At 55.5% G+C, this 69,424-nt stretch overlaps 1 protein-coding gene and 1 long non-coding RNA gene across 4 annotated transcripts; one reads left to right on the forward strand and one right to left on the reverse strand.

The window, feature by feature from the left end:
• Positions 1-8,074: 8,074 nt before the first annotated feature.
• Positions 8,075-14,746, reverse strand: LOC137221982 (uncharacterized). 2 transcript variants are annotated; one of them, XR_010942232.1, is made up of 3 exons: positions 13,847-14,348; positions 12,297-12,501; positions 8,075-8,788 (listed from the first exon to the last, which is right to left on the reverse strand). It is a non-coding gene; the product is annotated as an uncharacterized lncRNA (long non-coding RNA). The 2 variants fall into 2 exon arrangements; XR_010942231.1 differs by having other exon boundaries at positions 8,075-12,501; positions 13,847-14,746.
• WNT9A (Wnt family member 9A) lies at positions 13,219-39,533 on the forward strand. Of its 2 annotated transcripts, none has more exons than XM_067732525.1 (4): positions 13,219-13,382; positions 32,457-32,713; positions 33,802-34,064; positions 36,325-39,533. In XM_067732525.1, the coding sequence occupies exons 1-4, from the start codon at positions 13,288-13,290 to the stop codon at positions 36,805-36,807; spliced, it is 1,098 nt and encodes a 365-aa protein (XP_067588626.1). In that variant the 5' UTR covers positions 13,219-13,287; the 3' UTR covers positions 36,808-39,533. The 2 variants fall into 2 exon arrangements, with proteins under 2 accessions (XP_067588626.1, XP_067588627.1); XM_067732526.1 differs by lacking the exon at positions 13,219-13,382 and adding an exon at positions 14,477-15,332.
• Positions 39,534-69,424: the final 29,891 nt, after the last annotated feature.

Below are 69,424 nucleotides of genomic sequence, written 5' to 3' on the forward strand. Positions count from 1 at the left end.
TTGGTGCATTTAACTTTGTCCCCGAGGTCTCTGAGACTGCCTTCATTTCTTTTCATTCTTTTTTCTTTATTCTGCTCTGTGACTGTTATTTCCACCATTCTATCTTCCAGCTCACTTATCCATTCTTTTGCCTGAGTTATTCTGGCATTGATTCCTTCTAGTGTATTTTTCATTTCAGTTATTTTGTTGTTCATCACTGTTTGTTTGTTCTTTATTTCTTCTAGGTCCTTGTTAAACATTTCTTGTATTTTCTCGATCCATGCCTCCAATCTATTTCCAAGATTTTGGATCATCTTTACTATCATTACTGTGAATTCTTTTTCAGGTGGATTGCCTATTTCCTCTTCATTTATTTGGTCTTGTGGGTTTTTATCTTGCTCCTTCACCTGCAACATATTTCTCTGTCTTCTCATTTTGTCCAACTTAGTGTGTTTGAGTTCTCCTTTCCACAGCCTGCAGGGTCATTGTTCTTCTTGTTTCTGGTGTCTGCCCCTGGTGGATGAGCTTGGTCCAGTGGCTTGTGTAGGTTTCCTGCTGGGAGGGACTGGTACCTGTGCTCTTGTGGGTGGAGCTGGATCTTGTCCTTCTGATGGGCAGGGGCACGTTGAGTGATATGTTTTGAGGTGTCTGTGAGCTTAGTATGACTTTAGGCAGCCTGTCTGCTGATGGGTGGGTTTGTGTTCCTGTTGTGCTTGTTGTTTGGTGTGAGGCTTCCAGCACTGGAGCCTGCAGGCAGTTGGGTGGGGCCAGTTGGATGGAGACTTCCTTGGAAGCTCTTGCTGATTAATATTTCCCGGGGCTGGGAATTCTCTGGCGATCCAGCATCCTGGACTCTGCACTCCCATCCCAGAGCCTCAGGCCCAACCACCCGCTGGGGAGCCAAGACCCTGCAAGCCATATGGTGTGGCAAAAAAAAAAGGGAAGGGGAAGAAAACAAACAGACAAATGAAACCCAAGACAAATAGCAAAGACAAAGACAAAAAACAGTAACAACAGTTAAAAAAAAAAAGAAAAAAAGAAACCAAATGGACAGACAAATAAAACCCAAGACAAATGGTAAAAGCAAAAACAAACAAAAACTAACAAAGAAACACACACGTACAAAAGAAACAAAAACAAAGAACCAGAGAACAACCAAACAAAGAAAAGAATGCCAAAATAAAATCAAACAATTTAAACCAAAACTAACAAAAAACAAGAAACAAAACAGAAGCAGAATGCAAACAAAAAAAAGCAAAGAAAAGATAAAACAGATGCACAAAAATGATTAAAAAAATTAAAAACAAAACATAACAAGGAAAAAACACAGAACAATGAAAAAGTAAAAATAGAAAAATAAAAAATAACAATAAAAAATTAAGACCATTAAAATTTTTTAATTAAAAAATAAAATAATAATAAATAAGAACAGAACAACAGATTAAAAATATTAGTAATAATAATATTTTCCTGGGGTCTCAGCTGTCAGTGTCCTTTCCCCCACCATGAGTCACGGCCAACCTCCGCCTCCCCAGGAGGCCCTCTAATACCTCTAGGTAGGTCTCTGGACCCACTGTGGGCACTGTGGGGGCAGCTCAGACTGTGACCTGGCCCAACTCTCACATGTACTTACCCCCATAGACCAGTCTCTGTTGTGGGAACACTGGTTGTCCATTCAGATATTCCATAAATGCAGGGTTTACCAAGCTGATCGTGGGAATTTAATCCATGGCTTGTGCAGCTGCAGAGAAAGATTTTCGTTCCTCTTCCTTAGCTGCTCCGCCCGTGGAGCTCAGCTGTGGTTTTAGCCCCACCTCTGTGTGTCGGTCTGCCCTGGTGAGGACAGGACACAGAGGTGGCATGACTTCTGGGGTCATGGGAGCCCCAGTGGCAACAGGTGCGTTGGTGGGTGGGGGATTGGCGGCTGCGAGAGATCCATCTGGATGGTGAGGAGGTCTGCGGGGAAACCGGTAGCTACGGGTGTGAGAGATCCAGCCCTGGTGGGAGCCTTTCCTAGCACTCGGCATCTGTTGTGAGAGGATCAGCCCTGGCGGGAGCCTTACCTAATGCCTGACAGCAGGCACAAGAAGGCCAGCCCTGGCAGGGGCTTCTCCTGGTGCCTGGCAGCAGGCTTGTGTGCGCCAGCCTTTGCAGGACATTTCCTAGTACCCAGGAGCATGTGCGAGAAGGCCAGCCCTAGTAGGGGTTTTTCCTAGTGCCTGGCAGCAAGAACGTGTGTGCCAGCCTTGGTGGAGGCCTTTCCTATTGCCCAGCAACAGGCATGAGAAGGCCAGCCCTGGAAGGGGCTTTTCCTAGCACCTGGAGGCAGGCACGTGTGTGCCAGCCTTGGCAGGGGCCTTTTCTTAGTGCCTGGTGGGGGCAGAGGCTGGCACGTGGGAAGAGAGAGGCTGCAATGGTGGCTCCACCCCCTGCACATCACTCAACAGTGTCACCTTGGTTCTGTGGCAGTCTGGATTTCCTCCATAAGCATTCCCATTTCTGGATTACCTCCCTCCTGTCCCCTAAGGCTGTCTCCTCGCAGCCAATGACAGTCTTCTCCCCGGCTTTGCTCTCCAATCTCCACATTCCAGCTCCCAGCCCTTATACACTGGCAGACACACATCCCAGTCTGGGCCCCACAGGGCTGTGGCATGAACCATCTGTGTAGGTCACACTCTGTCCTGTCTGCCACAGACCAGCTGTTTCACCCTCCTCTGACAGCCTCAGATGCTCCTTCTGTCCCAACTGATTTCCCTGTTGATGAGCGGGCTTCCCCAGATGTGGAAACCTCTCCTCTTCCTCAGCTCCCCACCAGGGGCACAGGTCCCACCCCCCTTCCTCTCTTCTTCTTTTCCCCTTCTCTTTCTTGCATCCTATCTGGTTATGAAGGGATCTTTCCTGTCCTTTCCGGTGTTCACGGTCTTCTGCTAGTGTTCAGCCAGTGCTCTGTGTGAATTGTTCCATCTGTAGGTATATTCCTGATGCATTTGTGAAGAGAGATAAACTCCACATTCTCCTATTCCTCCGCCATTTTGAAAAAACATCCAACAGCCAACTTTTTTTTTTTTTTTTTTTTTGCAGTACACGGGCCTCTCACTGTTGTGGCCTCTCCTGTTGCGGAGCATAGGCTCCAGACGCGCAGGCTCAGCGGCCATGGCTCACGGGCCCAGCCGCTCCACGGCATGTGGGATCTTCCTGGACCGGGGCACGAACCCATGTGACCTGCATCGGCAGGTGGCCTCTCAACCACTGCGCCACCAGGGAAGCCCCAACAGCCATCTTTAAGCAGAAATTTTCTTGTATCTTTAAGCAGTTAAACATTCCTGGAAACAGATCTCCTCTGGAAGACATTTATAATGTTTGTAATTTTGTACTATTAAAAATGATGCTTTGATCCCTATCCCCTCCCAGAATGTTTGTGAATCTCTGTTCCTTTTCTAGCATAAAAGCCCAGAGACTGGGTCAAAGTTTTGACAGTGTTAAAACTTTTCAGATATATTGCCAGGTGGCCTAAAAAGGTGCGTCATTTTACCAATGTTTTCTACTTATGCTTACAAAAATCATTCTAACCCTTCAATGGAAAGGTGTCCTATATTTTCATTATTTTAAAGTCTCTGATCCCTCTGAAAATTGTTTATGGCAAAGCTAGGGTGTGACTTTCTTTTTCTTTTTCAAATAGTTCATTAGTTCTTGTTAAATCAGTTTTCAACCCTGCTGGACATTTATGCTTTCTTCCATCCTCACACTGGGCTTAGGGCTGGCCCTGGCATTTGGGAGGGACACAGACAGGGTGGGACCAGCTTCTGGGCCTGGACTCTCAAGGATGACTGCTGTTCCCTGGCAGCCCTACTATGACACCAGCAGCCTCCCTCACTGACACTGAAATAGCACCTTTACCAGCCACCAAGTTAACTGGCATCTCAGGAAGTCTTTGTCATCAAACTGTAGGGTCTGAGCACAGACGTAAACTGTTCAGAGATGCGTTCATATTCATGACAAAGATTTGACCTCATGCAGTTTTGGAGATGGTTACACAGTCTCTATGAAGCTGTTCATTTGGAAATCCAGGAGGGAATGGAGACAGATGGAGGTGTCTTAGCAGGATGTGCTATTGCCCTTTGTACTGTGGTAAGCACACCCTGGCCAATCCAGGAGGTCCAGCATGAGCTGGAGGGCCTCACTGACCACAGGGGAGCACCCAGGCCTGGCATCCACCCCTTGGGCACAAAAGCACATAGCTCTCCTCCACTTACTCGTTCCAAATCCCACACAAAATGTTCCTGGGGTGTCCAGGCTGCCTGAATCTTCAGGAAGAAGCCATGGGAAATGCAGGTCCAACCTGGCAAATGGTGATATTTGGCAGTCAGGGCTCCAAGAGATGAAGTGGCAGCTAGCAGAGTCTGGAACCTGTTGCTGAGCCTAACAGTCATCCCTGCGGCCTCAGAGGAACCTGAAATTGTTGGGGTGAGCTCCTAATTCTGGGGCCAGGCACTGGGGAACATGCTAACCACCGGGGAGGCCAGTGAGCCCCATGGAACAGGAACACTTTTCAGGGCATCTTATCTGGGCACCTGACTGAATATGATGGTCTTGGCGTCAGAACTCCACCCAGGCCTGGATGGGAGAGTGAGGCTGTTCCCTGGGGGGGTAGGAATGCATGGGTGCAAGGGGCCAGGAAAAGCCTGGATGCAGGATTCGTGCTCCCTAGCCCCAACAGGGAGACTGCAGGCTGGGCGGGAGTCCCAGCCATGAGGATGGGACTTCAAAAATGGGACACTGGCCCTGCACCTGGCATACTCCAGTATAACCCCTAAGTGCAAATAGCTCCCCTTCCACCGAGTCCCAACCTGTGGTCCAGGTGGAATGGTGTCTCAGTCTCAGTGCCTTCCCCTTTTCTCTGCCCGCCCTACAGATGTGAGAGTGTCTCTGGAGTGGCACTGTCCCTGTTAGCTGTGGATAAACCAAGGGAGGAAAAGAGACCATTCAGAAAGTTGGTTTGGAGTAGATTATAGAAATGAAATCTTTTCTCCAAATAGGGGGTAGATTATTTCTGCTTTAATTAAAAATTTTAAATTTGAAAAACATATTTAAAGATTTCCATTGAGACTCTCTTTGACCCATAGATTATTTAGAAGTGTGTTGTCTAGTTTCAGAGTGTTTAGAGGATTTCCAGATGTCTTTTGTGGCACTGATTTCTAGTTTAATGCCACTGTGGTCAGAGAACACACCCTGTATGATTACAATTCTTTTCAACTTGTTGGGGTTTATTTCACACCATGAGGTATGGTCCATCTTGGCAAATGTTCCATGGGTGTTTGTAAAGAATGTACTTTGGGTGGCGTCTATCAAACTCTCTTGGTCAATGGGTTGTTGAGTTCTTAAATGTCTTTGCTAATTTTCTGTCTAGTAGTTCTATCAATTGCTGACAGGGGTGTTGACGTCTCCAACTATAATTGTGGATTTGTCTACATCTCCTTTCAGCTCTATCAGTTTTCAATTCATGGATTTTGAGGCTCTGTTGTTTGTTGTGTACATATTTGGAAATTAAAATGAAAGTGCGACATGTCACAATATGTGGGATGCAGCTAAACAGTGCTGAGAGGAAAATTTATAACACTGAATGCCTACATTAGAAAAGGGGACAGGTCTCAAGTCAATATTCTAAGTTCCTGTCTCAAGAGACTAGAAAGAGAAGCAAAATAAAACCAAAGCAAGAAGTAAGAAATAAAAAACAGAAAACAATAGAGGAATCAATTTTTAAAAGCTAGTCTTTAAAATTGTTTATAAACTCTTGCAGGACTGAAGAATGTAAAAAGAGAGAAGACACAAATCACCAAAATCAGGATGAAACAGGGGACATCACTACAGACCCTGGGACATTACAAAGATAATAAAGCAAGCTATGAACAACTTTATACTTATAAATCCAACAACTTAGAAGAGATGAATCAATTCCTCACAAACTATAAACTACCAAGACTCAACCAAGATGAAATAAGCTACCTGAATAGTCCTATAACCATTTCAAAAATTGGTGTAAATAAAAAGCACCCCCCCAAAGAAATCCCCATGACCAGAAGAAATTACACCAATTTTATACAATTTCTTCTAGGAAATAGAAGAGATGGGAATAGATCCCAACTGATGTTAGGAAGTTAGTATTACCCTGTGTGATACCCAAAACAGGCAAAGACAGTACCAAAGAGAGATAGAGATAGAGAGAGACAGGGAGGCAGAGATAGAGACAGAGCTGGAGAGAACTACAGACTAATATCACTTATGAACTTAGAAATAAAAATTCTCAACAAAATATTAACAAAATGAACTTAGCAATGTATAAAATGAATTAAATACTATGGCCAAGTGGGATTCATTCCAGATATGTAAGTCTTGGTCAACTGTTGAAAATCCATCAATGTAATCCATCACATCAACAGGCTAAAGAAGAGAAATCATATGCTTATACTGATATAGAAAAAGCATTTGAAAAAACCCATCCACTTATGAAAAAAACTCTCATCAAACTAGGAAGTGAGGAGAATTTTCCCTACTGATAAATAACACCTAAAAAACCCCCCTACACCTAACATCATACTTAAAGGTGAAAGATGAAAGCTTTCCCCCTAATGTTCGAGAACAATGATGTCTGTTCTCACCACTCTTTTTCAACATAGTATTGGAAGTTCTATTGGCAGATGACACAATTATCTATTGTATGTAGGAAATCCCAATGAACCTTTCAAAAGAAAAAAGCCAAACCTTCTAGCACTAAGTAAGCTCTGTATGGTTGTGTGTAAGATCAACACACAAAAGTCAATCACATTTCCATATACTTACAACAACCATGTGGAAACTGAAATGTAAAACACAGTATTGTTCATAATCACTCCAAAGAAAATGAAATACTCAGTTATAAACTTGACAAAACGTGCAGGATCTTTATGCTGAAATTACAAAATGATGATTTTAAGGAGTCAAAGAAAACCTAAATAAATACACATTTTGTATTCACGGATTAGAAGACCCAACATAGCAAATATGCCAATTCTCTCCAAATTTGTCTATAGGTTTAATGTAATTCTTATCAGAATCCCAGTAAGGTTTTTTTTTTTTTTTGGTAGGCACACACAAGCTTATTCTAAAACTTATATGGAAAGGTGCAGGCCTTAGAATACCTAAAACAGTCTTGAAAAAGAAGAACAAAGTGGAAGAATCACCCTATCCAACGTTAAGACTTGCTATATAGTTCCAGAAATCAAGGCAGTGTGGTATCAGCAGAGGGTTAGACACATACATGAACAGAACAGTGAATCCAGAAATAGCTGCACTCAAATATGTACAAAAGCAGTTCAATGGAGGAAGAAGCCTTTATAACAAACGGTGCTGAAGCAACTGGATGTCCATAGACAAAAAAATGAACCTCAACCTAAACCTCACACTTTATATAAAAACTCAAAATGGATCATGGACTTAAAGGTAAACTGTAAAACTATAAAACTTTTATTTAAAAAATAGAAGAAATCTTCAGAATCTTGGCTTAGGCAAAGAGTTTAGGCATAACTCCAAAAGCATGACCATAAAAGGAAATACTAAATTAAAGTTTTGCTCTGAAAAAGCCCAGGTGAGGAGGATGAAAAGACAAACTACAGACTGGGAGAATATTTGCAAACCAGCATCTGACAAAAGAAACCATACCTACAATATATAAAGAACATTCAAAACTCAATGTTAAAAAATTCAGTTAGAAAATGGGCAAAAGATGAATAGACATTTCACCAAAGAGGCAATAAAATCCATTAATGTTCAACATTATTAGCCATTAGGGAGATGCAAATTAAAGCCACAATGAGATACCACTGCATGCTTATAAGAACAACTAAAATAAAAAGACAGTGACAACCCCAAATACTGGTGAGAATGTGGAGAAACTAGATCTCTTGTACATTGCTGGTGGGAATGTAAAACAGTGCAGCCACTCCGGAAAACAGTTTGGCATTTTCTTACAAGACTAAACATGCAGCTACCATATGACCCAGCCATTGCTCTCCCGAGCATTTACCTCAGACGAATAAAACTTATGTTCACATAAAACCTGTACACAAATGTTAACAGCAGTTTTATTCATAATAACCAGAAACTGGACACAGCCCAGATGTCCCTCAGTGTGTGAATGGTATATCCATACAGTAGAATCCTATGAAGCAATCAAAAGGAAGGGGCTGTTGATACACTTGACAACCTGAATGGATCTCCAGGAAATTTTGCTTAGTGCAAAAGCCAATCCCCAAAGGTTACTGTATGATTCCGTGTATATAGCATTCCTGAACTGACAAAATGATAGATGGAGAGTGGATTAGTAGACGCCAGGGGTGTGTGGCTATAACAGGGCAGCATAAGGGATCTCCATGAGTGATGGAGATGTTCAGTGTGACTGTGGTGGACAAATGAACTTCCATGTGTGATAAAAGTGCATAGAACTAAACACACATGCACACAGATGAGTTCATGTAGCAAGGTCGATGCATTTTGTCAATGTCAGTTTCCTGGCTGTCATATTGTCCATTAGGGGAAGCCCGGTGAAGGGTACAAAGAGTCTCTTATTATTTTTCACAATTGCATGTGAATCTACATTTCTTTCAAAACAAGTTTTAAACATTTGAATAAACATGTTAAAATGTTTATTATGCATCCAAGTCTCCAACACACATCTCACAGAGGATGAAGTGGTGTGAACAGATGGTGTCCCACTGTGAAGAATAAGCTCCATGTCCATTTGGCATCTGTCCCAGGACAGGTCCTGTGCTGGGCACTGCAGAGAAGGTATGTTTATGCTGGCCTGGATGCTGGGTGAGGATGCTAAGCCAGGACGCTGGCTGAGATACTGGGCCCTTCCCTCCCCGACCTGCAGGGGGCAGTCTGGCCATGCAGTGATGGGGCCCGCAGTGGAGGCTCTGCAGGGCTCAGCTTCTGAGTACCAGCTGTATGAGTACCAGCTCCTCTCTTCTCCTCCCCTCCCCTCCCTCTCTCTCTCTCACACACACACACGTGCACACACATGCACACATGTGCATCCCAGAGCCCATGAGCTCATTCTACCCATGGCTAGCAGGCTGGGTGGGATCGTTTCTCCTTGAGCTCTTTGTCCGGCTCAGTTTCAAATGACTCATGAGTGGCTTTCACCATCTCCCCAAGGAGCCCCCCTTACTGGCCCCATAAACCTTCCCAATTAGGCCCCAATTAGGCAATGTTTTCTGATAAGCAGCTGCTCACCCACTCCTTCCAGACCACCTGAGAGAACCGCTCCCTGTTCTGGGCAGCATCTGGGCAGCGCAAGCTCCCCAGTCTGGCCCTCCTAGATCCTCCCCAAACCTCATTCTCATCATGCTGTTGGCTGGGCAACTGAGGCCTGAGTGGCTGAGGAGTGGGTGGGCATCAGCTGGGAAGGCGGTCCTCTGTGCGTTCGGTCTCTGTCTCTGGCCCTGGGAGGAGGCGACTGAGAAAGCCACTGAATTGACAATTGAGGCCTTGCTTCTGCATCCAAACTAGGCCTTAAAGATGTCGGGTGGGCCTGGCCCAGGGAGGTGGGCTGCCCTTGCCCAGCTTGGGGTCATGGTGGGCACCCCCAGCTTTGCAGGAGTTTGCTGTTCTGCTGAGACCTGGGTAGCCCCCTCTGCATGGCTGGGTGTCAACATTCTCAGGACCCACTGCTGTGCATGATTCTGGCAGTTCACAGCGCCAAGGTCTCCATGAAGTTGGATGTTTGCAAAAGTGCCAGTGAGCCGTCACAACCTACCACCCTTGTCTTTCCTGTCTCGGGGTGGGCTTTGTTTCACAGTACACACCCCTCCCTGGCGCTGATGAGGTCCTCTTGGAGCTGTGCCCATCAGCCCCTTGGAGAGCACTGCCATAACTCTGGTTAGGAACATGTACAGGGTAGAGACGCAGCCCAGCCTGGACCACTCCTTGCTTTCCCTCATGCTGCACAGGGTGGCTGCAGCCCCCTTATTAGTGTCAGCTTGTCCTGCCTCATACTCTGGATGTCCTTTCCCAGAAAGCTGGCCTGTGCCAAGCAGGCTTGGGTGGCCATGGCAGGGGGAATAAAAAAAGCCCCAAGCCGAGGTTTCTCTAACAGAAACACGGGGCCACTTTGCCATTGGCCAGAGCATGCTATGCTGGAAGAAAAAGCTCTGACCTCCTTGGATAACACACCCTCCTCATGCTGTGCTGAGGCCAGCAAGATTATCTGGAGGTGGCTTAGCTGGTGAAAGCAGGAGACTGGGATCATGTGTTTGCCACTGCCCCACCCCCACTTGCTTTGTGTCCTTTGAGCTAATTTGCCGGGTTCTCTAGGCCTCAGTTTACCATCCAGGGTCAACTGAACCAGGTGCTGGTCTGTCAGTGGCTGTTCCACGTTAACTTACCTTCCTTCTCCACGCTGGGCAGACACAGTGAGGCGAGGCCAACGTGGGATGGCCAGGGGAGGTGTTGCAGGTGACCAGAAGCTGCAAAGGTGGGCTGGGGCTGGGTGTGGGGGAGGCAGGAGTTGTGGACACAGAGGTGGGAAGCACCTGGCCCCCTCCAAAGAGGTCCAGACGGCATGGGCGCCTTGAGGTCTGTAGGCAGTAGGGCCACCTTGGCCATGGAGGAGATGGGAATGCAGGCAGGGGCGGGGTGAGGAGGTCAGACCTGATGGGGAGGTATGAGGCCTGGGAGACTCCTGGGTGAGGGAACCTGTGTCCCCAGGTCCAGCTGGGGTGGGGGTAGCTGGTGGCACCACCTCAGTTGCTGCCGTCACCCCAGGCACAGGGGGCAAGGGCAGCCTCTCCCAGACCCTCAGGGGTATTCCCAACGTCACTCTGCACCGGGCACTGCCCCCCCCAACCCCCCCTCCACTCCACTCCCATGTTGCATGGCCCGGCAAAGTCTGGTCCTCCTATAGACCTTGGTTCTCACTCCCTGGACTGAAGGGGTCTCTCAGAATTCCTCCCCTGCTGATACCTGGGGGAGGCTTAGCACTCAAAATCAGGTGCCATAGGGCCACTCAGTCTGGCTGGGATAGCCCCCCAAGCTGCTATGAGCTGACAGCCCCCAGTGAAAGCAGAACCCCAGTCTTCCTTCCCCTTCCACAGATGGTGCTCATCTCTCCAGTCCCCTTTTTGCCAACTATAGCCCTGCCAGTCACTGGCTGGAACCTCAGCTGGCCGCCTCTTTCCTTGGGACTTTCTGGGTGGCCAGAAGAGAACCCTCCACGCCCCACAGAATGGAACTCTATAAGGCCTACAGCGCCTTCCAGACACACATTTACAACCTCACACTTCATTTTTTTGGACGTAATCTCTGTGCCTTTAAACATGTCATCACTTTGCGTCCCCTCACCCCATGCCTCACACTTCCCGGGTGTGGGAGCCAGCCCTTCAGGTGGAGGCCCTGGGGGCTGTGTTGAGGCCCTCGGAGGTGGGGATGACAGGGTGTCCCCAAGCCCTGCAGTCCAGGTGGGCTGGGGCTGCTTTGGTTGGTGTTCTCTTTGCTGTGCCAGCCCTGTTGGTGAGATGGCCGAGTGTGGTGTGAGCAGATGAGGGCATTGGAGGGCCCCCTCCCACAGGAAGAGTCCCCGGAGTGGGGAATGATGTGAGGCTGGTCACACCCACAGAGAGGCAGAACTATGGGCAGAGGTTTCTACAGTGTGACATTACAACTTAGAAACACGACTCCCTGGAGTTGGATGGGTCTCAGATGGGGAAACTGAGGCCCAGAGAGGAAGTGATTTGCTCAGGCCCCATCTTCTCCCCACCCTCTTCTCACCCAGCCAAGCACCCAGGTCCCCAGGAAAGATGGGGTATGCTCACCTGGGTGGCCTTTTAAGAGAGGTGAGAGCCCAAGGATATGTCCTGCTCTACGGGCCACTGTCAGGGTACATCTTTGGCCCTCCTGTTTTGCGTCGCAGCACTGTCCTGACACAGGTCACAAAGCAGTAGATCCTCAGAGCCCACTAGCCCAGCCTTTGGGGGGTGCTCAGACTCCCAGACTCTGGGTCATTGTGCCCAGAAGCAGCAACTCTGAGTACAGATGTCTGATAGGGAGCTGGGCTCTCCCCTTCAGGCCCAGGACTTGAGGGCTCTGGCAGCCCTGGCCTAGTGGGCCCATGGAGCTTCTAGTGTCATCCGAAGGCTGGCATTTCGTGGACACTTATCCCACAGCCTGGACCCCAGAGCAGTGCTCTCCTCCCTGGTCTGTGGCTGTTGACATGGAGAACCCTTGGCTCAGGGGTTTCTAAGGTTTCTCCTTGACCCCATCCTGTGTCTGGTAATTCGTGTTACCTGTTTTAATTTTGGTTTTCGGTTCTCGGACACTGACTTGCTTTAGCAGTGGCTCTGCGTCATCTCTCCTCCGTGTCCCTGGCAACTCCTCTTGCCTCTAGCAGCGACAAGACTCCTTTGTCCAGTTCTCACAGTACAGAGGTTCTGAGAAGGAGGTCACCCGAGGATCAGCGCTGGCAGTGACCTCAGCCTCTAGTTCACCTCCCTTGATTTAAGGATAGGAAGAGAGAGGTCCCAAAATGTTGAGCGACCCGGCCCGCACAATCCCTCATCAGGTCGCCTCATTCCCAGGACAACAAACCAGGGAGCAGAGCCCCTCTGGCCTCGCTTCCTGAACTGTCAGTCTTCGCAAAAGGCAGGGGCATCACCTGCTGGCTTGTCTCCCCTTTCATGCAAACTCCTCCGGGAGCCGACGCGCGCGCTCCAGCTCCGGACTGACACCGGAGTCCCCTGCGGCACTACCCCTTGCCTCGCGGCCAAGAACTCCGCCTTGGCCCCGCCCCAGGCCACACCCCGCCCCCGCGGCCGCCCCAAGTCCCCCACCCCCAGGTCCCTCCCACCCGCTTGCTCCCACCCGGCTAGCCGCCCAACGCCGGCCCCGCCGTCTTGCCCCAGGCCACCAACGCTCTGTCTTGGCTCCACCCCCACAGCCGCCCTGGGGCTCGTTCCCTTCCCCCGGCCCCCGCCACGCTCCCGCCCCTTCCGGCCGCCCCGGTTCCCACCCGCCCCCTCGCGTGCCTCCCTTCCCACGCGCGAGACGCGCCCTGAGACCCGAGTGGCCGGGCAGCAACGAGGCTGGGCGGGGCGCTGGCTCGGGTTTCGGCCCGCCCCCGGCGCCGGCGTGACCCCTCCCCGGGCGCGGGCGGGGCCGGGCCAGCTGGCCGGCGCCCCGCCCCCGGCCTGGCGCTCCGGGCGCTATAAGAGGGCGGCGGCTGCGGGGCGCCCAGCGCGGGGCCAGGAGCGCGATGGTCAGCCGCCGCGGCGCGGCAAGATGCTGGATGGGCCCCTGCTGGCGCGCTGGCTGGCCGCGGCCTTCGCGCTGACGCTGCTGCTCGCCGCGCTGCGCCCCTCGGCCGCCTACTTCGGGTAGGTGCCTCGGCAGCCCGGCGGGCGGGGCGGGCGGGCCGTGCCCGAGGCCGGCGCGGGCGCGAGGGCGGGGGCGACCCAGGTGCGCGGGGCGCGGTGCCCGGGCTAGCGAGGGCCCCCGGGTTGCCTGGAGCTGTTTGTTTGCGGAGCCCGCGTCGCTGGGTCCGCGAGTCGGTGTCCCCGTGGCGCGGAGCGCGGAGAGGGGCCGGCGTACCCGACGGGCTGGCTTGAGGCCCCGGTCCTCCGTGACCCCGGAGCCGTAGTCGCTGCGGCCGCTCCCGCGGCCGTGCGTGAGGCTCCCTGGAGCTCCGGGACCAAGCTCTGGTTATCGGCTCCCTTAGGCCAGGATTTCTTGCCAAATGTCTGGAGCCTCCCTGGCCCCTGCACACCCACCCCCCCTTGCAGTTTCCCCCTCCTTTCTCTCCTCGAGAAGTTAATTTAACAACAACAAAAAAAATACGTACAAAATCCAGATGTTCCTTGCTCTGAGCCCCAAAGGGAAAAAAAAAAACTCCAGACTGGAGGAATTTTATTTTTCTTGCGCTTTGCTTCTGACGTTCGCTCGGGCCCCGGCCCGCGGGAGCGCGTCTGTGGGACCTCTCCGGTGCGCAGGGCCCAGCCCAGCCGTGAATGCTGCCTCCCGCCGCCTCCAGGGTCGCTGTCCTGCGCGCTTCTCCGCAGCAGCAGTTAGTGTGGTTTGGGCTCGTCTCTCTCCGACGTTCCTTCCTGCCCTTCCTCGTTCCTCGCTCCCAGATCTGGGATGTCCAGACGGGCGAGCTTTGGGGACCCTCGCTGTACTCTGCAGATGGGCACACCGGGGTCTGGGTGGCATCGTGTGGGCAGCCCTCCGGATCTCCCCAGTCTCCCCGCCTCCTTACCCCGTGCCACTCCTGGAGCCGAGGCCACCCTCGCGTCCTGCCCAGTCCCTGTCCTGCGTGCCCTGCGGCCGTTCCCGGGCTGCCGCCCTCCACCCGTCGTCACCTGTTCCCTCTCCCCTGGACCAGGCGCCGGCGCGCAGCGTCCTGGCCGGCAGAGGGCCCCGTTGGTCCAGAAATGTGGCACTGCCAGGGCGGGGAGAGGCCGACTGGGCGAGAAGCCCTGCAGGTGTATCCTGTTCTCAAAGAAAATAAAATATTTTCATGGGAAACTTTCCCTTTGTGTTTTTCTCCCCCCTCCCCCTTCTCCTGTTCTTTTTTCCTGGGTTGTCTTCCAGGGTCAGCTCCCTGTCTCCTTACCCTGGAGACCCCACCCCGCAGCCAGAGCTGTGGCTGTGGGTTTGGCCCGCCTGGGGCCCAGGCTGTGCAGAGGCTGGCACGCCCCTGCATGCCATCTGTGCAGCCTTTGCCTCACCCTCTCGGGCAGAGGGAGGGTCAGAGGCTGGCTGTCTGGCTGCAGGTCCACGGTGAGTCACGATGGCCTGTCAGCCAGCTGTGCCTTCTCGCTGTCCGGGCTCAGCCATGGGTCTGCTCACCAGGCTTCAGACACACCCTAGGCTTGTCTGCGCCACGCTGTGCTCTGCTTGGAGTCTCCCTGCTGCTGGCCTTTTCTCTCTGGGAAGATCAGACCCACAGGGTGGCGTTCAGGGTCCTGGCTCCCGCCCTCCATCCCAACCCCTGTAGCATCCCTCTTTTTCTCCGTGTTTTCTCTGCACTTTGTTACCTTCAGGGAAGTGTGGCCAGTGGCTGTGTGGCAAGTCAGGAGGGCTTGGAGCCCCTGTGGCTTCTCCAGCTAGCCCTTCTGGCCCTGCTCTTTAATCCCAAAGGCCCCCTCAAATGAGGCTTCCCAAGTCCTGCCCCGTGGGTAGCATAGAAAGCAGTTCTGCTGCCTCTGCTGGGGGTACACCCCACTTCCCCCCTCCCCCTGCCACCAGACAAGAGAGACAAGACTCAGCTTGGTGGATGGAGGTCCTGGAGGATGGCAGGCTCTGTGCCAGCCCCACAGGCAGGGAAGGTAAGGGACCTGGTGCTGGAGTCCACTCAGGATAGCACCAGGCATGGAGGCCCAGCCTCTGGCTAGCAGTGACTGGCTGAGCCTGGGTCTGGGGCCCTTTCTCCGGGCTTAATAAAGGGGCAGGAGCCAGAGGGGAGGGGGAGGAGGAGATGGCCCAAGGCAGGCAGGGCCAGGCAGGGCTGGGCCAGAGCCAGGGGGCCTCTCTGTGCCTTGTACTGGGGCTTCCCTCCCCACCCCAAGTACAGAGGGAACAGGGGGAAGGAGCTGGGATCCAGCCCTCCTCTCCCTTCCCCCACTCTGAAAGCTCTGCCTGGCACAGAGGCTCACAGGCAGGGCAGCTCCAGTTACAGCCCAGAAACCCAGAGAGGCTGGCCTGGGGGAGGATCACGTGGGTGGTGGGAGCCCTCCCCGCCCCGCCCCCCCCACCCCCCCAGGCTGCAACCCAACCCGCCCTGCTCCTGCTGTCCTGCTCAGCCTCTGGCCACCAGGCAGGGCCCTCCAGGTCACCTGCCTGCCATGGGAAGGGGCTCTCCTCTCTTCCTCCCTGGCCTGACCATTCTTTTTGGTGTGATTAGCAGGTGGTGTTTCCATCTGGTTCTCCTGGGGCTACAGAGATGTCTGTGCTCTGGGGGCCTAGACAGCTGGCCTGATGCTCTCTTGGAAGGAAGTGGAGCCTGGCTCTAAGGAGGAAAAGACTGTCCCAAGGTCTTGTGGCAAGTTTGAGATACAAACTTGGACACCCCTCCCTGCTGCCAACCACCAAGCCCCCTGCCCCACCCCATAGATCTGGGTGGGCTCTCCCATACTTTGCTCCTCTCTTGGCGTTATCCTCAGGTGAGAATATAGAGCTAAAGGGTGGGCCTTGTGTGCTGAAACCTGCTCAGGAAGGGATGCCCCAGGCCCTGGGGCAAGCCACCCTTGTGCTCCCCTGAGCCTGGAGCCAGGGGCTGGATCTGGGGATGTGGGGGATCTGTGCTTGCCAGAGCAGGGTCTGGGCTCCCCAGCACCTTGCTGCCTCTTTCTTAGAGGTCCCGTGTGTGTGCTGAGCCAGCCCCCTCCAGAGGCCCCTGGGGAAACTGCTAGACAGGCATCCAGGGGCTGCACAGGCCAGTGGAGGCCTGAGGCTTCCAACGTGATTAATCTTCTATAGAAGTAAGAAGGGGCACGGTGAGCCCTGAGGCTCTTTCGTGGTGTTGGCTTCAGCACTCCACATTATACAGGAAGCATTTGCAGGGTGATGTGGGGGAGTGGGGCACTGCTGTGAGGTCTGGGCTCGTCCCAACTCTCTGGTCCAAGTAGCCTGGAGGCCTGCATGGAAGAGGCAGCACCAGGTGTGACACTAAGGGCTTCCCTAGCCCATGAGGGGTGCTGGGAGCCAGTTTGAAAGGCAGCTGAGGTGCTCTGGACCATTGCACATGGGGGAGGGCAATTGGCCTTAGGGCCAAAGGTCTTTTTGTTATTGAAACGTAACTCACATCCTGTAAATTTACTTAGTTGAAGTATACAGTTCAGTGGTTTTTAATACACCCACAAGGCTGTGCAGCCAGCACCGCTATCTAATTCCAGAACATTTTCATCACCCCAGAAACCTCATATCCCATCTCCCCCTCCCCCAGCCCCTGGCAACCACTAATCCACTTTCTGTTTCTGTGGATTTGCCTATTCTGGACATTTCATATAAATGGAATCATACCATATGTGGCCTTTCACGTCTGGCTCTTTTCACCGAGCATGCTGTTTCCACGATTTATTCACCTTTGTAGCAAGAATCAGTACATCATTCCTTTTTGTGACTAAATAATATTTGACTAGCTGGACATAGGGCAGTTTTCTTCCACCTATTCATCTGTTGATAGACGCTTGGGTAGTTTCAACCTTTTGGCTATCGTGGATAATGCTCCTGTGAAAATTGGTGTACACGTTTTTTTTGGCTGTATGTTTTTAGTTTTTCTCGGTACATACCTAGAAGTAGAATTGTTGGATCGTATAGTAATGCTACGTTTAACCTTTTGAGAAGCCACCAAACTGTTTTCCACAGCATCATTTTACATTCCCATCAGTAATGCACCAGGGTTCCAATTTCTCCACTCCTTGCCAATGCTTGTTAATTCTCTGATTTTAAAGAAAACATATTTTTTTGTTTGTTTTTAAATTCTGACCACCCTGGTCGATTTGAGGTGGTGTCTCGTTGTAGTTTTGATTTACATTTCCCTGATGACTAGTGATGTTGAGCATCTTTTCATGTGCACAGTGGCTATTTATACTGTCTTATTTTGGGGAAATGTCTATTCAGTTTCTTTACCTACTTTTTGGCTCAGTTGTTTGTCTTTCTGTTGAGTTGTAAGAGCTCTTTAAATGTTCTAGATCTATTCTTGGACTGAGGAAAACCTGTTTTCTTGACCTGTGAGCTGGCATGCTCTCACCCCTTCATACAGGGGCTGCACCCATGGGTCTTCACAACAGGTCTTCCCCCTGCTTGGCCCCCAGTGGACTATGTGGGGGGCCAGGGTGCAGGTGGCTGTTCATTTGCTGGAGCCTGGTCTGGGGTTGGGGCTAGCTGGGGGCCCTGGCACTGTGCTTGAGGTCTGCCCCAGAGGGGCTGCTGTCACTGGGGTGAGGGAGGGCTCTGAGTGCGGGTCAGGGAGGGTCGACTGCCCAGCGCCAGGAGGTGAGGGCATCTCCTCTGCTTCTCTGAATACTGAGCCTGGGGCTCAGCTGGCAGTCCTGTGTGGCCACGTGCCTGCTGGCTGCTTGGAGGAGGGGCTCCCAGCTGGTCCCTAGAGTAGGAAGAAGGAGGGAAGATTTCCTGGGCAGCAGGAGCGAGCCTAATGGTAGAATGGTAGAATGACAAGGCTGTACGGTGAGCCTGTGAGTGGGCAAGGGGTAAGATGGAGCCCTGCTAAGAGAACGAGACAGCTCTGACAGGGGCTGGGCGGGCTTGTGTATGGGGCTGAGGGCTGGGGCTCACCTGTAGGGGAGGTCAGCCTTTCACAGAGAGGCTGGGGAGACCCAGAGTCCACTGGGGCTAGGGAGGGGCTGACAGAGGGAGAGGTGTCCCAGGGGATTCCCTGGCTAGGGGTGGTGGTGCTGTGAGCTAAGCAGGCAGGAGCTTGGGGAGTCACGTGGGTTTGGGCAACAGGGCAGGTGCTACCCATGGAGACCCACCTCTGGACAGACATGCCCGAAACAGTCCTGCAAGGCCTCAGGTCTGGTGTTTGAGGGAGAGGCCATGGAGAGCAGTGTGCTTCAGAGGGTCAGGAGAGGGTAGGCCTGCACTGGCAGCTGAGGTGGGGGAGGGCCCAGGCGATGGGGCCCTATCCACAGTGTCCAGGGCAGCTGAGGGGCTGGCAGGGAGATTGCTGAGGCCCCTTGGAAGCCCTGTGGGTGAGACCTCAGAACAGCAGGTGACGAGGGATGCAGGGCAGGGGCAGCAGGCTGAGGGAAGGTGCCTGGGGATGTGGGGAGGGCTTCAGGTCAGGGAAGGGAGCTCCAGGGACAGGAGAGGATAGAGGGGTGGTGTGTGGAGGGGCCTGGGCTTCCTGCCTGCAAAGGAGGGGGGATTCTTCTTGGACTATGGTCCAGGACCTCTGTGGCCAGTAGAGGGACCTAGGTGTTCCAGTTCCCAGCCTATGGGTCCAGGGCAGACATGGGGAGGCAGTTGGAAAGAGCAGGCGGGGGAGGCAGAGGGGATCCCTTGGGGAGCTCACTGCCCCTTGCATCTCTCGTCTCCAGAGTCCCTCCTGCCTCCCCCCTTCTCCTGGCCAGTCTTCTCTGGGGGGCTGTGGACTCCCAAACCGTTGGCCCCTGCCTGGCCTATTGTCCCCTTCCATAGGCTCCTGGGGGGGCCCTGCCCTGGCCCCCTAATACAGAGACCAGATAGAGGCAGGTGGGAGCATCAGGCCAGGACTGGGCCTCTGGGCTGGGAATCTCGTGCACACAGGCTGTGGAGTCCGGTGGCCTCTTGGTGGGGTCTGAGGTGAGGAGGAAGCCGCCGCCATCTGGCTCCCCTCAGCTGTGTGAGCAGATGTTCTGCCACAGCCGGCGGCCGTCTGGACGGGAGGACAGCTGGCCTAATCTCACCCCCGTCCTTGCCACTGTGGTCCAGGACCTGACTCCAGAGCCATGGGCACTAGCATGATCCTGCCCAGGCTCTCAGGGTGGCCCCAGACTGAGGGTGGCGCCCACCACCCACCCCAGGGGCCTTGTGATATAGAGGACAATAGAAGTGTGTGGGTATTTTTTCTCCTGGAAAAGAATGCACACACACGATTCCTCCCGGGGGGCTGTGGGCCCTGAATTCGGGGAGGAGCGATGAGCTGATAAGGGGCCTGGCTTGGCTTTCCTGGCTGTAGAAAAATGACACCTGTCAGCAGGGCCGGCACTCAGCCCCCTTAATCCCAGCCTGGGGGGCACCCGGCTCCCTTTGTGTATTGTCCCAGAGGTGGGGGTGCCCCTGCAGTGCCCACCCTGGCTCAGCAGACTGCAGGAGGTTTCAGAGGAGGCGCAGTTGTCTGGGAAGTGGGTGAGGCCAGGTCCCTGCTTGAAGGTCAGCCTCTGGTGGGTGGGGAGCAGGGCCACTGTCCTCATGGGGCTACCCATCCTCCTGCGTCTGCCTCAGCTGTTGCCTCTTCCAGGAAGCCAGAGCATAGCCCAGAAGTATCACTCCTTACCTGTAGCTCACCTCTGGGGAAGCCAGGAGGTTCCCTTGTGGTGTCTCCTCCAAACTGCGCTGGGCTGACTCTTCCGAGGCCTGTGAGGGGGTCCCTCCGCTTCCTGGCTCTGCACCCAGGAGCCTGGTGTGGGGTCTGAGGTGCTCGTTCTCCAGGTGGCCCAGCCCCCTGCTCACCCCTGGCCCTAACCTCCACCACGCTGCACCCACACTTGATGACTGGGCCATTACACCTTCCAGCGCAGGGATGGTGGGCCAGGTGCAGCAGACACAAGACAATGGGGCCTAGATGTTGGACAGAGGCTTTGCGGGCGTTTTTACTGTGGTGCCATGCTGAGGGGAGAGGGCTCTGCTGGAGCTCCCAGGGTGGGAGGTGGGGGTTGAGGACCCCACTGAGCGAGGGTCGGGGAGGTGGGAGCAGGTGGCTGCCCACGGTGCATAGCAGGTCTGAGCAGGCCTCTGGAGTGGGGCTTGGTAGCGTGGGCTGGACGATGACCAGCCTGTTTTCCTGCAGGGACTAATCATTAACGGACATCTGTGGGCTGGTCCAGGGTCTCCAGAGGAGGGCAGCCCCACTCAGGACAGTATCAACCTGGGTGGTGTGCTGGCCATCTGGCTCTGTGACCTGCGGGCACAGCCCGCCATGCTCCCCTGCTCCTCCCAGTGAGGTTCCTGGCTGGCCTGGTGCCCCTAGCCACAGGAGGAAACCCGGCCGCCCAGCTGGCAGGCCCTGCACCTCGAGACCGGCAGCCGGACGAGGGAATGGAAAAAGGCAAGCCTCAAGCTGCGTTTGTTTTTCTTAGCGATACCTGAGGTAGACGTGGCCAGGGAAGTGGTCTGGCCCGAGAGTAGAGGCTGCCAGGGGCTCCCAGACCAGAGCACACCAGACCTGGCTCCCTCTTGGACAGAGGGAGCAGCAGTGGCTGCCTCAGGCCACCCCAGGGTGGGGTGTTGATTGAGGCTGTCCCAGTGTTCCCCATCTGTGTCTGGCATGGTGCTAGGCCCCTGGGAGGCCAGCTCCAGGAAGGAAACCAGATATCAAAGTGATGCTGGTAGTGGCGGCGGTGGTGGTGGGGTCCGGTGGCTCTCCGAGCACCTGCCCTGCATCTTGCCTGTCCTTTGTGGCAGCCCCGTCGTGGGTCCACAGCCATCTCTGAGGCCTGGGGGTGTGGTGACCAGGGCACAGAGGTGGCCTGGTCACTCTGGTTCCTCCATGAAGCCACTGCAGCCCGTCTTCTCCTTGCGGCAGTCAGTGAATGTGGGGGTCCCATGCAGCCTCAGCCACCTTCCTGGGGGCTTTCGGCATGCCACTGTCCAATCTGGGCTCCACCGTCCTGCTCTGGAAAGGGGGCAGTTGGCTGGTGGCCCTCAGAGTCTGGGGGTCCCACGAGTTCTGCTCGCTTCAGGGGCCTCGTGTGGATGAGGACCTTTCTGTTAGGCTTGGGGGTGCCAGGCCTGGTGGGCAGTGCTGTGGGTCCCAGTGTAGTGGAGTTTGCTGAGTCCTGTGTCTGCCAGCTGACCCCCAGGGTGGCCAGGCCTTAGCTAGGCAATCCCCTGGACAGTGATGGATCTGCGGACTGACTAAGAGCTCTTCGTGCCCTGGAATCTTCAGGCCCCATGAGGTGGGGAAGTCGGGGCCTGGCAGTTCTCACAGCTGATGGAGGTGACAGCTGTCACAGACACAAGGTCTCTGCCACAGTGTGACCTGTATGCGGGGAGCTGCCCTCCCGCCCTGCTCAGCCCCATCCCTTGGCCCTCACCTCCTCCTTGGCACGGCAGGGCACCAAGTGATGGTGGAGCTCTCGGGGAGCCCCAGGCTCTGGTGGTGTCTATGCCCACCCCACACCCGCCTGCTTGGGTGGGAGGCTGCAGGCCACGGGAGGATGGAGGGTTAATCTCAGAACCAGTTCTCAGCACTGGAATTTGTTTTGAATTTGATTCACACAGAAATTAAACGCCGTCTGGTGGGGCTGAGGTTTCCTTGGCAGGGCGCTGTGGCTTCTGGAACTCCGGCCTCTTCTCCTTCCGCCCAGCCCAGGGTCTCAGCTCCCCATGCCCGGGGAGCTGGGTTTGTGGGCAGGGTGGCCCTTGTGGTGGCTGGGCCTGTAGGCAGGAGGAAGGGCAATCGAAATCTGTTCCCCTACCCCAACTGTGAGTGAGAAGGGGTGAGGTGTTCTAGGGGCTGAGTGATGTGGGACAAGGATGGCTCCAGTACCAGCGCGGGCAAACCTGCACCCACCCTCTTCCGACAATGCCCGTCCCGCTACCTGGCTGTCCTTGGGGCAGATGTGAGGATGTGTGACTGGCTGGGTGCTCAGAGAGGCTGCGCTAGTAGTCCCCAAGCAGTCAGGCATGACAGCCTCAGGCCTGGTCCACAGAGGGGGTTGGGCATCCCCAGACTTGGCTCTGTCTGTCCTAGGTTCTTTCCTGCTGCCCCAGGGCTGGAGTGTGCTCTCTGCAGAGCTCGTCAGAGGGGTGAGCCCTCAGCAACGTGGGACCTAATCCAGGATGATCTGGTCTCAAGATCCTTACCTTGATTACTTCTGCAAAGAGCCTTATTCCAAAGAAGGCACATTCTGAGGTTCCAGGTGGCTGTGATTTGGGGACCTTTATCCTGTGCTTCAGATTATTCCTGCAAACAGTTTCTCAAATACGGCGACCAGCATATGGTCAGAGATAGCTTGGTGTGCAGGGAAATGCAGCCAAAGGACTTGCAGAAATGATGGCAGCAGACCAGTAAACAGAGCATCCCACACTGAATAAAACAACTCTCACTGTGCTTGCAGGAGCAAGATAAGCTTGGGATATCTGTAAGGAATGAGAAGCCACAAAAACTGACCCAGCAAGTTTGGAAAAACCAAATAGAACTGGGAAAAATTTTAAGTAGTAGACTGATTTGAAAGCAGATTATAAACAGTTGAAGAGAATTAGCAAACTGTAAGATGGGTCAAGAGAAATTACACAGAGTGTGGCATGGGAAGGCAGATACACAGAAAGCAGAGAGGGTGAGAAACCTGGGGACACAGTGAGGAGGTCCCACATGCTCCACCAGAGGCCCAGAGGTAGAAGAGAAGAGAAACTGATGAGGTGATACATGGAGAGAATGGCTGAGAGTTTTTCTGAAACTGATCAGAACAATCAAGAAGATTCAAGAGGCCCAGTGTCTTTCTAAGCAGAAAAAAAAAAAAAAGCTCATGCCAGAACATGACAGATTGCAACTGCAAAACACCAAAGCAATCCCAAAAAACAAAATACAGATTACCTTCCAAGGATTGTCAGGCTGACAGCTAAGTTCAGAACTGAGAGCAAAGCCAGGAGGTGGTGGGACCATCCCCTTGGTGCATGAAAAGAAAATAACTGCCAGCCAAGAACTCTACGCTCGGTGAAGATTATTGTAAAATGAGGGTGAAATAAAGACATTTTCAGACAAATTGAGAGTTGCTCTGAAGGAAATGTTGACGCCGCAGCTTAGGCATGGGAAATGGCCCTGCTGTGTTCCAGACACAAAAAGGAGTGAACAGCAAGGAGAAGGTCACAGGGAAGGAGGGGATAAGGGAGCATTGAACAACTTCCTGTTGGGTCCTAAATGTAGAACTAAAATACACAACAGCATATAATTCCAGGGAGTCAGCAAGGTTGTGTTCTCAGGCCTCATATTACTGAGAAGGGGGTGGTATTGACCAACATTGAACATGGGTAACTTATAGACTCATGTTGTAATTTTGAGGGTAACCATGAAAATAATGGAAATATATGACTTCAAATTAACAAAAGGAAAAGGAGAATAATGAAAATAACCCAAAAGAAGGCAGGAGAGGAGAAAAGAAAAAGAAGAGGCATGGCCAGCAGAAAGGATAAACTGAGACCCCAGGACCCCAGTGGATGAAATGTTCCAGGCATAAGGCTGAGGTGATTGGGGTTGTGGTCACGTCCTGAGTCTAATTATAGGCTCTGGGTGAGAGACACACAATGTAAGGATAGAGAACATAAGAGGATGGAGAGAGAACACACCAGCTCAATGGGCCATAAGGTAAAGAGGGAAATGAGAGTAGAGAGAGACTCAGACTCAGCACAGTGATCTGAGCTGTGACTGTTTTAGTCAGTGACCTGGGGCTGTTTCAGGCTCAGTCTGGTGCCCTGAGGCTGCAGTTTCGGAGAGGCTGAAGCAGCCACAGTGGTAGCTTAAATGCATATTTTAGAAGTGGAGAGACACTTGAAAGCACTCAGCAAGTGTCCATCACAAAAGTGAGGAAGAGAAGTAAGGTAAACCGAAAGAAAGTAGAAGTAGTGCAGAAATCAACAAAAAAAACGTGCATTAGAGATGAACAGATCCCTCTCTGGGAAGGTCTTAGAAACACCTGAGGAGACTAACCCAGTGAAGAGGAGGCTCAGAGTGCTAGTGTCCAGCTACGGGGAACATCATCACAGATTCTGCAAACAAAAACAAGGGAATGTAATGAACAGTTCCATGCTGATAAATCTGCAAATTCAGAGGAAATGGAGAAAACCAAAAAAGTAACAGAAACAGATTTAAGATATAGAAATACTGACTAACACTATAGTAAGCAAAGAAATTGGGTCATTGGGAATGTAAAGTGGTATAGTCACTGTGGCAAACAATCTGACAGTTCCTCAAACAATTAAATATGGAATTCCTCTATGACCTAGCAGTTCCATTCCTGGGTTTATACCCATGAGAAATGAAAACATATGTTCACAAAAATATGTGTACATGAGTGGTCATAGTGGCATTATGAACAATAGCTGAAGAGTGAACAACTCAGGGACTTCCCTGGCAGTCCAGTGGTTAAGACTCTGCGCTCCCAATGCCAAGGGTACGGGTTCCATCCCTGGTCAGAGAACTAAGATCCCTCATGCCGCAGGACGCGGCCAAAAAATAAATTAAATCAATAAAATAAATAAAAAGACTGAACAGCTCAAACGTCCATCACCTGAGGAGTAGAAAAATAGAATGTGGTATATCCATACAAGGGGATATTATTACATGCTACCACACGGAGGGACGTTGAAAACATTGTGCTAAGTGAAAGAAGCCAGTCAGAAAAGGCCACACGTTGTTTGATTCCTTTTATAGGAAATGTCCAGATCAGGCAGACCCACAGAGGCAGAAGGTAGATTAGTGGTTGCCAGGAGTTGGGGGAGGGGAATAGGGAGGTAATAGCTAAAGAGTACGCTAAGTAGTTTCTTTTTGCAGTGATGAAAATATCCTAAAATTGACTGTGGTGGTGTTTGCATATATCTGCAAATATACTACAAAATGCTGAATTATATACTTTAAATGGGCAAAGTTTATGGTAAGTGAATTATATCTTGATATATAAAGGTGTTCTAAAAGAAAAGAAAAAGAAATTGGACCAGAAAAGAAATGTTTCCACCAAGAAAAGGTCAGCCTGCATGGCTTCATGGCAAGTTCCACCAAACAGTCAAGAAGACACGATTCTAATCTGACACAACTCTTCTAGGAAATTAAAAAAAAAAAAAAAACTCCTGCTAAGGCACTGAAACTCAGCAGGAAGAGCATGGGAGAAGAAAATTACAAGCACGGATGCAAACATCCTAGACAAAACATCATCAAGTTACATCAGCAAAACAGAGAAAGGATAAAACCCATCGTGGCCAACTGGGTTTATTCCAGGAATGCTTAATGTCTAACATTAGAAAAATCAATTAGTGAAATTCCTCAATTTAGCAGATTAAAGGAGAAAAATCACACATCAAAAGATGCAGGGATGACATTTGATAAAGTTCAACATCCATTTGTGATTTTAAAAACATTCATAGCAAACTAAAAGCAGAAGGGAACTTCTTTAACTTGATACAGGGTGTCCAGAAAAACACACAGCAAACCTCATGCTTAACGGTGAAATGGCAAAAGCTTCCCTTTTAAAACCAAGAGTCAGACAGGGATGCCTGTCGTCACCGTTGTCTAAATCTGGGTGATGCCAATTGTCTTAACAGACCCTCAAGCATGATGGGAGTCTTTTCTCTCATGTAGCAATCACGTTCTGGCTCTGTGAGTGCATTGACTCCTCGTCTCTCGCCTTGTAGTGCCAGTCTTTAGGGCACCCTTGCATCTGGAGGGGTGGGTCTGGGTAGCAGAGATGAGCAAGGATGAGGGTCCCCACTTTCTGGTGGTGGTGCCCACAGTTCTCTCCTTCACTTCATGGCCACATATGCTCTGTGCTGGCTGGTGGCTGTGGAGCTGGGGGTCAGGAGGCTGGGTCCCAGAGGGTAGCTGGCAGATTCTGCACGATTATGCTGATGGCCCTAGCCAGTGTAGCAAGGCAGGAAGAACCGCATAGTAAGAAAATAGACTGGTGTCTCTGCAGACTGCATGATTGTACACAGAGCATCTGAAAATCATCAGAGATGAATTACAACACATAGCAAGGTCACCAAATACTAAATCAGCATAGGGTCAGTTGGACTTTTGTAGGTCAGCAACAGAGGGAAGACTGACTTTATAAAGTTATTTTATTTTTATACACTATCACTCTGGAACACAGACTGACTCTAATACAGGCCAGCCCTGTGGGAGGCTGTAAGACTTCAGACTTCAGTGGGGGAACGTGTAAGACTTCAGAGAGAGGCAGGAAGGAATCCTGAGTAAATGGAAAGAGATGCTGTTCTCACCAATGGAGAGATTCAAAATTACACACACAGGGGACTTCCCTGGTGGCGCAGTGGTTAAGCATCTGCCTACCAATGCAGGGGTCACGGGTTCGATCCCTGGTCCGGGAAGATCCCACATGCTGCAGAGCAACTAAGCCTGTGCACCACAACTACTGAGCCCACGCGCCTAGAGCCCGTGCTCTGCAACAAGAGAAGCCATCACAATGAGAAGCCCGTGCACTGCAACAAAGAGTAGCCCCGCTCGCCACAACTAGAGAAAGCCCGCACACTGCAAAGAAGACCCAATGCAGCCAAAAATATATAAATAAATTTATTTTAAAAAATTGCACAGAGCAGTCATGACCACCCCAGCAAACCCTGTCATGTGTGTGCAAATGCAGAGCCAACGTGTGCCCTTGGAATCTGTTGGAAGGAGCTCCTGACGGAATCCCAGTAAAACGTTAGGAGCTCGTGACACTAGCCCAGGGTGGAGCCTGGAAATGAGCCACATGTGAGGCTGCTGTGACATCACAGAGCAGCGAGGAGATGGAACCTTTGGGATCCTGAGGGAGGGATGCTGGCCCCACCATACTTCATGGGCAGATGTTGGTGTCAGCTGGATGGAGAGCTGGATGTGCACAGCAAGATGGGGAAGCTTTTGGAAGATGTTTAGGAGATTGTTTATGACATTAGTGGTGGCAGTCGAGAGTGCCTGGGCACAAGGCTGTTTCTTGAGCTGGGTGAGAGCTGTGTTTCCCAGTTGTGCTGCTCACTTCCATGTGTGTATTATATCTTTTGAAGATACCTGAGTGTTGTAAAGTACCAGACCAACATTTAGGTCTCGTTTCTTCCCAGGAAATGGGTCCAGCGCTGGGAGAGGACAGCCAGGTGGAGCAAGGGCAGCCAACCTGGACTCAAGTCCTCCATGGGCTTCCTGGGCAGGCTTATGTGCCCATCGACCCGCCTGTCTCAGACCAGATGCCCACAGAGAGGGAGGGGCAGCTGTGTTGAGCACAGTGGCAGGTGCACTGGTGTGGGCAGCTGGGTGGTTGGAGGGTCTGTGCTGTGCCGGGTGGCCTGGGCGCTTTCTGGGCTGGAAGGCGCAGCCCCTGGAGATAGGCTGTGTGGGCAGAGGCTCATTGCTCCAGGCTGGCATACAGGGCTGAGAGACTGTGAGGGACTTCTCCATGCCACTGGCTGTATGTTGAACTTTGTCATTTTGAATGGGCCACAAGTGCATGGGACAACGTGTGAGTGGCTCACACGCCATAAGGGAGAAGAACGTGTTTCCTCTGCCCCAAGCTGCCTTTATCCTGGGTTGCCCCGTGCACCCACAGGTGTGCACGCAGGTACTCTGCAGAGGTAGGCCTGTGCCTTGCACTGAGTGTACACAGCAGGTGGGCTGCGGCATTTCTGAGGCCTGCTGAATACTGGAGTGGATGGAGCCCATTTATTCAGCCAATCTCCAGTCTTTTTGAATACCAAACAGTGCTTCCAGTGTTTTTGCACGACAGCATTGCATTGGGTAACATGTGAGTGACATACACTTGTATGTTTTTTCTTGCTGCTGACATTAAATTTTTTTTTTTTGCTTATATGTTTTAAGATAACATATCTGTAGTCTGTATTTCTAGAAAGAGAATTGGTGGGTGAATTTTTATAGATATGTCAGTCCAGAATTCCAGCCAAGGAGGAACACCTCCTTCCCTGTGTCCTTGACAATAATCCTATCAGACATTGATTTGTACTCCTCTGATGAATGAAAAATAACCTATCAATATAGTTTTTTGTTTTTGTTTTTGCTGTACACGGGCCTCTCACTGTTGTGGCCTCTCCCGTTGCGGAGCACAGGCTCCGGACGCACAGGCTTAGCAGCCATGGCTCACAGGCCCAGCCGCTCCACGGCATGTGGGGTCTTCCCGGACCGGGGCACGAACCCGTGTCCCCTGCATCGGCAGGCGGACTCTCAACCACTGCGCCACCAGGGAAGCCCTCAATATAGTTTTATTTTGCATTTTTTTGAGTGAAATGCAAATAAGTTTTTAACAGCCAGCTATATTCCCTTCCCTTGAACTGTATGTTCATATCCTGTATCCAATTAACAGTTGATTCCTTTGTTATTGATCTAGAGGAAAAGATACGCCTGTGTCCACATATGTACATGCAACACATGCACATGTGCCCATATGCACATGCCCACACACAAGCAAAGAAACTTGGTCCTTGGCCTGGGATCTGAATTGCAGCATTTCCTCTGTTGGTCTTGGGGTTCTATGCTACTTTTTGCTGTGCAGAGATTCTTGTACATTTAGATAGTCTAATTTATTAAATTTTAAAGGCATTTTGGATTCTGAGTCACTCTGACAAAAGCCTCCCTGATTCTAAGAATGTTTTATGAACCTCTCATCTTTCCTCCAGCACTTCTGTGGGTTCCTCGTTGTGTTGTCGTTTCTGCCTCTTGTCCCTGGGACCTTCTCCACTGAGCCCGGACCCACCTGATGGCCACCCTCTTCCCTGTACCCCATGCATTGTCTCACCCCTGCACCTCCGTGAGGGTTTGTCCTCTGTTGCTGCACTCCGGGCCATAAGTTCACAGGCTGGCTGCACTGAGTCCACACTGACTGTTCAGGGGGCCTGGGCAGGGGCCAGCTGGGCCCCCATAAAAGGGAGGTGGGGATGTGCCATCTTGGGATGAGGGACGCCGGGGGGTAGAGCAGTGCTGCCCCCTTGGGTTTCAGCCTCATGCCTACCATGGGAGCTGGGTGATGGCTCAGGGGAAAGGCCTGGCCCTTGGGCCTCAGGCCTCAGCCATGTGGCCACACGATTTTCAGATGGCCATTCCTGGACTTGAGCTGACCCTTCCTCAACATCCTTCTGCCCAGAACAGATGTAGACCCCACCTGGCCTCAGGAGAGTGTCAGCTTGCCTGTGGCTGTGTTTATGGAGCTGCCTCTGATACCCTGGTGGACATGCTGAGGCCAGGTGGGAGTGAAACTACCTGTAGCTATGTAGACTGGCCCTGGGTGTGGGGGACCCCTGAGTTAGCTCCTCATGTGCAGTGTGGACACAGGCTGGCACCAGGTGGGGGGGGGGCCCTGTCCTCAGTGCCCATGTGCAGAATTTGGACACAGGCACCCCCAATGCCTCCTGGAAGACTGGAAGGCAGCATCACCTGCCATTTGTCTCCCTCTCCTCGTCCGTTTCCAGCCTGGCCCCAGGTCCCCCCAGGATGGCCTTACAGTAGGGGTCTTCTTGGATGCCGGAATGTTTTGGCAGCGGTGGGAGCTTGGTTAATCTGAATCCTGCCTGGGGGATGTGCTGGTTGGAGGCTACAGTGCTTTAGCCATGTGGCACGCAGTTCTGGGCACAGCTGTTGACATTCCTGTCTGGGGACAAGTCTCCACTGTGTGAGCTGTCTTTGTGTGAGGAGTATGGCTCTTCCGGCCTCCAGCCCAGGGTCCTCGGGCCCCTGCCTGCTCACTCTGCCCCAGTGCAGCAGCTGTCCTCAGGCAGGGGCCTGGAAGTCCACAAAACTGCCCCCTGACGTCAGCCTCTGCCACATCCCCATGTCCTTAGGCATGAAGTCCTAATGCTAGATAAGGGGTGCAGGTAACTGGGGCTGCCGTGTGCTGCTACCCCTCCAATGCATCGTCCCAGCTCCAAGCTCACGTGTCTTCTCCCCGAAGGTCTTACTGCCTCTGCATCCCCACTGCTCAGTGGCCCACAAAGGATCTGTCCATGTCTCAGGGACCTTTGGAGCTTCTCCTCTAGCCAGCACCCATGCTGGCCTCCCACAGCACACCCAGGGGCCTCCTGATTCAGAGTGTTGCTTACGGAGAGGGGCACGGGTCTTTCAGCAACGTCTGCACAGACTTGAGCTGGCAGGGATGCCTCTGTGGGCTCTGCTCACCCACGCCCTTGGTCTCAGGGTTGGGAGCAGTTGCCACCTCTGCTCTCCCACAGCTCACCGGTACACTAGCTCTGAGCACTGTGGAGAGCAGGGCCAAGGCCTGGGGTGGGTCTTCTCAGGGTGCCCACCATGGCCTCACTCATGCTGCACCTAAGTGTGCAGAGGTGGGGGGTAGTGGTCCTTTCTGCTCTGCACCCCTAGGCCTGACCAGTCAGCTCTGGTGTTCCGGTAGCCTCCTTGCCCAATGCTGCCTGGGCCTCCTGTCAGCCTGGTTCCCAAGCCTCAGCATCCTGCTTTGCTGTTCTCAGGGAGCTGATCAGCAAGGGTGAGACAGGGGCAACTCCTTCAGGGACTGGGATCCAGAGGCCTCAGGGTAGGGCCGATTCTGCTTTGCACGGGCCCCACCCTTACCAGGGTGGATATGCAGTGACTCCCCTCTCCACTAGGCAGGGCAGGGCATGCTGGGGGGTGTGTGCATGCAGCTACAAAATGTGGTACCCGAGGTTGTCCCCAGGGGAACCTCAACCTGCAGCATTACTGCTGGAGTCTGTTAGAGGGTGGGGTTCTAGAAGGCCCTGCCCACATCCTTTCCCCTGCAGAAAGCTGCAGCTCTCCTTGTCAGCCCAGTGGCCACCGTACCCCTGAGGGGGCTTTGGAAGGACAGCAAGAAATGGGATGGGGCATGGTGTGGGGCTCCAGTATCTGTGAACTCCTGATACCCCTGGTTCCTGGGGTTGGCTGAGGTGAGAGGTGGGGGCTGGGGCTTGTTTCTAGTGGTGGGCTCTGAGCCCCATTCACGTCCAGGTGGGCACCTCTCCCTCCTGAGGGCTGAAGGTCTGGGTGGGGCTGGGCCTGGACGTTCCTGGAGCCCAGATGTGCAGTTGTCTGTCTGGGGACACTGAGGCCCATGGTTCTGAGCACAGAGCAGGCAGAAGGCCAGAGCCAGTCAGTCCCTGGATGGAGCAGCTGGTAAGGAGTTAGGGCAGGCAGGCCAGACAGAGGAAGACGGACCCAGGCCAGGGCCTTGGCTCAGCCAAGAGAAGGGGTGGAGTTGCACAAGGACCAGGAGCCCACTTCCCGGGTGGCACCTGGGTCCTGGGACGAGAGGCCCCTTCTGGTGCACATATTCCAGGAGACCCCATTGGAACCATGGGGGCCATCTGCACAGGCTGCAGGACAGGGAGTGAGCCAGGGCCATCCTCAAGGGACCACAGGGCCGTGGGGGGCACCCCTAGCTGGGGATGGCAGAGTGTGGGGGTCCTAGAGCAAGCTGGGTAAGCAGACATGGGAGTGGGTCGGGGAGGGTACAGTAGATGTACGTCTCATGCGGCCTGAGGCAACTGTGCCCGCTCCCTGCCTTGGTTGTCTGCCCTTGGCCAATACCCTGGGCTGGACAGTCTTCCCAGGTGTGTGTGTATGAGTTTCTAGCTGTGTGTTCCTTCCCCTGTCATCAGACCTGGGCAGTGAGGCTGGTGTCAGCTGGGGTGTGACTCCCTGAAGGGACTTGTTGGGGAGTGGTCAGCATCCGTGTGGATACCTGAGTTATGCTCACTGGGCAGCCAGTGTGAGAACCCAGGGCGTGCAGGGGGCCAGGCAGGGGTCCACAAGCAGTTGGCAGGGCAGGGCGTGAGTGGATATGGGGGCAAGCGGGTGTAGAGAGGATGCCTGGTGGGCAAGGGTCCCACGGCCTTCTCACCACCCCTCTGCTGCCAGGTTCTCTGTGACCTTTCTATACCGTCCCTGGGCCTGCTGCCCCTTCTGTCCCCCAGGTGGGCCCACTGGGGCTCCTATCCAGTTGCCACCATGCTTTCCGGCCGAGCAGGTTCTTCTGCTGCCCCAGCATCTGCAGCCCTCGCCCAGCGCCCACCTTCTGCCTCTGGGGCAGGGCTCACTCTGGCCTCTCTGTGCCCAGGCTGACGGGCAGTGAGCCCCTGACCATCCTCCCGCTGACCCTGGAGCCGGAAGCAGCTGCCCAGGCACACTACAAGGCCTGCGACCGGCTGAAGCTGGAGCGCAAGCAGCGGCGCATGTGCCGCCGGGACCCCGGTGTGGCTGAGACGCTGGTGGAAGCGGTCAGCATGAGTGCTCTCGAGTGCCAGTACCAGTTCCGGTTTGAGCGCTGGAACTGTACGTTGGAGGGTCGCTACCGGGCCAGTCTGCTCAAGCGAGGTGAGTGTGCTGGGACACTGGGCCGGAGCAGGGAGGCAGGACCTCCTGGCCCTGGTGTGCGCCCCTAGTGCAGCACCTCAGCTGAGTTCCAGGTGACTGGGCGGTGGGTGAGATCTGACCCCCCCGATCCCCCCTTCCCCTGCCTCCTGCCCTCTCCCCCATGCCCGGTCCCTTCTCACACCTGCATGAAACAGTTGCTGGTGGCACAAGGCACATGTGGTCAGCTGTGACAAGGCCTGAGGCAGCTCTGATGGCTCTTGCCACATGGCAGTGGCTGAGGCCCGGTGCCTGGGCACAGGAGCAGGGGTCCAGCTGGTGCCCCAGCCCAGAGCACGGAGCCTCCTCTCTTGTGTCTCCTTCTGCATGAGGGTGCCGAGGGGGACTCTCATCTGAGTCTCTCAACAGCGTTGTTTTAAAAACTAGGGGACACGGGGGAAGGGTAAGCTGGGACGAAGTGAGAGAGTGGCATGAACATATATACACTACTAAATGTAAAATAGATAGCTAGTGGGAAGCAGCCGCATAGCACAGGGAGATCAGCTCGGTGGTTTGTGACCACCTAGAGGGGTGGGATAGGGAGGGTGGGAGGGAGGGAGATGCAAGAGGGAGGAGATATGGGGATATATGTATATGTATAGCTGATTCCCTTTGTTATAAAGCAGAAACTAACACACCATTGTAAAGCAATTATACTCCAATAAAGATGTTAAAAAAAAAACAAAACTAGGGACCTGAGGCCCAGGGCATGGCAAGGCTCACAGAGGGCCCTGGCCAGTCTAGTAGGTTGGAGACCCAGATGGATAGGGTCTCCGATTGCTGGGCACACCTGTGGCCCAGTACACTCTGGGTTCTCTCCTGCCCCTGACCAGTCCTATGTCTGGGGCACGAGGGAGCACCTCCTGTCCCCAGGTGCACATGGCAGCCCAGGCAGGTACGCCCCTCCCTGCATGGAACACACCAGGAAGGATCCTTCCCGCAGACCCTGCTCTATACGGAATGTGTGCCTGGGGATGCCATGATTTGGCTGCACCTGAGGGAGACGGGGGCCGCTGTGGCCTGCTGACCTGCCCCTGCCCCCACCACCCCAGGCTTCAAGGAGACAGCCTTCCTTTACGCCATCTCCTCTGCTGGCCTGACGCATGCACTGGCCAAGGCGTGCAGTGCAGGCCGCATGGAGCGCTGCACTTGTGATGAGGCCCCTGACTTGGAGAACCGAGAGGCCTGGCAGTGGGGTGGCTGCGGGGACAATCTCAAGTACAGCAGCAAGTTCGTCAAGGAGTTCCTGGGTCGGCGGTCTAGCAAGGATCTGCGAGCCCGTGTGGATTTCCACAACAACCTCGTGGGTGTGAAGGCAAGCGGGGTGGGGTGCGGAGTGGGAAACGGTGCAGGGTGGGGGGCGCACAGGGCACAGGGCAGGGCATGGGGTGGGTGTGGGGTTGCAGGTGGTGTGAGTTGGGGAGCAGGGCGGGAAAGTGCAGAGGGGTGGGCAGGGTGCATATGTGTTTAAGGGCTGGGGTGCAGGGGCTGAGGGAGGGGCATTGGTGGTGGAGAGGGCTGGGAGGAGGTGAAGTCGGCTGCCTCTGGGGCTCTGTTCCAGCCACTGGTGACAGCCAGGGCCTCCAGTCCTTCTGCTTATAAGGCTCATTACTTACCAGATGGGCAGGGATACTAGTTGTCATGGTGGGGAACTCCATGGAGGGGTGCCCCGTGGTCTCCCATGGTTGGGTGGAACCAGAAGGCCTACTTGCTGCTGGCTGGTGAACAGGCAGGTGGGTTCTGGCTGGTCAAGGCCACAGGGAGGGTCTCCCTGCTGGGCACCATCTAACCAGGAAGACAATGGACTGGTCCCTACCCGCCAGGGCTGAGGGGTGGGTGGTCCTGTCACCAGGGACCTAGGTGGACAGCAAACAGGTAAGTGTGTAGTCCAGGGGTCCCGGGGAAAAGCTGGGGGTGTGGCTGGCTCAAGCTGGGGAGGCGGCTGCTACCTCAGGGACCCTGTCTGTGGCCAGGACTGTTCCGAGGAAACTTGAAACAAAAGACTCAAGGTGAAAAGGACTGTTTCAGCTCTCTTGCTGGGCCCTTCTGGGAGCTGCTGGCTGCAGGCATGGCTGGACCTGGGGGGACCTGGCTCCGCAGCCACTCTCTACCCACCCGCCAGCCCCTTGGCTCCACGCCGCTGGAGGAGGCATCGGGTCCCACCACCTTCACTGTGGACAGAACACCCCACCCTCTTAGTCCCTGCACAGGCTGGCCAGTCAAACGCCTCCCAAGGCCCAGCCTGAGCTGGGGGATAGTCAGGGGCTGGGAGGGGGAGCTGCGTGCTTGCTGGGCAGCCCTTGCGATATGGAGCCCCAGCCTAGGGGCTGGAGGGGGGCGTGAGGTCATTAATGCCAGCCTCACTCTGAGCCCCTCTTTATTGAGAAGCCAGAGTTCTGAGGTGTGGGCTTATTAAAGAATCAATTTCCCCCTATTCCACAGGAGCTCTGCCTCTCCTTCCACCCTCTGGGGAGGGGTGCAGGCTGATTAAATCCCCCATGGGAGGCCCTTTCTTTTCCTCTGCACTCGCTCTTTTGTAAGCTATTAATGAAAAGTCAGAATATGAAAGTGCTCCATTAGCTCCACTGGTCCTGGGTAAGCCTCGTTTTAATTAAATTTGTCCGGGTTTCTCAGCAAAGTATCATTAAATGTGACTCTTCTGTTGCCTGGCTGGAGGGCAGCTATGTTTCTTAATCCCCCTTGAGCCGACTCTCCCTGGGGGCAGTGTGGGAGCTCAGGCCTGGCTTGGGGCCCACTGGGAGAGGGACCTCCCCTTCCCCTGCTGTTCTTCTTCCCCGTGTCCCTCTAGGGACCCCAGTGTGGAAAGTCAGGCAGGAGGCCCCGTGGGACAGCTGGGCTGACTCCACGGCTTTGCAGGTTGGACCCAAGTCCTGGGAGGGGAAGGGCCCAGCCTGGGTCTTGGGCAGCTTCCCAGATCCCAAGCGGAGTGTGGGTGCTGGGCCATGCCTGCTCCTGCCTGCATGTGTGCGGTGGGTGCAGCCCCCTCCCATCTGGACCTCTCTGGAGGCTTTCTCCCACTTTCCAAGTAGCAGGGTGGGGGATGGTGCCTGCACATGCAGTAGCATCTGATCCCTGTGCTCAGGCAGGGGCATGGCCAGTTCTGTCCACTAGGCAAGCTAACTTGCTTGTCCTTACTTTTTCAAGGAGCAGACTGCTGAGGACAGACTGTGTGGTCCTGGGGGGTGCTGACAGGGGGGCTAGTGGGGAGGTGTGCCCTGCCTTGCAGAGGGCAGCCTGGGATGCAGGGATGGGAAGGGAGGACCATGATGGTGCAGGAGGTGGGTTCAGGGTGCTGCAGTGGCCTCTCTGAAGGTGTGGTGCTGGCTATGGGGTTTCTGTCCTGGGTGGTTCATGACTTGGAGAGGGAGGGACATGTGTGGGTAGCAGGGGGCCTGGGTGATGAGCAGTGGTGACCCCCTTTGCCTGGGCCCGGGTCTGGGGGGCCATGAGATCTGGCCCTGGGGTGAATGGCAGTTCCAGCCCCTCTGAGGGTTGTCCTTGGGGACTGGTCTCCAATCTGCTCAGAGTGGCCCTTATGCCCACCTCCCTCCCAGGTGATCAAGGCTGGGGTGGAGACCACATGCAAGTGCCACGGCGTGTCAGGCTCGTGCACCGTGCGGACGTGCTGGCGGCAGCTGGCGCCTTTCCATGAGGTGGGCAAGCGCCTGAAGCACAAGTACGAGACAGCGCTCAAGGTGGGCAGCACCACCAATGAGGCCACCGGCGAGGCCGGCGCCATCTCACCACCGCGGGGCCGGGCCACAGGGACGGGTGGTGGCGACCCACTGCCCCGCACTCCGGAGCTAGTGCACCTGGACGACTCACCCAGCTTCTGCCTGGCCGGCCGCTTCTCCCCAGGCACTGCCGGCCGCAGGTGCCACCGTGAGAAGAACTGCGAGAGTATCTGCTGCGGGCGTGGTCACAACACACAGAGTCGGGTGGTGACCCGGCCTTGCCAGTGCCAGGTGCGCTGGTGCTGCTATGTGGAGTGCAGGCAGTGCACCCAGCGCGAGGAAGTCTACACCTGCAAGGGCTGAGCCCCTGTGCCTGGCCAGGCTGCTGCAGGGGTGCAGGCAGTGTGTGCAATGTGAGGGGTGTACACCTGCAGGGGCTGAGCCCCTGGGCCTGGCCAGGCTGTTGCAGGGGTACAGGTGGTGTGTGCCATGTGAGGGGTCTAGACCTGCAGGGGCTGAGTCCTTGACCCGGGCGCCCCCAGTATACTTGGTTACAAGGCAGGGGCAGAGGCCAGGGAGTTGGCTGGGTTGGCCATCTCTGCCCTTTTATCTCCCCATCTCAAAGGCCTAGTCTGACCTCTGCATCCCCTCTGTTTGTCCCTCCCCATGACCTGAGAGCTTTGCACAGATGCTTTCCAAGCTGTGTCCCCCTGAGTCACCAGGTGGCCCTCCTGCGCTGGGTGACCTCTGAGGAGCAGTGGGCACACCTTCGTGACCACACGGCCTCTGTGTGAGCTGCCTGTGGCCTGTCCTGCACCAGCACTGGCTTAGAGTCAAACCACTAGGGTAGAGAGCAGATGCCTGGCTGCCCAGGTGCGGGGGTTCTACTGCCGGCCCCCTCTGACATCGAGTACTTCTCTTTGGAGTGATATCAGTGACTTTTAAGTTATTTTTATTTAACTAATATATAATTATTATTTTCTCCATCCCTGCAGTCTCCTAGGCTGTGGCTCCTCCCCCTCTCAGCAGAGCCTCGCCTGGAGGGGCCCCTTTCTCCCTCCCCTCCACGCCCCCTCCTAAACTGTTCGCCTGATCTGCTTTGTCGTTTGAAACCACTAAATCCAGAGAGACATGCTGTCGTTGTTTTTGAAGAAGTAAAGCAGGCTGTGTCTGGCCACCACCCTCAGGGTTTCTGGAAGCCAGGTCCCATGGTCCAGGCCGGCTACCCATAGCAAGGCTGACCTGGGAAGTGGACGGGCCCTGCTCTGCACCCTGCGGGCACGTGGCTCCACACTCTAGCCTCCTCAATGCAGATTCTGGGGCTGGGGGTGGCAGAAGGTGGCCTGTTCTCCCCCAGAGGTGGGCATGGGCAGAGGGGCAGGGCCAGCCCCTTGGAGGTTCATTTCATGAGGAAGGCACAGCTTGCTCTCTGTCACTGTGGGGGAGGCAGGGCGGGGACAGACATAGGTGGAGAGAGTCTAGGTTAGGATGTGGCAAATGGAAGGCCGTTCTCCTTGGCCATGCTGTTGATTTTGCAGAGAAGGGAAAAGGATGGCCAGCGCTGACCTGATTTGGTTTGAGGGTGTGTGCACACATGTGTGCATGTGTGTATGCATGCGTGAGTGTGTGGTGTGTGTGCATGAGCATGTTTGATTGTGTGCATGCATGAGTGTACATGTGTGTGAGTATGTGATGTGTGTATGCATAAGTGCATGTGCGTGAGCACGTATATTATCTGCATGTGGTGTGTGTTCACGCATGAGAATGAGCACATCTGCGCATGGGTGTGCATGTACGTACACGGATGCATGTATGCGTGTGACCATGTGCACATGTTTGTGCATGTGTGGTGTCTGTGCTTTGCGTGTGCCTGTGTGAGCATACGTGTGTGCGTGCACGCATGTGCGTAAGCATGTCTGCATGTGTGTGGTGTGTGTGATCATGCACACTGTGTTGGGTTGTGGTCAGTGGTTGGTTGGGGTGTGGCCTCTGCCCTGTGCCCTTCCTAAGTGTGGAGCTCTACTTCCCATGTTGGTGGGGCCTCCAGCCCTGGGCCCATCCTGCTCAGCTCTATGACTGTGCCCCGAGGGTGTGCACTGGGGTTTGGACAAGCGCAGAGATGGGTGGCAGCGTGGACACGGGAACTACTGAGTGAAGGGATTCCTCGGAGTCCAGGGGGGCTTCAGGAACCCTGGGGACTGTGTTTTTAAAAGAAAACCTATTTATGTGGATGTGGGTCTCTTTGTCCCTGTTTTATAGTGTAAATAGTAAAGTTTATTCTCCTGTGGTTCAGAGAACAGCCCCATGAATAAGTGCATGCTGACAGAGTGGTGCAGCCAAGGCACGTCCCCTGGGAGGGGACAGTGGACGATGTGGGTCTGCCCCTCAGTCTCCTTCACGCCTGGCTGGAGAGGGTGAGGATAGGCTGGGGTGCATCCCAGTTGTCCCCAAGCATTCCCACCTGCACGCAGACCTGGCCATGCTTCTATGACAAGACTGTAGCTCGGTCACTACTGGGTCTGGAAAGGCGGCAAGTCAGAGGAAGGATTTTTTTTAATCAAATACCACATTTAGCTCTATGTCATAAATATTAAGAAAAGTATTTTTTTAAACAAGGCAGATTGAAAACGTCTGCTGGCTGGTTTGTTTATACATAAATATATATCAAAATGTCTTGCTAAGCAAAGAAACAACTCCCGCTGACGGAGCCTCTCATTAACATGCTTCTCTCTGTGCAGCAGAGGATCTCTAAAAGAAAACATGTTCTGTGGCGGGGTCCAGATCCCCCGACCCCCCCAGGGCCGCAGGGGCAGAGCCATGCTGAGGGCCAGGCGGGTCCCGGCCACCTGCTCTCTTCTCAGCATGCACAGACGTGACTCCGAGCTTGGTTAGGCCAGGTCCAGGCGGGCGGGAGGAGAGGGGCATTCACACACGAGAGAAGTCTTGTGTGAGCCTGTTGATTTCTCTACCTCATCTGTATAGCGAGTAGGTGTGTACTCGAGTGACTTGGAGAATGTATTTATTTAATGGCCTTGTGTAACAGAACAGAAACAAATGGAAACACTAAATAAATGTATTTTTAAATTATAGCCTCATCTCATTGGCTGCCTTCAGCGGGGTTCCAGTGGTCCTGGGGAGAAGGGCCTGTGTGAGGAGGAGGCCTGAGGGAGGAGGGCCCAGGGAGACGAGAGGGTTTACAGACCTCTCACAGACCAAGTCCAGCCCAGCCCTCCCCAGAGGTGGGAGGGGGTGGTAGTTCCCTGTTAGCACCTGGAGATGCAGCAGCTCTCATGTGCAGGGACCATATCCCAGGTCCCCTGTCACTCAGTGGCCCCATGGATCCTCTCATAGGCTGGCACTGGAGGACCACATGCCCAGCTCCTTCGAGCTTGGCCTCTGTCCCAGCACACCCTCAAGCAGTGCTCTCAGTGAGCCTCCAAACCCTCATCTCCACCAGAGTGCCTGCTGAGGCCCTGTTTCACTCTCTCCTCTGGAGCAGGAGTGTGGGGACTGCTGGGGGGCTTTGTCCCCTGTATTAGTCAAGGGGCAATCATAACAAATGACCACAAACAGGGTGAGGGGCACGACTTACAGCAACAGGAATTTGTTCTCTCCCGGCTGTGGAGGCCAGAAGTGGGCAGGCTGAGCTCTCTCAGGAGGCTCTAGAGGATGACCCTTCCTGCCTCTTCCAGGCATTCCTGGGCTTGTGGCCACATCACTCCCGTCTCTGCTTCCATCTTCACGTGGCCATCTCCGTGTCTTCTTTGTCTTCTCCCCTCTGTCTCTTAGGAGGATATCTGCCATGGAACATAGGGCCCACCTAGACAGTCCAGGATGCTCTGATCTTGAAATCATTGACTCAAGTAACTAAGTATAATCTGCAAAGACCCTTTCCCAAATAAAGTCGTATCCTGAAGTTCAGGTGGATGTGAACTTTGGGGGACAGAGCCCCAACCACTGCAGTCCAGGAGACCTGGGACCTGGTCCCTGAACAGGGAAAGGAGTGTGGAGCAAGGGTGGGCCCAGGCGCTGTGGTGGACAGGACAGAGCACATCTCCTTCTCTTGCTCAGTTAGGAAAGAAGACTTTCTCTTTCTTGGCAATTCTTCCCTCATCACCTCAAGGCCTGTTTCCTGCAGAGAGCGGCTGAAGGTTCAGCCCATCCCGCAGTACATGAATTAGGCCCCTGTGTTGGCCACCTTCTCCCTATCTCACGGGGGCATGTGACCCCTCATGTGTGTGGGGGCCCTTGGCTAGCCGGAGGGCGCCCTCTGCCTCCTCTCAGGATGCCTGCTCGACCCCCAGTTTTCTCTCCCTCACTCTAAGCCTGCAACCTCTTCCAGAAGCAGGTTCCTTGTGCCTCATCCCAGCACTGAGTCCCTGACACAGCCTGTCCATCTGTCCGTCCACCTGCTCTGAGTCTGGGGCCCTCTGGGTCCAACACAACCCCCTTCCACCGAGTTTGTCCCCAGTCCCTAGCCCTTCCACCCTCCCTGCTGGCCTCTGTCTTCCCTCGAGCCCATCTCGTGTGTCCTCCTCCCCCACAGCTGTGATGTGCCCTGCTGGACCCCTGGTGGTCCCTCTCCTGGGAGGTCACCTCCCTGACACCTCGGGTCTTGTCCAAGTCCCCCTGGATACCCAGGAGAGGAGCTGCTGCACGAGGAACGTGGAATTATCTGCCTAATCACTGTACTCAGGCGGAAGGGTTACAGTACCCCCTCTCTGCCCTCCTGAACACTGCCACTGGAGACCGGATGGTTCCTCCTGAGGCCAGACCCTCTGCCAGGCCGAAGGTGACCTGGCAGCTCCAAGAGGCCCCTCAGCCAGGCACCGGGATCCACAGGTGAGGGATGGGGGTGGGTGGCAACAGGGCAGAGGGGGACTGAGGGCCCTCTCGCCACGTGGGGGGCCCGTGGGGGCAACTCCCCGTCTTCGCATGTTGTGAAAACCGAGACCTCCTGCCCGGCACCGCTATGGAGGGGCAGGCAGAGGGCTCAGGCCTCTGTGCCCCGGGTGCGAGAGGGTTGCGAGCTGCCTGGGTTAGAGAGCAGGCAGCCTGAATGTGGCCATTCTTCCTGGATGACGGGTGGCTGAAACTGTAGCTGAAACCAACCCAGGTGCAGGCTGAGGGCTGCAAGCGGGTGGGGGCTGCAGAGGAGAGAAGGGGCCAGCCAGGCAGGACAGGCTGGACAGGTCACTATGCACAGCCTCCTGCCAGGGCCAACCTCCTCCTACTTGGGCACTCAGCCCCCTGCCGAGGATCCCTATCTGGGCACCCAGGTCTCCCCTCGATCCTGGGTTCCATATGCGGTGGATAAGCTCTGTGCACCTGGCTAACGTTGCATGTGTCTGTGTCTGTGTGCCTGTGTGCAAACATGTGGGGGCGCTGGGTCCACGTGTCTGTGCGTGTGTATGTGTGAATGTGCGCACTGTGAGGACAAAGTGCCAGGATGTCACTCTCCTTTCCAGCTACCCGTTTTGCCCAGTGACTGTAGTCTCTCCTGCCCCTGTCTCTGGCCTCCTCCCGCTGACAAGCTCGTGCTGGCCCGCCCAGAATCTGAGGCAGGGGAAGGCCTGCCCTGTAGGACCACATCCTGGGGAGGCAGCCCAAGACCACAGGTGGCCAGAGGCAAGTCTGGGCTCGAGCCCAGGTTGGCCCTGCTGGGGTGGGGGCAGGCGCAGGAAGCAGGAGATGGCTGGGGGATTAGGTAAGAAGGTGCGGTTAGGTAACGTCTCAGACGGGCCTGCACTTTGGGAAGGTATTCAGCTGGATCCCACCTGCCTTCCAGGATGACTTCAGAGACAGGATGAGGTGGAGAGGAAGATGAAGGGGGAGGGAAAGGGTGGAAAAAGTGAGGCCAATTCACCATGGCCCGAGAGCTCAGACAGGCCACGGTGGGCCTGTTGCCTCTTGCTGTGAGACCCTGCAGGCCCCGGGACCGTAGGAACCACAGGAAGTGGCACTTGCTGCTCTGTTAGGGCCTGGCCAGGCCATGCACAGCAGGTGCTCTGGGGGCAGCCCACGAGGGGTGTGAGAAGGAGGCTGCCCAGGAGGGCTGAAGGCCCAGAGCACTGACGTACGGAAAGCTGGGAGGCTGTGGGCGGGCCCGGGCCACCTGGACCCCACTACTGTGAGCACACAGCCCCCATTCCTGGCCCTGCTCTGGGGGTCTTGATGCCCTTGGCCTGAGCCTACGCCACCCCTCCTGGGACTGCCCCCATCTAAGGAGGCTCTCGGCTGCTGCAAAGGCCACTGGACAGACGGGACAGTGGCAACAGCATGCCGTGGGCTTATGTGCTGGTGCCCTGAACATACGGCCTTGCCTCGACCTGCCCTCCTGCTTCTCAGCTCCTCCTCCAGCTTCCTGTCTCCACCCCCCTCTTCTTAGAGCCACCCCAGCCTGTGACTGTGCCTCTTTCCTCCCCACCTGGGCTGCCCGTGGTTTCCTCCCCAGTGCCTGGCCACAGTGCCTCTTCTGGAAACTGCCCTGCCCTCTGAGCCCCTCCTCGCTCCCTGCCCAGGGCCTCCTCCCTTGGGACAGGACCCTCTCGGCCCACTGTCCAGCACATAGGTCAGGGTGCTGATCCCTGGGCAGGACAGATGCTGGGCAGAGCCAGGACCCCTGCTCTGGGCGACGGGCTGTGTGCCTCGGACCCACTTGGCCTATGTTCGCCTGAGTTCCCGGGCAGAGGGAGACCCCGGTCTGGGGACAAGCGTCCTGACCCTGCAGGGGCTTGCCTCTGCCTGGCTCTTGCGCCTCGGTTTCCCTATGCATACCTTGGAGGTGGAGCTGGGGGCCCAGGGGCAGCTTCGTCCCTTGCACCAGCAAACACCCCCGTGGATGGAGTGAAGGAGGGGTCTAGCAGGTTGCCACAGAAACGAGGCCAAACAAATAGTCCCCCCCAACAGGCCTGTGGGGCCCCTGTGGCAATGACCTCATCTGCCACCAACCCTGTGCTGCGGGGGGTCCTGGGCTGGCAGGGGGAGCTGCAGCATCCTGTGTTTGTGTGGGCCCTCGTCCATGGAAACGGCTGGAGCTGGGGAGTGGAGCCGGGAGGCTCCTGCTGTGGTTATTAGCTGGGCAGCCAGAGGCCCACCTTCCAGAGCGGGGAGAGAAGGGGAGTGGAGAAAGGAGGAGAGAGGGGAGGAGAGAGATGAAAAAGAAGAGGAAGGGAGAGGAGAAGCTGAGAGGGGAGAGGAGATGGGTGGGAAGCAAGGGGAGGGAGAAGAGGGAGGAAGGCAGAGGAGGAAGAAGGTTGGGGGAGGGGAAGGGAAGGAGAAGGTGGGGGAGGGGATGCAGGAGGCCAGAGGAGGAACATAGGGGCAGTTGGGGTTTCGTGATACTGGGGTGGACAGTGGGAGGCCCTGATGCCATGGGGGATGAGAAGACAGGAGCAGCACACCAGGCAGGTGGAACAGCCCTCATAGCCTGTGTGGGAAGTGCTGGGATGTCCCAAACCTGGACTGGCAGGGTCAAGGCCTAGAGTGGGGCGAGGTCCTGGGGGCAGCGCTGGCCGGGACCAGCCAACAGGACCTCAGTGCGTATTTTATCACAGGGGCAACTGTGCATAGCCACATGGTTTTCTCCCCAACTTTGAAAGAGAATTTGTGACCATCCTACGATGCGCATCAGTCATGTATCGTTGCGTAACAGATTATCCAGAGTTGTGGTTTAAAGCCACAGGGCCAGGGGTCCTGGGGACATCTGGTAGTCTACCTGCCACACTCCCATGTATCCTGTACTGATTCAACAGTTGTGAATTTAGTCACGTTTGCTTTGTTTACTCTCTAAAAACATACACATCTATGTTTACCTTTTGAGAGTATGTTGGTGACATCCTGACACTTCAGCCCCGTAATTCTCCAGTGTATCTTCCAGCAACACAAGCACTCATCCACATAACTCCCTATTGTCTTCACACTGACTATTCAACATCAGTGGAACAACAAACATCACTGCGTAGCTGTTTTTGGTTTTTGTTTTCTGACCCAGGACCGATCAAGGATGTACCTGTTTGCCCCTTCAGGGATACCGAGGCAGGTCATGGGCGAAGTGGTAACTGCCCTTTCTCTGTGCCATGCAGGCACGTGGTCTTCCTGTGACTGGTGAGAAATCTACTCCATCAGTGGTCCTGTGACTCATGGATACTCTGCTCCAAGCAGTGATTGCACTGGTGCCTGTGAAAGGGCAATTTCCAAATTCTATCATTTCTGCTACATGTATTACATGTCATTGTTCTATGAAGAAAATGTCCCTCCCCAACTTTTGTTTGCTTTTTCCCATTGCCAAGGACACACAGATTCTTTTTTTTAATTCAAAATGTTACAATGCAATGACGTTGTTACTCTTCAAGTGTTCACATTTTTCCAAATTTGGCTAGGAGGAACCCCGCCCCCCGCCCCCACCAAGGTGGCTTTTCTGTCCCATCAGTCTATGCAGATTTCCTTGCTTTCTGGATTCTAGGGTTTTTAGACAGAATGAAAGTGCTCAGAGAGTCACTCTGGGGACTCTAGAGAGATATTCCCAAAAAATGACTTCGGAAGAAATAGAAACAATTCAGGGCACAGAAAGGAGTCTTAAATAAACTCATCAGTGTCATTAGAAAGATTTGTGGAGGAATTACATAAAACAAGTGTAGAATCTATGGAAAATGAACAATAAAAACAAAAGTGAACTATTGGAAATGAAAATATGGCTGGTGGAATAAGAATTGTTTTTAAATAAAAAAATGAAAGATAAAGCCCAAGAAATCTAGTGAGAAAAACATAGGCCAACTTCTTGTTGGCTATCTTCCAGCTATGGTGGTCACCTAACAGTTTTGGCCAAGGAGATGTGGTGATAAATTCCTGTGGAGCGCGTCCTTTCTCTAATGAAAAGGTAAAGCTTGCTAAGAGAATGCCCATTTTGCTCATCACTTGTATACCCTTCCATCCTTTTCCTGCCTCAAACACAGGCTGTGATGGAGGAGTTGCAGCAGCCATCCTGGGATCATGAGTACAGAAGCCAAACATGAAGGATGAAGGGACACAAATAGAAAATGCTTAAGTCCCCAGTGACCCTGTAGAGCTCTTGCTCTAATCCCATGCTGCCTCTTCTGTTTCTGTTCTGTGCATGTGGTTTAAAACAAATGAACATGGGAATTCCCTGGCGGTCCAGTGGTTAGGACTTTGCGCTTCCACTGCAGGGGGCATGGGTTCAATCCCTGGTCAGGGAACTAAGATCCCGCATGTCGCGTGGCACAGCCAAAAAATAAATAAATAAAAAGTAAAAGTAAATAAATAAAATAAAACAAATGAACGTCTGTTTGCTTAGGCTCCACTGGTTGGGTTTTGTTTTCTGATACCCAGATCATTCCTAACTCATGTGCACATAGAGCCCTGAGGATTGAACAGATACTGGCCATCATCAGCAATTTGGGGGGGGGGTGCTAAACTAAAATGGAACCATGCCTTCCAAGCTCCAAGGGATAGTCATCTCCAACCTAGAAGTCCACGCCTAGCCAAGCTTGCATAAAAAAACCAGAACAGAGGCACTCTGGGCAGGCAAGTTCTCAAAAAGTTCACTTCTGTTACACACCCTTTCTAGTAAACTGTTTGAAGTGCTGCACAGAGCAATTCAGGGGATGCAGAGAACAGGGCTCCACCCAGAGAGTGGGGAGGAAGCCTTGGGATGTCTGGGGCAGGGGCGGGGGGACCCCAGAGGTGTGAATAGGGTGGGGTGCAAGGAAGATGGCAGATGTCTCAGGATTGATGAAATTCAGGATGTGTGGGCCCTCATGAAAAACAATACAAAACAGGTCCCCTCCCTGTGATTAGATCCAGCCGCTGGAAAGACAAATTAAAGTACAGAGCTTAGAATGGGGAATTTTTGGTAGAAAGCATGGGTTGAGGGGAAGGAGTGAGTTTTGAGCCCACTGAAATAAAGACAAGGGATTGTAGCAAATTGTAGAAAGCTTGCCAAGTCCGGAGGCTGCGGAGGGCACACCTGGATTCGGGGGAGGAGAGGGCCAGGAGGAGGGACAGATCCATTCTCAGATACCAGTGCTGGCTGAATGGAGACCAGTCCAATGTCCTCATTTCGCATATTCTCTCTCTTTTAATCCTAGAAGGATTATTTAGAAACATGCGTGTATCTCATTTATCCCAAGTTCAGCAAGTAAATCTTCGAATCTCATTCCCTCACTTGGCTTCTCCCTCCTCCCTCTTTCCCTTCCTCCTTCCTCCCTCCCTCCCGCTCTCTCCTTTCTTCTGCCTATGTGTTGATCCCTGGACCATGTGTGATGCCTGGAAAAGACCTGGATTAAAATTCAATTCCTGTAAACAAGGTTTACTTCTGACTGAAGGAGTCTGGGGTAATGATTTACTCTCATGGTACATTTTAGTTTTGCTTGATTTAAAAATATAAATAGGTTTAATCAATTTCACCTCTTTAAAAAGTCATTCTGAAAGTAAAGGAAGTGCGGACAATGTCATCAATGCTCTGAGGTGACCAAGAGAAAGAAGGAAGGACAAGCAGGTGGATTTGGCCCCAGCAAGTCAGTGGCCAGGCCACAGACGGCTTCCTGGGGGAGGTTGAGGACCAGTGAGACAGGAATGTAGACCCCTTGGGGAGACAGGCTAGGAAGGGGCAGAGAGAGGTTGTGCAGTCCAGAGACCTTTTGTTTAAAGAATCATTCACTCACTCATTTCACAAACACCTGTTGAGCACCTGATATATGCAGATGCTGAAATTAAGGATGTAAACTTTAGAACTGAAACTCTCAGCTTAATGGAGGAAAATATATATGTGAAAAACTTTATGAACACACCGTAAGAGCACAAACCATAGGGAAAAACCAGACCACCGATGTTGGTTATATTTGGAGAAGTATTTCTGCTGGCCACTGCGAAGAGAGTAAGGGGAAAAGACGTCTCCACCCTCTGCCCACAAAGAAGCCCCAGCCAGTGCCTGAGGAAACACCTGTCCCCAGCAGGAAATGGGCTTGCAGTGTGAGGCGTAGAGGTGCTCAGGTGCCTGGCAGAGTGACCTCCCCATTGCTGCTCACCGTAGGACAGGACTCACACCTGAATACTGGTCACAACTCAGGCGAGCAAGGAGTTGCAGGGGCAGAGAGTGAATGGTGTTGTTGCCTCTCTGGTCCGTGCTTTGCCAAGCAGGTCCTCAGAGAGCCTGCCCCATGGAGCCCGATAGCCCAGACTGGAGGAAAATTTCAGGTGCAGAGCAAGGTCTGAACTGCAGTACACAAACGGATACAGGATAACCATATCCATAACCACGTGTGGGAGCAAACACAGCATAAGAGCATCCTAGAGACAAGAGCACAGGGAGAGGGTGCCCCCACCCCCGCACCATGTTCTAGATGAGAGCGAAAAAGAGAGCAAGAGAGAGCAACTGATGGTGCAGGAGAGAGGGCATTCCCGAAGACCCAGCTGTGGGGAGAGGGGGAAGTGGGAGAGGAGGAGGGGAGGGGCAGTGGGAACCCATTGTTGGAGGGGGAGAGGGAGGGAGAGAGAAGTCGAGGAGGAGGGGAGGTGAAGAGGGCTGATGTCTGAGCTTGTGAACATGTGTGACTATGTAAGTGTGTATAAGAATATGTGTGACTGTGTGCGTGTGACTGTGTGAGTGAGCTGAGATTGCTGAGAGGGACCTGGGACACAGAGACACGGGGACATGGGGCTGAGAGGGACAGGGGACATGGGGCCAGGGCAACTGTTAAGTCAATGCTTCTTAGCAGATCACGGGTTCTGGGCCTGGAAGCTTCTGGTATGTGGAGTTGGGGAACCTCTCTCCTGTGGGCCACACACTCAGGGTTACCCAGGGGCTGGATGGTGTGGACCAGCATGGGAAAGCAATGAAGACCCAGCCCCACCAGCTCAGAGTCCTGGCACTCAACCCACGAAGCCTCCTGCCCAGGGTAGGGCGGTGGTCCTGGAGGGGCGGGGCCTTGAGTGTCACCCTGACCAGTTTTTCTTTGTGGCCACGATTTAGCATCAGATCCACAATCATGGTGCTCCTACAGTGTTTGCTCCCTACCCACCCTGCGTGTGTCTCAGAGCTCACTTCCGGGGTGTGGGTAGAGGGTGAGAGAGCTCACCAAAGGTCACACAACAGGTGGGTGGAGTGGAGAAGCCCCTGCCCTAGCCAGGAAGGACATTGGTCACTGTCATTGGTGATGGTGGCCACAGCCAGTGAGATTTCTGTGGCCCCGAGGGGAAGGGCAATTTCCATGCCAAATAGCTCACCGGGGCCACATGTGATGAACACATGACACCGAGGACGACCCGGAGGCTGTAAACGTTTTATTAACGGGCATCTGGGCTCACATGGTCTTCCACTGTGGCTGGGCCTGATTTCTACCAAGTATGTGATCTGTCGTGCAGGGGAATGTCTCAGTGACTGAGGTTGGGCGGGATTCCTGTACCCGCTCAGGGCCAGGAGGGAGCTGGGGCCATACGTCTGCTCTCCCTGACCCTGCTGAGAGGGGCTGACAGAGCCGGTAACAGTGGTGGTGAGTGCATGCTCAAACCCTGAATAGAATAGACTCAGAGAAGACAGGCAGGCCCCACGGAAGCTGGCCCTCCTGTTGGGAGGCAGCTGTGAGAGTCCCTCAGCCCCCCAACCCCCTGCATGCTCCTAAAAGGGAGAACTGAATGCAGCTCGAGGGCACCATGAGAGGTGCCTTTCGAGGGCCCCCTGAGGTGCCTGGCCTGCCCTGCCCACACGGCTGGGTGGAATCCTGGGGCCACATCTGGTGGCAGTGACGCACCTTCCCAGGCTGGGTCTGTGCGGAGGTGTGCTGGTAGGGACAGTCCCCCACAGTGTCCCCCTCTTTGTGCTATGGGCCCAGGTGGCAGGGCCCTCCAGAGCAGCAGGTCAGGCGAGGGCTCAGCCCTGCAGACTTTGGGGTCCAGGATGTCGGGAGGGTGGGTCCCAGCCTTGAGTGGAAATTTCTTGAATAGCTGAAGCTTGGACTGCAGCAGGGACATGCTCCAGTGGGTGCTGGGAATGCAGGGCCTGCAGACCAGCCAGCTGTACACTGGCTGAATCCTGCCCCTCCCCAGGCCCCGAGGGTGGGAGCCGCCCAGGTCATGGCCAGGAAAGGGCTTGGCTTCTGGCTCAGCTGGGTATCTGGACCAGTTTGCCATTATGATCATCGTCGGGGCCCCAGACCAGACCCCAGTGCAGGGAGGGCTATATCCCCCAGACCCAGGGCAGTGCTGTGTCCCCTAGACCAGTCCCCAAGGGAGAGCTACATCTTCCATATCCCCAGACCTAAGGACAGGTTCTATATTCTCTGAGGCTAGCTTTTCCTGAATTTGCAGCTCTCCCAGGTGGTGTCTGAGACTCCAGAGGTCTTGGGGAGGTGGAGGGTGGGTGGAGTAGATGGACCTCCCCTCACTCCACAATGTCTCGGGTCTTGTAGGCCGCCAGCCTCAGACTGGTACGGCTGTGAGGTGTGCGGGAGGATTTTCTTGCTCACCTGGGGCAGCAAGGTGGCCCAGGCACCTTGGCATTACTGTCTCGGCACAAGTAGCTGCAGCACGGAGCTCTGGGTAGGGTCCAGGACAGCCCCTGCTGCTTGCAGCCTCTACCCCTGGGAGTACTTGGCAGTGAACACTTGAGGCCGCCTGAGCCCCCTTGCTCCTCTTTCTCTGCTCTTTCTCCCACCTTATCTCCGTCCAGTGACCACAGCTGCCTTGATCTCTGAGGGCCCTGGGGGGACTCTTGCCCCCTCAAGTTGGGTGGGGCAGGGGCTGCAGTCATGGCCTCTCTTCCGTTTTGGCCCAAGACCCTTGTCTTGGAGCAGTTCTGTAGGCTCCGGGACAAACAGAGCCCTCTGTCTACCTACCTGACCTTGGACCTGCAGGAGGGGCCTTCCAAACCTTCTCAATGCATGGGTAGAGAAACTCAGGCCCAAAGGGCTGGAGGGCTGGAGCCCTCCCAAGCTTAAGACCGGGGTGCCTCAGCCCTTCGGGCCCCAGGCCTAGATAGGCCCTCAGCGCCCCCAACCCCGGGTGAACAGTGTCAGCAAGGAACACCCAGAGCTGCCCACTCCCGCATCCACATCAAATGTCATGGCAACCAGGGGGCAGAGGAACCAGCTTGGAACTGATGGGAAACATGCTCTGAGATCTGAGAGGGGTCCTGGTCTGGATGGTGGCCAGGAAAGGTCAACAGAGGGGAGCAGCCACAAAGCAGGAAGCCGGGCTTCCTCCCATCAGGACTCTCTCTTTCCTTTTCTTGGGGTTGTTGGAAAGAGGAGTCAGTCAGCTAGGCCCAGAGGCAGCTGGGTGCCCTCATCTGCAGCCCCCACTGGGCTTCTCTCCTGGGCAACCCCTTCCACACCACCATCTCCCTGGCCATCCACACCTGTGAGGCTAGTTCCCACCATCTCTCCCCACCCAGTCTTCTTCTCAAAGCCCCAAATGCAGAAAGCTAGGGGCTGCCACTTCCCCTGTGGGTCAGCCTGGGGCCACACCCGGCTGGATGGTAAGGCCTGCCCTGATTGCCCGGTTCTAGTGGCCAGTGTCCCCTCCTTTCCTGTGGCCTTCCTCTTCAAGGCCTCTGAACTCTGCCTGGACCTTCCTCACCCTCTCATCTGCCTCTCATCAATTAAGACTTAAGGCTGCCGCTACTTCCAACAGACAGTCTTCCTGGACTGCCTGCCCCAGACCAAGGTGCCCCCCTGAGTGAGACTGTTTCTTTTCTTAGTGGGATGGGTCTGTCCTTCAAGCCTACAGGGAGAAGGGGACTTTCTGGGTTCAGGGTGAGCTGGCCTTGGAGGAGAGGGGGGCGACGGGAATCCTGGCTTCCTGCCCATCAAGGTGCCTCTCCAGTTGGGCTTGTGCATGGGGGAAGCCTCGCTGGCCCCATCTGCAGCCTGAGAAGCAGCTTCAGAGAGGGACAGAAGTTTGGGCTGGCTGCCTGGAGCTCAGGGCGTGTGGGGGGCTGAGCAGCCCCACCGATCGCCTGCCTGCCTTTCCGCACTCCAGTTCCAGGAGTGGGGGAATGTTTATGTAAATACTGTGTGCTGCTGGATTCTGGCAGGGTGAAGTCATCCTCCTGTAGCTGGGGGGAGCAGAGCTGGCCAGGAGGGCTGGGGAGGGGCCGGGATTGGACAGGCTCACCCTGAATGGGGTCCAGCAAGGGAAGCATTGGTGCACCTGGAGTGCCAGAGGCAGAACTAGAGAAGAAAGCACACAGAGGCAGCCTGCCACGGGGGCATCAGGACAGAGAGGGACCAGGAGGGTGGGGGTCTCTACCTGCCCCTTCCCTGGCCCCAGACCTTCTCCCACAGCCTGTAGGAGAGAGGGTCGCTCACCAGGGTGGCCGAGACCCTGCTGCCTACCCCGGGCCCAGTCAGCCTCCTGTGTGATTTGGTTCTTTTCTAGGAGACTGTGAGCCCAGAGGGAGGGACCTGCATGTTGTCGGTGCTCCATAACTGCACAAGTGTGAATGAGTGAGCGAACTAGTGAGGGATCTCAATGCTGATGCAGCAGGAAGGCTGGCGGTGTGAGTAATGAGGCTCTGGTGCTGGGAAGGGGCCAGGAGGGGCCTGGGGCCTGAGGCCACCCATGACTTGGCCACACCCGCCAGGACACACGTTTCTTACTGCCTGGCTGCTGACAGGCCTTTTCAAGGCTGCAGATCAGAGGTTTCCGTTCCCATTTTGTAGAGGTGAAAACTGAGGCCCAACGCCACATAGGCTCACGACTGGATGAAGGCCACAGTGATCAGCTGAGGGCAACTCAGTGGAGGGGAGAACAGATAACTAACCTCATACCAGCCCCAGCCATGGGTACCAACCAACCTCAGGGGAGAATGTTCTAGACAGTGACTGGGACCCAGGAGCAAAGGAATAAGTAACCCGAGAAAAATGTCAAGAATGGAGAAGGCTGGTCACCTCACATGCACAAGATCACTTGGGATGGGGGAATCGGGGACATGTGGTCACCCCATGAGCACTCCATGTATATGGCTGTTAGGTTCGTGCTTTCAGATGGCATGGAGCCCACAGTCAGGCAGGGTGGCCTCAGTGTGGGAGAACCACAGAGGGGCTCTCCTCTCCATAGCCGTGGGTGGATTGTTGCCGCTCTACCCCGCCCCAGAGTGGAACTTGGGTTCCTCGTGTCCAGGGCATGATGGATAGCAGACTGTGCCCTATTCTCGTGCTGAACCCCTGGCATCCGGGCCCTGCATGAAGGGAAGTTTGCAACAACAGAGCATCAGGTGTGGGAGTTGCTGGCTACAACTCGTCACCCCTCCCCACACCCTCGGAGGGGAGAAGAATTTTGGGAGACGGACAGAGAGAGAGGGAGAGACAGAGAGATAGGGTCAGACAGACCTAGCAAGCAAGCAATGTGTCAGGTGTTGCTGACCCAGGAAGCATAACCAGGGGAAGCTGAGGTGACAGGGTGGTGACAATGGCCTAGTCCTCATCGAGATGTGGGGAGGGGCCCCAAGGAGGTCGGCTGGGGAGAGTTGAGTCAGGTGAGGGTCTGTCCATCACTCATGGGCCTAGTGGGAGCTGCTGTGTGTAGAGGGGTGTCTGGGAGACCTGGGGCCTGTGCTCTTCCCACCAGGACTGGGTCCTTGTATCCCCCAACCTGTCTCCCTGCATCAGCAGCTCAGGCGGGGGTGGTGTGGTCCTGTGATCCAGCTGTTCATGCAGCGTGTGGGAGTTGAAGACCGGCAGTCTCCCCTGCCTGGTCCCTCCCCTGTGAGTCCCTGTGTCCCCCTCTCCTGCTCTCCCACCCCCATCCCACTAGAGTCAGTAAAAGGAGAACTGGCACAGAAGTTAGCTTAATAGACACTCATAGAGTTTGCTGGGCAGGCGGCGTGGGGGGTGCCCAAGGCAGGCAGAGGGGGTGACAGGTGAAGAGACTGGGTCTGGGAGCAGTGTGGTCAGCTGAGATGGACTGGGGGCATGTGTGTGTGTGAGCGTGTGCACACGCTACAGGAGCCGACATGCACACAACAGTGTGAGTCAAATACTGATATGGGACCAAAAGATTTGAAGGGAGCTGGAGGCAAACAAAGTGGGAGATGGAAAGCATGTCTGTGCCCGTGGGGAAGAAAAGGAGGGGCCTCTGTGCCCCTGCCCACCCAGCTGGCCTCCTGTGGAAGCTTTGATGCTCTGTGGTCTCCTAGATAGTGGGAACCTCCAACAGTCCGCATCAGTCCATTTCCCATCTGTCCACCCCCACTTCCCATCCTCACCCCCACCCCCTCACCCAGCTCCCACCCCACCAGTCCACACCTCCACCCACCCTACTCATCTACACTTGGCCATACAGAAACGAAGCCTTCATCACCCACTAGTCCATCTGACAGTCCACCTATCTTCTGTTCAGCGCCCAGGCCTGGCTTGCTATAGGACCCAGGATGTGGGCAGTGGATCTGGGCTGACTGCAGACAGAGAGGTCTCTGTCACAGGTTCCATGCAGGCTAGCGCTCCATGCTGGAAGGGTCTTGCTCCTAATGTTTTCATTGGGTCCACCTCCTCCTGTTCAAGGACACCTTCCCCCTCAGTGTGGCTGCCTCAGTGTCTCTCCTGTCACCTCAGGGCTTTCCCTCCCTCAGATGACAGGCTCCCCAGATAAGCTGGGCCTCTGCTCAACCAGTATCCCCCTTGGCCTGGTGGCCTTCTATGATGCTCCTGGGGGGGGGGGGCGGGTACTAGAGAGAGGAGATGTCCTGGGAGAGGCTAGAAACTTGGGATGCCCTGTCTTGGTTGTGGGCCTAGAGGTTGGGGAGGGCTCTTTGAGGGGGTTCAAATCCCGAGATTCTGGGGGAACAGGCCATGAAGTCTGACATCTCAGTCTGCTTCAGAGAGAAAGTGGCCACATGCTGCTTGGTCCAGCATCCTGGTCCCTGGGAACCCCCCTCGCCCACCTTGCATGAGGGCACAGGGCAGTTCTGCACACCTGGGGCAGAGCCATGGAGCTGTGGCTGGCAGGGAACCTTGGCGGATGCTTGCACAGTCCATTGTGCACACAGGACAAGGAAGCTCAGAGGGGCGTGTTCATTGCCCCAGTCCCCTTGCTACTTACTGCCACCATCTGCATCTGGGAGGCCCAGATCTCACTTTCTCTTGGGCCTTCAGAGAGGGCTTCTTGGAGGAGGGAAGAGCTTCACAGAGGGGTGAGCCCCAGAAAGGCATAGCAGAGGGAACTGGCTGGGTCAGGCTAGGTTTGAGGACACCATGGGAGGCTTGACCACACTCTTTGGGACTTGTTGGGTCCCTGCTCTGGGAGCCGCAGAGGAAACCCTGAGTTCTCCGATGTGTGTGCGTGGGAGAGTGTGGTTTGTGGGCAAGGTTCTCGTGACTGACAAAAGGTGTGATTGTGCGCAGTGTTATGGTTTTGTATGTGGCTTCCTGGTTCCATGTGTGGTTTCTGTGTGCGGCTTCGTGTTTCCGTGTGTGGCTTTGTGGTTCCATGTGTGGATCTGTAGTTCTGTGTATAGTTTCATGATTCTATGCATGGCTGCATGGCCGTGTGTGTATACCACCCCCTTAAGACGACCCCAGAGGAGGACAGTTACGTGGACCCACTTCACAGGTGCGGGAACTAGGGCACCAGGAGGTTTATGATGCATGAAGTCCCAGGGGTGGTGATGGCTGGCTCTGCTACCTCCTGCCACCCCACCCGCTTCAGGGTTAACAGGTGAGGAAGGAGACCCGTGGGCATGCATGAGCATCGTGGGCTGGGCTGCAGGCGGGGCCTCAGATTTCCTGCAGGATGTGTCCCTGGGTGCTCCTGAGAAAAGAAGCTGGGCTTCCTGCTGGCCCGCACCTTTTAGCCACCCTGACCCCTTGTCCCAGGAGGTATTTGCTAAGGAACAGACGTTTCCTTCTCCACTGAGCAGGTGCTTCATTTCTTCATTCATTTGTTCATTCAATCACTCATTCATCTACTCATTTGTTCATTCGTCCATCCATCCACGGAGCCATTCTTTCATTCATTCATTTGTTCACCCACTCATTTATTCATCTACTCATTCATTCATACTCTAGATGGCTATGAGGCTGACGCTGAGGGAACAGCCAGGGTGGGGGCCACTCAGCCTGGAGGAAGAGCATGGCCCTGTTTCCATCTGAGGCTCACTGTGTGGGTCTAGTCCTGGCAGAGCTGAAGTGGGAGATGGTTCCCCCAGAACTGTGGGCTGCTCTGGGAAGTAAGGAGCTCCCCATGGCTGAGGACACTGCAGGGATCTCTGGGTAGGGTCAGCTGGACACAGAGTCCTAGGCTGAGCCCACACCCCAATCCATCTGTGTGTCCCCACCCAAGGGCCCCCGCTTCCTCTCCCTGCTCTCAGCCGCTCACTCCTGAGCCCAGGAAGTAAGGGATTTCCCATTGCAGGGCAGATGGTTTATAACCTATCAGTAGCTGGCAGGCCCTCATCCCCAGCATCTGGCTGGCCCTGAGTGGCAGCACAGGGACCTGCCAAGGCAGGCGTGCATCACCCTTGGCCTCCAAGCCTGGCTGGGGAAACCTGCGGAGGGGATATGTGTGGCCAGGGCTCCCTCTTCAAACCGCAGGGCTGTGTGCTCAGAGCAGGGTCCAGCACTGTGACCCTCTCTCCCCTGCACATTGGGATGAGGACCCTGTGGGCATCTACTGCTCTGACCCCTGGCTCGTCTGCTCCAGCCTTGGGCCTCTGAGCCTGCTGAAGGATGTCTGCACTAGCATTGGCCCTGCATGGTCAGATCCTGGCCTGCTTCCTTCACTCCTCCCAGGTCCTGGCTCCAGCCACTTGGGACCTCAGTGGGAGCCTCAGGGCCTGGACAGGGCTCGGCTTCCTGCTGCCTGTCCCCCCCTGGAGCCTGGGGTCCAGCTTCCTGTGCAGCATATTGGCAGAAAAAGCACACGTTATAACTAGGGTGTCTGTCATGGCCTCAGGCACCCAATGGGTGGTTTTGCCAAACTCTTGCCCAGGTGGACCCCACCTGCCCACCCTGGAATGCCCCTTCTTCCTGGCCACTTGATGAAGCCCCCCACCCCCAGTTCTTGCACCATTCAAATCCAGGTCATCATGTCCTCCCACAGCTCCCACCTGGGACTCTACAGTACTCCGCCAGGTCTCTGGCCCCAGAGACTCCCTGGGATGAGGCCTGGTTTTATTCCCCCTGAGCACCCACTTTGATCCTTCCCTCAGGTGTCGTCTTCTCAGGGACATTTTCCCAAACCCCAGTGTCATTCTGAGTCCTGGCTCTGGTCTGCCCTGAGCCTCACTGAGGAGCAGCACTGTCCCATCTACCCCACCTTGGGCCATGAGGCCCCCCGGTGGAGTCCCTGTGGCCAAAGAGATGAAGGCAGGTGTTGGGAGGAGGCCTGCTCACCTGCCTGGGTGAAACTTGTATGAGAGAAGCAAGGCTCTGTGGTCCATTCTGACTCTTGTCCTCATTCCCTTCTTCTGGCCTGGGTTAGAGACGTGAGGCTCAGAGGGCAGCAGCCATCTTTGGACCATGAGGAGAGGGCTAAACTACTGCATTGACTTGGGCCCTGCCTGGCCTGGCATAGACACCTCTATCCTCTCTGGCGAGACAGGATGTGTGTTGCTGTGGCCCCTACTGCTGAGAGAGTGGGCTGCACATCACCCTACCCAGGCTCTCAGCAGCCCCCACACCTGGTGGGTCAGAATCCGTCTTTTGGCAAAGGCCCAGGGTGGGGGTCGCAGAGAGTTCTGCGTTCTGTCTTCTGCATCATTCCTAGCCTGTGGAGCATGGGTGCTCTATTGAAGATCCTTCACAGGGGATGTGCTGCCCCCGTGAATCAGGACTTTCTGCTTCCTTGTAGTCCCACTGTGTAAGGGAGATTTTAAGAATCAAATTCCAGTACTTTTTAAAGAAAAAAATTAATGTAGTTCATTAATGCTTGAGAATTGGAGTTGTTCTAAGCGCTAACATGAATCCAAAGGGAATACATGAAAAAGGAGTGTGAGCTCGGAGCTGGCTCTGCTGCTTCTTGACTTTGAACAGTTTAGGGCCCTCGCATGTGCATTCACCCTCCCAGGAGGGTGTGGGCCCCTGGAGGGAGGGTGGACATGGAAGGGGCATGGACCTCACACCCAGCGCTTCATGTTGCCCTTGCTGCAGTCCTGTGTGGTGGCCTTCATTTACCCATTTCCTGGGTGAGGACATTGAAGCTTTCAGGGTGAGGGAGGCTCCAAGGGACAGATTGTGCAGGTGGGACTCAGAACTCTGCTTGGCCTCCCTCGAGTGCAGTGGGGGGCTCTGTGAGAAGCTGGGATCCCTGAAGCTTTCCCAAAGCCCAAGAAGGACCATTGGAACTCCAGTGGTCCCCAGGCCCGTCCTCGAGCAGAAGGCCTCTTCCTCTTGAAGGGGTGATGTGGTAGGACACCCTGGGACAGACTGTGTGGGGCAGGGTCAAGACACCAGGCAGCATCTTTGTGTCCCCCGTGGGCTACGGTGAGGGCTGGCCCATGTGGGGTGTATGGGTGGGTGTGACAGGGGCCACGGCTTTGGAGGAGGAGGAAGGATTATTTCTAATGGAGTCTAACAGACCCTGCCCTTCTCACCACCCTCAGGACCTGCCCAAACTCTTCTGGCCCTCATTCTGCCCTGCTCGTTTTTCCCAGGCTCAGATTTCAGCCATAGGACCCTAGAGCCCCCAACCCACAGGCACCACCCTCCTTCAAGTCCCCCGCTGCCCAGAGCACCCCTCCAGCTTTGTGAACTCCTATTTGCACTGCAAAGCCCATCTCAAATGCATTTTGCCTGGGCTACCTGCCCTGACTACCCTCCCTGGAGGGAGGGCAGACTCTTGCCCCTGGAGGCTGATAGGTCCCTGGCTACTGCTCTATCCTGGTCTGCCCCCACTCCTCCCTGCTGGTTGGCCTGACTATGGGTCCTCCAGGGCCGGCTGGGGTCCCAGCCCCAAGGGCCTGGCAGGGGTCGAGTGAATGAACCATTTAGTGAATGCACAAATCACTGAGCCGATGGATGCCAGGAGGACATCCAGGTGGGGAAACTGAGGCTTTGACAGGGGAGGGAGCAGGCTGAGGCTACACAGAATCCTTCCGTGCCCTTCCTCTCGCCTCGACCCACAGACAAACATGTTTTGTCCTCTGCTCTCTGCTGGCTGACAGCTCAGACACTGTTCCTGGGGTACTTGGCTGAGGGGGGCAGCTAGACCCCGAGTTCCTTTGCCCGGTGAGGCTCCCAGCAAGGACTGGTGGCTGGCCCAGGGGCACTCGGTGAGAAGAATCCTGCCTATCAGATCTGGCCCTTGCATAGAATGTAAGAAATGAGGGCTTGGGAACCCAGCTGGACTTTGCCCTCCTGGCCAGCCATACTCCAGAGCTGAGACTGCCCAGGGAGCAGAGGCTTAGAGTCCCGAGCTGGTTCTCCTTACAGGCCCCACGTGCCCACCACTGCCCACAGAGTCCCTCCTGGGAAAGGCAGCTGAGACTGGAGAAAGCTGAGATCCAGGAATCCAAGGGGCTATGGGGGTGAGCCTCAGGCCCTGCTTGGAGTGCTTTGCGGCCCGGTCTACTGCGCTTGGAGCTGAGCGTGGCCCAGGGGTCCCCAAGTTTCTCCTGCCCTCCAGGCTCCTGGGGTCCCCCATGTTGCTGAGGTGGCTGGCGTGGGCTCCTGGAGGACTTCTGTGTGCCCGTGTGTCATGAGCAGGGGAGTGTTCTCCCTTCCCAATTAGCAGAGAGAAGGGCCTCATGTGTGTGCATACAGCTGCAGGCTCTGCAACCCACGAGAGCAGGTGTGTGCGTGTGGGTGCAGCGTATCCTGAGTGGATCGTGGGCGCCATGCACCCTGGATGCGTCCTGCGTGCTGGCACCAGTGTCTGTGTTCCCAGGCTCTCTGGCTCGTGCTCTGTCCTGAGCCTCTAGGCTGTAGCTGCTCTGACTAACCCTAACCACTTTCTCCCCTTCTTACAGGGAAAAGTTTCACTCCCCAAGCTGTGTTTCAAAGGCATAGGTTTACTTTATTAATGTCCAGGAGAAATGGGTCCAAGATGTTCCAGGGGATAAGTGGTTTCTTTCGCCTTGTTTTTGTGTTTTGTCTGTTTTGTCTTTGCTGTTTCCAGATTGTGAATATTTGAGACCTGGGTGCGGGGTTGGGGGTGGGGGTGGGGGGGGTGGAGAGGCTGGTGGGGAGTCCAGCACCAGCACCCCTGATGCTGGAGGACCCCTGGACTGTGGCTGGAAGGGTGGGCATTTGGGGACCCCCTACATGCTCCAACATGGACTGGCTCCTAGGTTGGCCTCACCCCACCCCCAGGGCTCTATATTGTAGAATCTCCCTGCACCCCCAGTGGTGTCTCCCCACCTCTGGGTGGCTGCTCTAAGGAAGAAGTGAGTGGCCAGGGAAGTTCCCGCAGGGGGAGGCGCTGGCTGGGCTGGGACAGCGCCCCCGGGTTTGAGGAGGTTAGCACGGCCGAGAGGAGCGATCCTTGGAAAGCCCCAGATGCCGACTGGGAGGCTCAAGGCTCACCCCCTGCTGCCCCTGCGTTACTCTCCATGGGCTCTTCACACGCCTTCCTCAGGGCCCCCGTGCTGATGGCATGTCCTGCTCCTGTGGAGGTTTTTGTGGCTGAGGCCGGAGAGTGAGCTCTGGCCAGGGTCACCTCTGCTCAGGCTTTCACCCTGAACCTGCACGTGTTTAGGGAGCCTCACCTGGGGGGAAGGGCAGCAAGGCCAGGGTATGGCTTCCTCCCTTCTCCCAGCTTTATGGGCTCACGACCTGGCAGGGCTGAAGCCAAACCACTGCCCACCAACCTGGGAGGACAGGACCACTGGGAGGCAGCCCATGGCCTTTTGGGTGGGGGACAATGCCCACCGTGTTCTGTCCTCCCAGGTCTGAGAGCACGCCCTGCACACCCACTTTCCTCCCATGGTATCAAACCCCAGAGGGGCCTGGTCTCCCTCGTGATGGCACATGCGTGCTGAGTGAGGTCTTGGCTTTGCAGCCACTTGGTCTCTGCAGGAAGGGATACCCCCACCCCCCGTCCCCCAGCTGTGTGTCTCCTGGACATCACTCTCTCCTTCCTGGGCCCCGAGGGTCCTGGGGCCACATAGATACCCAGAAGCCATGCTCAGGAACTAAGAGTCACCGAGGTCCTTCCTCGGTTCCAGGGCACAGCCCTGAGACTTCTGATGGCCCTTGGGCCCACTGCCCTCTCCAGATTCTGTGCTGTAACTTGTTGAGCTAGCCGTCGAGAGCATCCCTGACACTGGATGTGGGTCCTGGCCCCACAGACTTACCCTTGGACGCTGAGATGTGGCCTTGGGTGGCCTGTCCTGTCTCACCTTTGCACCTGGATGCTGGCTGTATGCCTGATGCTTGAGTCTCATGTCTCCTGGGGCAAGACTTCTCCCTCCCCAGGCCTCTGTGAGGGCCCTACCCCATTCTCCTGCCTCCCTGTGGACCTGGGTGGGGGGCACTGCCTGGAGGCCAGTGCGGGGAGGTCTTGGGGAGGAGGGACAAGACAGAGAGGAAGCCTGTGGGCGGCCGCACCCACAGTGCTCTGGGAGCAGACCAGGAGTCTGGCCTTAGCCTGAGGGCAGGGAGCCGTTAAGGGGTTAATAATTTTTTTCTGCTCATAAATGTGACGCAAGCTCTTGTGGGCTTCAGGAAAGCAGAAAAAAGGTAAGTCCTGTACAGCCTCCTCGGGGAGTCTGGAGTACCCAGAAAACCCACGCCAGAGTCCTATGATGCCCTCTGCCTCCTTCTTCCCCCACCTCCTTTCATCCCCATCTCCCCGTGAATTCCCAGAATTCCTTCTCAATCTCCTTTTTGGCTGGGTGTGATCCAGAACCACAGCGCTTCTCTCTGAGTCCTTGCCCTGTGGCCTCCAGGCTCAGGTCCAGACCAGCTCCCTAAGTGGTGCCCACAGTTTTCTCAGAGACCAGCACCTGTTGCTGGCCATCCGGTCCAGGGTGGGGGCTACATGACCCCCACCCTGAGACGCAGCTGCTCCCAGCAGCAGCACTTGTCCTACTCCGGGTTCTCGACTGGGCAGGAGTTGGTGGACAGCTAATCCCTGCTCCCTTCGGCCACAGGGGCTGGAAGGCCAGGCTGGGACCTGTGGGGCGCATCCACTCCTGGGCTTCCTCACAGTATGGCGTGGGTGGGGTTGGGGTCCTGGCAGAGGGAGAGTGAGAGAGCACAGGCTCCAGGTGGAGGCTGTGTCCCCTTTAGTGCCTGATCTTGGAGGTCACTCCGAGCACCCACGTCCATGTCCAAGCGATCACACAGTCCCCAGCTCTGACGGGAGAGCCCCCATTTCCTGGCAGGGGTGTGCAAGGGTCTAGCACAGTGTGTAGAGCTTAAAATATTGCGGTGGTACTTGTGGAAAACTCAATGGGCAAAGTGGGTGCAAGGACACACAGCACCTGGCCTCTCAGTTTCCACACCACAAAATCCTGTTGCCTGTACCCCCTCTTGCAGTAGAGACCCTGCTCCCAGGGTAAGCTCTGCTGGGTTTCCTTGGCCTTTATGCCCTTCATACTTGTCTTTTCTGTCCCACTCTGTAGCAGGGGCCTCGTAGGCAGCTCTGTTCTTTTTTTTTTTTTTTTTTGTAGTACACGGGCCTCTCACTGTTGTGGCCTCTCCCGTTGCGGAGCACAGGCTCCAGACGCACAGGCTCAGCGGCCATGGCTCACGGGCCCAGCCGCTCCGCGGCATGTGGGATCTTCCCAGACCGGGGCACGAACCCGTGTCCCCTACATCGGCAGGTGGACTTTCAACCACTGCACCACCAGGGAAGCCCAGCTCTGTTCTTTTGTCCTTGGAAGGTCCCGTCCCAGCCAACCCACCCTTGGAGGGTACTGTCCCAGTATCTTCTGTTGGGGTCCTGTTTTTTTCTTCTTGGCATTTATTTGATGTACTATAAAAATTCCATATTTGTCTGCTGTTTGACCCCCCACTGGCCCGGCCGGCCCCACCCCACCTTGGCTGAAGTTCCAGTTGGCTTTGTCACCACTGCAGTCCCAGGACCCCAACAGGTCTGGCATGGACGAGGGGTTGGTGAGCAGCTGTGGGGCCCACGGTGGCCCAGGTTGCCCAAGTGAGAGGCTCTCTGGTGGGGGGCGGCCGGCATTTTCTGCTTCTTGCAGGGACATGTGTGTTTCTGTGGATTCCCTCCAAGGCCCTCCCGTAGCCACTTTTATGGACCCCTGTCCTGGTGTGCAGACCCCTGGACTATGCCTGCCTTGCCCACAGGTCCCCCCACTCCTGGTCACCTGGGCCCTGGGGTGCTCGGGAGCCCCATGGAGCCCCCCTCAAAAAGTCCATTGTGGCCTGGGGCAGGCTGACCCCACCTCCCTTCCCAGCTTCCTTAATGGTGCCTCACACTCAGAGAGGCCTCCCCCACCTGGAGTCCCTCAGCAGGCAGAGGTTGAAGGACACCAGGGTTGGAGGACACCAGGGCAATTCTGGGGCCTTGTAGTGTGTGGCCCCAGGCTGCCACGGCCCCAGGGACTGGACTCGTGTCAGGAACATCTCATGGAGGGCTCTCCAGGATCGGTCTCCAGTCCCCAGGGCCACGCTAAGCCAGGGCCCTCCCAGCTAGAGGCCTGAGCCTGGACCCTGTCCATCTGCAACCAGCCCCAGTGGGGAAGCTTGGGGTGCTAGAGGTTCTGGGGCAGGGTGAGGGGCAGCCTCTTGAGCCCCACCTGCCCCTGCTGGCCACATTCTCCTGCCAGCCTGGCAGGTCTCCAAATTCAGGTTCTGCTGGCCATTGGGAGCTCAGGACAACTGGCTGCAGCTGACCAGAGTCTGCTTGTGGCCACAGAGGCTTCAGCCTGGCATCTATGTGGTCAGCTCAGGAAGGCTTCAGAGGAGGGGCCCCCAGGTCCAGAGAGGTACGCTGTGCAGGTGGGTGAGTGGACTCGGGAGCGTGGGCTGTGGGCACATGGGCTGGTTACCCTATCAACTGTCAGTTCAGATCTTCAGGCTCTCCTGGGCCTGGAGGGAAAGGGCAATTCCTGTTGGCTCCAAGACCTGGGCTGGCCTGCACACCAAGACAGACGATGCTGTGGGATTCGTGCAGGACCAGGTGTTTTACAGGGCTTTGCTCACAGACTCTGCAACTTCCTGTCTCACAGACAAGGAAAGTGTCCCCAGGGGGATGCCCCTCCCCTATGGGGGGGATGTCTGCAGCTGCCCTACCACCCACATCGCTCTCTGTCCCTGTTGCGGCCAGAGGTTGTCATGAATGCAAGGGACCTGTTTCCCTGTCACAAGGCTACCTGCATTGGTTCACCCTTCTCTGGTCCCCACAGTGGCTGCAAGCCCTTGCAGGCTCTTCTAGTGCAGTCTTCCTCTGCAGCCTGCCCACAGTACGTGAAGGGCATCCCCTCTTGTAGCATGCCCCTGCACCACCCTGGTCCAAGCTGCGGGCTCTCTGGGGTTCAGAGGTGTGCCCGACACCATCCTGGTTCTGCCTCCCCAGGAGGACTAGGGCCCAGATTCAGCATCCTGGCTGCCCAGGCTCCCCACGCACTCAGCTCCGCATAGCCGCTGACATGTGTGTTATTTCACCTGCTGGATCCCAGCATTCCAGGGCAGGGCCAGGGAAGGTCATAAAAATATTGCGGTAACCTATATATTATTTTTATGCCGTTGCTTAACACGGCACCTTTATGTGCGGGAGCCCCGTCGTAAACCAAGCCCCTGGGTCCATCATGTGCACACGCAGGGCGCCACCCACACCTCTCATATGTGCTCTGACCCGGCGGCCGCCTCCCAGGATCCAGGCCTTTGGGCTGGCACTTGAGATCCTTGGGCCTGGTGTAGGGTCCAGCTGATGGCTGCCTCCACCTTGCCTCCTATAAAGCTTCCCTGAGTACAGGAGCAGGGAGGTGGGGCCAGCTGGTGACAGCCTTCACCAGCTCCAGGCCAGAAATTGAGGGAACGCCCATGGTGCACTTGGCAGCCACGCACGCCTGCGTGTGCCAGTGTGCATGCTCCTGGGTGTGTATGTGAGTGTGTGTGTTTTCCTGGGGGGTGTGTATTCTTCTGGGAGTTTGTGCATGCACATATCAATACGAGTGTACACTCTGTGTGTGCATGAGTGTGTGTGCATTCTCCTGGGGCTGTGTGCATATGTGAGCATGAGTGTGTGAGTGTGCAAGTGTGGCTGAACAAAGGCCTGGCTCCTCCATTCACTCCAGGCCAGCCTTCACAGCTCTGCACGCATTGCCTTCTGCCTGTATGGGCCAGGACTGGCCTTCTCCTCCTGGCCCACCTGGACAAAGCCCCCAGACCCTCAGGGTAGCCCCCAGCTCCCAGGGCGATGGCCGCAGGCTTTCCCCTGCACAGACAGATGGATGGAAGCTCCCCAAAGCTCTGGGGGTGACTTCTGGTCCCAGGGGACCATACTGAGTCAGGCTCTCCTCACTAGCCCTCTGGGCCTCAGTTTCTCTGTCTGCACACAGGACTGGCTCTGGCATTGGGTGGGTGAGGTGAGGGGGGATGGGTAGGGAATAATACCCCGTTTCTGAACCAGGAGCCTGGAGAAGCCACGCTGGAGAGGTAGACAGGGATGGGTGTGCGGCTTTGTCAGGGGAGGGGCCCTGAGAATGACTGGGCCTTCCTCACGGGTGGTGCACACGACAGGTCGGGGCCTCGGGCCTTCCTTACCTGCTCCCCAGCTGTGGGCTTTGTAGGTTGCCCGGGGATCCGCTGCATCAGGCCGAGGCCCCAGGGCAGGGCAACTGACTGCCACGGCCCTGCCTGCCTCTGCACCTTCTATGGGCTCCTGGGGGTCAGGAGCCATGGCTTCCAGTGTTGGGTCCTAGGCCTCCTGCCCCAGTGGGTGTATCCTCATCCTCCCTCCTCCCTCTGCCTGGGAACCAGCTCTCTTGTACCCTTTAGGGGCCCTCATGTCACACCCTGGCTATGATACATGTGGACAGATATCCCTACTGACAGTCAGGGGGGTGACTGGGTACAATCCCGGGAGCTCTGGGATCTAGCAGCTCTGTGGGCACACATGTGCTGCATGCCTTGGTGGGCCTGGCATGACTCACCCTCAGGATGGCAGATCACACACATGGACACCTGGAAAACCACCCGGCAGTGGCTTCAGGGGGAATGTGTTCTGGTTACGTAAGAAATAGCCCCAACCTGAGTGACCAATGCAATTATCAACAACCATCTGCTTCCTCTTTTTGGAGTCTGCCCGGCCATTCTGCCTTGAGGCCTCTCACTAGCAGCTGTTCTCCAAGAGGGTTGACCCGTGACTGCTGGGCTGGAGAAGGCTGGTGTGGCCAAGGCCTCAGTGTCTCTCATGAGGGTCTCTCCACAGTGCTGATTGAGCGACACAGTGGTGTTTGTCCCCAGAGCAGGTGGTCCAGGGTCCTCGGCAGTGCTCACCTCACCTAGGAGTTGCTTGGTTGCATGGCTACCCTTAGCTCACAGTTAAAATAACCCCCAAGGGCATGAAGGCCCGGAGGTCCGTCTTGAGAATGGCTGCTTTCACACGGGAGAAGGCTCGTTATAGATTGCTTAGTGAAAATAGCACGCAGCTGACACCAAGGGGATGCTGAGCGGGGTCTGTGACTCAGGGCCAGGTAAGCTGCAGTCTCGTGGAAAAGGCTTCATTTCTTCCCAGTCCTGACCCTGACCCCAGGCAAGACAGTTGGAAGCCCCAGGCCCAGTACAGAGGACAGACTGACAGACAGACATGGAGTGGCTGGGACCCAGGGAAGGAAACGTTGAAGATACCTTCCTATGGAGAGAACCCCCAGCTGCATCGTAGGGTGCGGGGTCCAGCTGCATCCCCTCTGTGCCCCCACCCTTTGTGGGTCCTTCCTTTCCCTACCATCCCTCCCTCCTGGGGTCACTGACCTTCATCTGGAAGGCAAGGGAGGCACTTTGGGGCCTCTGGCCTTGGAAACCAGGCCGCGGATTAAGGTGTCCTTGGAGGATTCTTGCCAAGAGGCGCTGACCAATGCCTCTGACAGATGCTGAGGGACTTGGGGGAGGGCCCAGGGACAGCCCACTCCCAGGTACTCTCCAAAGGATAGGGGTGGGGTCAGAGGTCCTTCCTCAGGACGAGAAGGAAGTAGACGGAAGCCATTCTGGGTAGCAGAAACAGCCAACTCCCTCCATCTCCACCCAGGGGGCAGCAGAGTGGTTGGGATGACATTTCTAGGAAACCTGAGGTGAGTGTGGCTCATCCTGGGGCAGGGCAGGAGCTTGCAGAGCTTGGAGGTCACAGAAGGAGGGCAACTTCCAGTGCCCTTGGGCAGGGGAGTCTAGAGGTGAACACAGCAGGATGGAGGTGGGGACTCTGAGACCTAAAAGGCAGGCCCAGGCGGGGACTGTAGGGGGCTTGTCGGCTGGAGGGAGGCCGGGGTGTGTGTGGCTGGACGGTTCTGGCGTGGGAGCTGGAAGCTGGGAGGGGCCTTTCCTGAGTGGGTCTCCTGGGAGGGGCCTCTTTGACAGGTGCTGGCCCTGAGGGTTGATGGCTAGGGGAAAGTGGGGAGAGAAGTGGCTTCTGGCCCAGCTGGCAGGAGAGTGGCCAGGACACAGCCGGCCTCAGGGGTAGCCTGGCTGGGCCCCAGGGTGGGTTGGTACAGAGAGGAGGTGATGGGGGCAGGTTCCCCACATGAGGTGCTGAGGGCAGGCCCCACCTTCCCAGGCTCCTTGGCATGTGGGGCCATGCAGGCAGGTGGGGGGCACCGGGCTGACAGGTAAGCTATCTGTGCCAAGTGCTGGAGAGGAGGTCCTCTCAGTGCTGGCAGAAGGACAGGCTCCCGGATAGATAGGGGCAGGCAGCTGAAGGTGACACCTGATAACGCAGCCCTGCTGCTGGGCTGAGGTGGAGATGGAGAGCTGGCCCCAGACCATCCACCCTCCTGTCCTTTGGGCTGTGGGCATCATCTGGGTCATGGCCACCTGGGCTGCGGACACCTGGAGCCTGGTACATCTGGGCCTAAGGCGATCTCGTGTGTCTACCTAGTCCAGGCGCCACTGTGGTTTGGTGGGGGTGGCATGTCCCCTGGGCCCTGACCGGGAGGGCTGGGCTGGGCCTATTCACACAGAATTGGCTGAGGATGTCTGTCTGGTGGGTGTTGCAGGCAGCAGAGATTAGCTCTGTAGGAAAAGCATGAAACATTAAGACACACTGGCTGTAATTTGGAGCAAATGTTTGGTGCTGAGACTTACATGGGGGCCCGCCCCAACCTGAGGGAGGCCTCACGCTCCCACCACGCCCCACAGCAGCCGGGCACCCTCACACAGGCCCACACAGGCCCCTCTCACTCCACACCGCAAGCCCAGCAGTAGGGGATAGAGAACAGTCCCCTTCCCCATCTACTCACTCCAACGGGATGCAGGAATAATCCCTGAGCCCCAGTGCCAAAGCGTGGCCCTGTGCTCCCAGGCCCCAGGAGCACCTTGTCAGGGCCCAGGACAGTGGGCCCCATCTTGCTTTTGGGTGCCCGGGGCTGTCTTTCAGGCTGCCCCAAGTGGAGGGGGACCTTGCCACCCATACCCTCCTAGTCAGGTATGCTCTCCAGCCGACCCAGCCTCCATGTGCAAGTGTCTGGGGGTCTCCAAGGCCGGCCCTGAGATCCACTGGGACCCAGGGCAGTGGGGACAGTTTGCTGGGCTGGAGCTGCCCACGGGCCCACAGTACACACACATGCATTTTATAAGGAGATAGGATGTGGCGTCTGCCGCCACTCCGCTGCATTTTATTAGGAAAAAAAGAGAAAAGAAAACAAATAAACAGTGGCTCCTACAAGGGCCACACAGATGGCATGAGGCAGCTGGGGGAACGGGGGGCCACAGGCTGTGCCCTGTTGACAAGAGCCCCGCCCCCATGACGCTGGCTCCCAACCCCCACGGGGGCCCTATGGGTGGGATTAGTACTAACGAGTCTCACTGGCGTCAGTCCAGGGCTCCATGCTCACTGTCTACCTGCTGCCCTGGGATTAGGGACTAAGGCTGAGGCAGCTTGGGGGACGAGTCTCGCCTGGCCCTTACCCCCTTGGCATAGTTCTGATTGGAGCCTGACTTGTCACAAGATCTCTTTGAGCCCCACATAGCCTCAAGTGAGGTCTTTGCTGAGGACGCTGGCCGCCACGGGGCCTGTCAAACAGCGGCGTTGGGGTGGTGCTGACCCTTCTAGGGACCTGCCCCTGACCTGTCACCTCCAGATCTGCCCTGGGTACCCCTCACCCCACCTCTTATCTCCAGGTCTACCCTGGGCCCAACCTACCCCTGGAGTCCAGCTCTCTCCTGTCACCACCTCAGACAGACCTTGGTTTGCTTTGCCCTGTCTTTTCTGGAGCCTACCCACAGGGACCGCAGAAGCCCCAGGCCCTGGTGTGAGTGTGTGCGTGTGTGCGTGCGTGTGCGCGTGTGTGTGAGAGTGTGTGTTTGTGTGTGTGTGTAGGCTGGAGGCAGCTACCGTGGGTAAGGGCCAGAGGGGGCCACACCCCAACCCAACCCATACTGCAGAGGCTTGGCGCCGCCTCCTGGCTGCCCCCCTCCCCAGGTTGTGCACCTGCAGGGCTGATGGCGTCCAGGAAGGACTCTTCTCCCGTACTGGTAGGAGGAGGAAGGAGGCAGGCAGAGGTGAGTGGGAAGACTCAGACTTGAGGCCCCTCCCAGGGGTGGGCCTGGATTCTGGCTCCCATTCCAGTGACTCTCTGCTCCCGGGTAAGGGGTGGGCTAAGGCCGAGGCGGTGGGTGGCAACCCAGAGACCCCACTGGGGCCCAGGGAGGGAGACAGGCTGAGGACCTGGAAAAATACACTCTCATTGTGAGCATAAACAGGGCTCCACCTCTGCCAGATGTTCCTGGAAAATGTTTAGGATCCGCATCAACATATGAAATTCCCATCAAACCTTTTATTAATCGGAGGCATTTGCTGTTAATCCCCACCTGGTCCCTCTGGACATTCCTGGGAGGGGCTTGGGCCTCAGTCAGTGGGAGGGCTGGAGGCAGGGCAGGGCTGCAGCTGTCCCACGTTCAAGGCCAGG

This window comes from Pseudorca crassidens, chromosome 3 (assembly GCF_039906515.1).
Source record: "Pseudorca crassidens isolate mPseCra1 chromosome 3, mPseCra1.hap1, whole genome shotgun sequence".
NCBI lineage: Eukaryota > Metazoa > Chordata > Mammalia > Artiodactyla > Delphinidae > Pseudorca > Pseudorca crassidens.

Bases quoted from the DNA above. Each gene is read 5' to 3' on its own strand.
- WNT9A (XM_067732525.1), top strand. From the start codon at position 13,288: ATGCTGGATGGGCCCCTGCTGGCGCGCTGGCTGGCCGCGGCCTTCGCG. The intron at 13,383-32,456 runs GTAGGTGCCTCG...CTCTGTGCCCAG, and splicing joins CCCTCGGCCGCCTACTTCGG to GCTGACGGGCAGTGAGCCCC. The intron at 34,065-36,324 runs GCAAGCGGGGTG...CCTCCCTCCCAG, and splicing joins ACAACCTCGTGGGTGTGAAG to GTGATCAAGGCTGGGGTGGA.